The 72,089-nt window shown below is 34.3% G+C and overlaps 8 protein-coding genes and 1 long non-coding RNA gene across 12 annotated transcripts in view; 5 read left to right on the top strand and 4 right to left on the bottom strand.

The window, feature by feature from the left end:
- LOC11427699 (regulation of nuclear pre-mRNA domain-containing protein 1A) overlaps positions 1-9,837 on the bottom strand; it is an 11,590-nt gene extending 1,753 nt beyond the window's left edge. The window contains exons 1-7 of one of the 2 annotated variants that reach the window (XM_003618896.4): positions 9,691-9,837; positions 5,953-6,068; positions 4,662-4,906; positions 4,143-4,277; positions 3,876-4,032; positions 1,644-1,783; positions 1,534-1,569 (exon numbers count right to left, since the gene is read on the bottom strand). In XM_003618896.4, the coding sequence (XP_003618944.2) occupies positions 1,534-1,569; positions 1,644-1,783; positions 3,876-4,032; positions 4,143-4,277; positions 4,662-4,906; positions 5,953-6,031 (792 nt within the window). In that variant the 5' untranslated portion in view covers positions 6,032-6,068; positions 9,691-9,837. Of the gene's footprint in view, positions 1-1,533; positions 1,570-1,643; positions 1,784-3,875; positions 4,033-4,142; positions 4,278-4,661; positions 4,907-5,952; positions 6,069-7,560; positions 8,600-9,690 lie in introns of those variants that run through there. The other variant, XM_039835120.1, reaches the window with a different exon arrangement.
- A 4,481-nt stretch (positions 9,838-14,318) lies between these two features.
- LOC11416017 (probable steroid-binding protein 3) lies at positions 14,319-18,756 on the top strand. Of its 3 annotated transcripts, none has more exons than XM_024786620.2 (3): positions 14,319-14,908; positions 17,215-17,482; positions 18,190-18,756. In XM_024786620.2, exons 1-2 carry the CDS (start codon positions 14,580-14,582, stop codon positions 17,471-17,473), a joined length of 588 nt encoding a protein of 195 aa, XP_024642388.1. In that variant the 5' UTR covers positions 14,319-14,579; the 3' UTR covers positions 17,474-17,482; positions 18,190-18,756. The 3 variants fall into 3 exon arrangements, with proteins under 3 accessions (XP_024642388.1, XP_024642387.1, XP_003618943.1); XM_024786619.2 differs by having other exon boundaries at positions 18,181-18,756; XM_003618895.4 differs by lacking the exon at positions 18,190-18,756 and having other exon boundaries at positions 14,320-14,908; positions 17,215-17,833.
- A 2,864-nt stretch (positions 18,757-21,620) lies between these two features.
- On the bottom strand, positions 21,621-22,389 carry LOC11422098 (uncharacterized). The gene is made up of 2 exons (XR_003013286.2): positions 22,233-22,389; positions 21,621-21,937 (listed from the first exon to the last, which is right to left on the bottom strand). It is a non-coding gene; the product is annotated as an uncharacterized lncRNA (long non-coding RNA).
- Positions 22,390-36,242: 13,853 nt separating this feature from the next.
- On the bottom strand, positions 36,243-36,677 carry LOC11408843 (chaperone protein dnaJ 72). Its single transcript, XM_003618890.2, has one exon. It carries the CDS (start codon positions 36,675-36,677, stop codon positions 36,243-36,245), a length of 435 nt encoding a protein of 144 aa, XP_003618938.2.
- A 2,533-nt stretch (positions 36,678-39,210) lies between these two features.
- Positions 39,211-40,816, top strand: LOC11420089 (F-box protein SKIP23). The gene is made up of 2 exons (XM_024786368.2): positions 39,211-40,383; positions 40,510-40,816. The coding sequence occupies exons 1-2, from the start codon at positions 39,244-39,246 to the stop codon at positions 40,534-40,536; spliced, it is 1,167 nt and encodes a 388-aa protein (XP_024642136.2). The 5' UTR covers positions 39,211-39,243; the 3' UTR covers positions 40,537-40,816.
- Positions 40,817-46,849: 6,033 nt separating this feature from the next.
- LOC11412533 (F-box protein At2g17036) lies at positions 46,850-52,393 on the bottom strand. The gene is made up of 3 exons (XM_003618883.3): positions 51,254-52,393; positions 50,441-50,634; positions 46,850-47,036 (listed from the first exon to the last, which is right to left on the bottom strand). The coding sequence occupies exons 1-3, from the start codon at positions 52,391-52,393 to the stop codon at positions 46,850-46,852; spliced, it is 1,521 nt and encodes a 506-aa protein (XP_003618931.3).
- A 4,289-nt stretch (positions 52,394-56,682) lies between these two features.
- Positions 56,683-57,117, top strand: LOC11416879 (chaperone protein dnaJ 72). The gene has a single exon (XM_024786367.1). It carries the CDS (start codon positions 56,683-56,685, stop codon positions 57,115-57,117), a length of 435 nt encoding a protein of 144 aa, XP_024642135.1.
- A 7,720-nt stretch (positions 57,118-64,837) lies between these two features.
- Positions 64,838-65,344, top strand: LOC11416878 (S-protein homolog 5). The gene has a single exon (XM_003618880.1). The coding sequence runs from the start codon at positions 64,838-64,840 to the stop codon at positions 65,342-65,344; it is 507 nt and encodes a 168-aa protein (XP_003618928.1).
- A 4,982-nt stretch (positions 65,345-70,326) lies between these two features.
- LOC112422741 (uncharacterized) overlaps positions 70,327-72,089 on the top strand; it is a gene marked incomplete at its 3' end in the record, with an annotated part of 6,804 nt that continues 5,041 nt past the window's right edge. The window contains exons 1-2 of the mRNA XM_039826900.1: positions 70,327-71,182; positions 71,526-72,089. The exon at positions 71,526-72,089 is cut by the window's right edge and continues 1,306 nt beyond it. Coding sequence (XP_039682834.1) covers positions 70,339-71,182; positions 71,526-72,089 — 1,408 coding nt within the window. The remainder of the gene's footprint in view (positions 71,183-71,525) is intronic.

Here is a 72,089-nt window from a genome sequence, read left to right as displayed (position 1 = left end):
CTGTTTCATTCCAGATTGGGTTCAAGTCGTGAACCAAAATTCACGCCTTCCTCTGTTGGTTGTAGAAGTCAACTACCACAAGGTTGGAGTTGTTGAGGCCATATTTGGATCAATTAGTTGGATCAATGTTCTCTTTGGACTCGATACCTAAGTCAAACTGAGATGTATCCTCACCATGGAAATGGTTCTTGCTCTTGCACAACCAATTTGAGGGGTTCTTAATGTTATTTGTTTGTGTTGATATTTATTGATATTTAAATAAATACTCCCTCCAGTCACATTTATAAGCAAAACCCTACATTTTAGGTTCATGTAATACCTAATGTATTTGGTCTATAATATATACCAAATAAATTATGTTTCAATGAACTTAAAAAGTAGTGTTTTGCTTATAAATGTGTCTGGAAGTAGTAAATATATTTTACTTGCTCTTTAAAATAATTAGAATAGAATATTGTGTAAAATATTTATTCTGTAAATATAGCATAGCTTAGTCTCTAAGCTACTTTTTTTTTGACAAATAGTCTCTAAGCTACTTAACTCCTATATAATAGACATTCCGGTTTTGTGTGGTTGAATAAGGTTTTACCTAATTTCTAAAATGGTATGAGCCTATCCTAAATTTGTTGGAGCACCTATTACCAAGTCATGCTCCAGTTGTCCAATGCTAGACGTGAGGAGTGTGTTGAGATCAATGTCGATGGCAGAATGGCAAAAGGCCAAATATGAACACGCCATTGGAGCCTATGGCAGGCATCCCTCCACAAATTGGTTATGGCAGTTATAAAAAATTCCATACCGCATGGGGCATGGCCACCGTTTAACAACACTGGTTGAGATCTCACTTTTAATGCGATATGACATGAAAAAGTCTTCGTAGGTTGGACGCATATTTCACCTTACAAGTAGGTTAAGTGAAATTGAGTGAGTGCCACATTTCACCTGTTTACCTCCCTAATCACCCACTAATTAATTATCTTCTCAACATGATTCAAATAATTTATGGAAGGAAAAGCCTGCTCAACGGACGAATTTTGATTCTTTGCCTATGGCTGCCCAGAAGCTGACCCCATTTAGCGGGATAAGACTTGGTTGTTGTTGTTGCCTATGGGTAGATAACACGATGGCGTGTATTCGATACATAATCCAATTTTACAACCCAGACAATTTATATGATTTAACTATTACAAAAGAATCTTAAAACACGAGAGCATGTAAATACAATAATAGCTGTTTTAGAAAAACAAAAGGAGAAATAGTTTCTTTTGATGAAAAGTCCCAAGGTATGTGCCCCTTGATAATTTTTATTCTTTTGATGCACTAATTATTCCAACAATAATGAACAGGAAATAATCAAAAGAAAATGATAGGCAGAACAAATATTTTCTATTATTTTAGTAATTAATGAAATTAAATTCACAAAATTCTCAAGCCAGACAATGCATCATAAGGTCAAACAACACATATATTACGGGGGAAAGATAATATTTCATATAGAAAAAGAGCAGAGACAGATAGAAAACAGATTCTTACTTGCAATCGAGAGTGAACAAGTTCTTGCCTTGATTCCTGAAAAAATTGAGGTTAGCAAGCAGCCATCAATTGTGTCTTTGAATATTAGCATATTTACAAAATAATTGCACCTGTTCCTGCAATGCTTCTTTAAGCTGGGAAAGCAAAGTAGCCCTGATAGCCTCAGTATTTTCAAGTTGCACTATATTTTGTGTAAGCTCCTTTTCCTGCTGTTGCAAGTCATTAACCAAAGTGGATCCTGGTTGATTTCCTAAAGTTACATGTAAATTGATTAATTAGTGAAGCTCTTGCACTAAAAATCTGGTCACAACTAACTACAGCAAGGATATAAGGTAGTACTACAAGTTTATGTTACTAATTATTTAGACCAAGACCATGCTGAACAAGGAAAAATGATATTGCAAATTACTTAACTAATATTTGTATACAGTATACACTGTGAGAGTCGGACAGTAATCAAATTAGTGCACCCCATTACAGTACCTTCTCTCTCTTTACTTTCTCTCCATTGTTTCTCTTTTTTAATGTCTTTTCTACAATGAGTGTTTGGATACACAACTTAATTAAGTGTTTAGGCCAGTTGACAAAAAAATTAAAGGAGAAATAATTGCATAGAAGATATGGTGGCTATCTGAAACGCTTTTTATTCCTTTGGCAATTGGAAGGTCAAGGTTCAATGCGGCATGAAACTAATTACCAAATAATGTGTTAATTCCAGCCTCCTACATTTCTTATATGAAACTAAAACTGGATTGTAAGGTTAGGATCGTCCAAGCTTTATAAACACTACTTAGGTCATTTATCTAGTCAATGTGACACTCTCAACACACTGTGTTACACTTAGATCTAGATATCTGATATGCGAGCTAATGCGGGTGGAATAATAGTGATCTCAACAACTCTTATATCTTGTAAAGAGAACGAATGTCAGCATATCAAACTTATCAAAGGATGCATTCAACATTCTCCCCCATTTGCTACCAACAATCATTGGGAAAAATGGTATGATCTCTAAGTCATTCTTTTTTTATTGCTTTAATATTATTTTTTTTAAAACTCGGTATTTGATCCAAGAATCGACTATTCTGAGGAGACCAATCCCACCGCCCACTTGCGGGGGCCCCATTTAAAGCCAAAGCAAGGCTCTGTATGGACTTGCCCACCGAAATTGGCACCAGGGGGAATCGAACCTGAGACCTTGAGAGGAGCAAACTCCAAGATCCCAATCCAACCACTAGAACAACCCCAAATGGGTTATTGCTTTAATATATTATTATTCAGACATCAAAATGATTCACATGCAAGCATGGGCAAATCACATTTAAGCCTTTCATTATAGCCAAATGTTTTTATAATTGGCTTTGTTAACAAATGTAATAATACACTTATATGTAAACCTATCACACTATATGTTCAAAATTACATGAACAGGGTAGTTGTGATGGTACTATTTCATGTAATTATACTAAAAGGGTAAATATAACTTTGACACCTATTCTTGTGATTCAATACATGTTTGAGACGCACATGTACAGTTGTTTCTAATAGAGCTATGTGGTAAATTACAAACATAATAACTTGTGCTCTCGTATTTTCCTTGTCACAATATGGTATCTAAAGTTTGACAAGACAACCCTAATCTGTGAAACCAGGTGGAACAATATAATGGGATGGATCCATTCATCAAGGAATATAAGACAATGTGGCACTTGATCATTTAAAACAGATGGCGTCAACTAATTGAGTAGCCAGCAACAAGATCTGCATTACCCGAAACTGTTGATGGCGTATTGACATGAAACAAAAGAGAACAAGATATCTTAATGTTCTTATACCAAAAAAAATAGTAAGACTGATGTTTTCTTATAGCTATGCCACTTTCCTGGCCATAGGGACTTATCTTTATCAGTTTTTTTTTAAGGGATATCTTATAATCAGGATAACGATTATATGCATTCGAAGAATCACACATTCATGCATTAATATCAATAATCAATCATAGACTTTCTCAAATACTTTCTGTGATTGATCCAACGGTACATCAATACATGAATGTGTGGTATTTTGAAAGAACCAAATCAAATCCATTTCGGAAAAACTGAGGGATCTGATTGCTGCCAAAAAAGCATTTCAAGGCCAAAATCACATATTGCCAGTGATAGAGGGACCCACACTGCAATTAAACATTTATATTTGAAACAGTTTTCAATTATGATACCGATGTATCTATCGTGTAAGACCATAAAAAATGGCTCATAAGGACAACACTTGAAGAAGAAAAAAATCATCAGATAATTCATGTCAAGGCAAGAAACGTCAGTTCGATTTACTAGTCCTCTTACCTTGAGACAGTGTATTTTCAACATCTTCTACAAGTTTACCCAATTGAGATAAAGCAGCACTACACTTGTTCAAGGAAGCTTCCTCATTAGGATGTTCTTCATTTACAAAATGCAATGCTGTTATTATTTTCTCTGGCAAACATCCAATAGCTAGTTTCTGCAATGAAGATGACCAAGATACGACATACTTCAAGATCAAATATATCAAGACAAAACCTAATATGTGAATAAATCATATATTGGAGAGTGCTGCAGCAACTTGCTTACTAATCTCAATGAGTGGGCGTCCCTCTTAGCTATCTTGATAGGATTTGAATTCTTTCCATTGCTCTTGCCCGTTATTTCTTCCTTGAGACCTTGAGACCGCGAACCAAAAACCTTTCTTTCCTCCCATATGTCAATCTAAACAAAAGAAAGAGGAAGAAATGGTTAGATGTTAGATAAAAAAGGAGAACGATTTACACATCTAGAAAAACATAAAGAGTTCTGCTGTTCTTAATATATGCTGCAGCAGTAATGTACGCCATTATCAAAAACATTTAAAAAACTAATCAAACAAATCATACAGAATATATAGAGAAGTAGGTTCTTCGATCTGAAAGTCCATTTTTTCAACCATAGCAGTTCAGTTCAATGTACATTCTAATAAAACCCAAAAAACTAAAAAAAAAAAATACCCAAGCCTAACCCAAAAACCCATGGCATTATTACAAACTTGAGCAAAGAATGAACACACTTTGATACAATTGATTAACAAGACTTATGGCAAGTGAGAAAGGAACTTACAAGTCTGATCACTGATTTCTTTCCCGGCTCATCACTTGCATAAACACGCTTGAGAGCTGATGGAAGAACTTTCCAGAATTCATTAACGAACTCACTGCCTTTCCGCCTACTATTTTGCAAGATGTCATTAGCCAAGTTCAGAAAAGGGACACGCTGCTCTTTCTGGGAAGAACCGAACGATTTATTCCATGTTTCAACTATATCTTTTGCTCTCTTACGGTGAGAAACACACAATCGGGATACAGCTGATTTGATGTTAAAGAAATACGTTTTGCAAATACATCAATCAAATGCAAAGCAAAATGGAAGGAGCAAATCATATGAAAAAATATATATGATTAAAAATTAACCACGAATCAAAATCAAAACCAATATTACTGTCAGGAAGATATTTAATGAATCGGGAAAATTAGGCAATATCTCTGCCATTTACAAAACTACAGCATGAAGTCTGCATATTGATAAATCTCTTAAAAAGTAATTGTTGAGATTAATGCAAGGTTTGGTTAGTCTTGTAGATATAAAGGAGGAAAAAGAACTGAAAAAAAAAAGTGAATTAAACTGCATTTGAGATAAAAAAAAGTCAGGACCAAATTGCAAATTAGACAAAAATTGGGGCCGAACTGCTTTTCAACTGAAAAAATAAAATGTGGACTGAACTGTTTGAAATAAAAGTCAGGATCAAATTGCAAATTGGACAATTGGGGCCCAACTGCTTTTCAAAGAGCTTTTTAGACAAGGAAACACTGACAGGTAAAGAAATGAGTTACTTTATTGTTCAGAAAAGAAGTTAGCATTCCATATATCAAAACCAACAGTAAGCACAACATCATCACAAAATATCAAATTGTTCATTGTCGAGTAGAAGGACACAAGTAGTTGCTATTTGCGTTCTGCAAAGACATTGTAGTGAGGAATATGTGGGCAAGTGAATTGACAGTAAGCAAATATTCTTTTGCATTATCAGTGCAGAATGTGAATAGAATGCCCAAACTAAGTTCAAAATTTATTAGAAAAACTTTGAAAGATTGTAAAAGAACTCTAAACATTCTTTAATTAGAAAAATCAAGGTACACCTTGAAAAATTATCAATGAAATTAATTAAGTACCTAATCCTAAAATAGAATTAACATGACATGAATCCCACATATTAGAATGAACATAGGCAATAGCTCCATGGAAGGTTTCATTGCCATAATATATGTACTGGAACTTGATAAAGCAGAGATAACAAAATGAATATCGTCATTAAAACAACCCAAACAAAATAAGACGGGTAAATGTTGGATACATTCAATGCTTTGTTGCGAGTTGTTGAGTTTCCGCAACTTCTCTGCTAAAACTTGTCCATCATACGCATCGTTTCCCATGCTGCTTTATGACAAGTTTAACATATCCAGGATTCTCCTACAATTCACAGGAAATGGATATAAGACAAATAAGAGATTTGATGCGTAGAATTAAAGAAAAAGGCATGATCAAAATTGGAGAAATCCATTGTTAAAAAGAAGGCAATCAACTTCTAATATTTATTATACAAATAAAATTAGTCGGATAGATATTACTAAAGAAGAAATGGAAATTCATTGCTAAGAAGGGTAATCAGCTTCTAATGTTTACTATACAAATATAATGAGTTCGATAGATATTATTAATAGACAAGGATGAAAAGAACAGCTACATGGAGGATGACATATCTCTCACACAGAAAGAGCAAAATACACCAAAGAACAGACAAAAATCAAGAGCACACCAAACCATTAATAACAAAAATAAAGGAAATTTACGGAGCAATTTCCAATCAATGATTTCTTTCTAGTGACTGGCAAATGACAAAATCATTTCTCCACTCCTTATTGTATCTAACAACAAAAAGACAATGGAATACTGCTGCTTATGTTGTGATTTCTGAATGCTTCATAGATTACATTTAAGTATTCACCAACAAAGAATATTAATAAAAGCAGTACAAACCACAAAATCAGTGTATTCAATTTATTACCAGTCATATATTATATATAATTTTGAAAAGGGGTTGATATAGTACCATATCCTGATAAGTACTGTACCAAAAAAAGACTCGTCAAAAGTTTAGTAAACATAGCTTTTAAAATAAATTTCTTAAAAGCCGTTATTGCGTGAAAGAAAAAGTACTACACGGCTGAAGATTTTCTTTCCAAAAGGATTCATTCACTCAACCAACAACTGATTTGGGTTTCTCAGCTGCCACATATAAGTATCCCACATGCCACATCATCAAAACTCAGCCCCAAATGCATAGATGGAAAAGGCTGGATATTTTAAAAATTAGAGGACCAAAATCATGGACTTTGAAAATGTGAACCAAAGCCATGAATGAAACAAGATAGAGGAACCAAAGACGTATTTAAGCCTGAAAAATTACTTTCATGAAAAATAGAAAACAAAATTGGCTCTCAAATGAGAAGAAAGTAAATTATATAATCTCGATTATTAATCAGAAAATCACAGACTGATATTTTAACTTGTAGTCTGTTATGCAAGTACGAACAGTATCAACCATTGATTTAAGCATCAGCTGTTGACAATATTTACTGCACACTCTAGAGTTAGTAGCATTCTTTAGAGGATTCTGATCCAAAAAAATAAATAAAACAAGAAAAATAAAAGATGTTATTGCGCGAGGGAATAAGTGCTACAGGGCTGAAAATTTTTGTGCCAAAAGGATGAGAATCAAAGTACACAATCTCTTCAAAAGAAAAAAAAAAAAATCATCCACTCAACCAACAACTATTTCAGGTAAGTCAAAGTTTAAAGAAAATCTAATTCAGATATCAACTATTGCTTCAGTAATATGTTTTTAGCTTTTTTTTAGCATTTCCTAATTCAATACTTAAAATGATTACAATTACATATATACTTGTAGTTGTGGCGCAGGTTGGTTAAGGAGCACTAAGTTTGTGGCAGAGGACTGTTGTTCAATCTTCACAGAACACACTCTTTGGGAAGTTCCGAGAGCTTTAAGTTGCAATCTAAGCACCCAGGCAGAGATTAAAGCCCAGTTTAGATCAAAGTTGTTAAACAACCACTGTAAGGTGCTATACATGGTGGAACTTGGACAAACCGCTATTTAGTGCAAAATGTTAAATAGCAGCTATAATGGCGCTATCGCACTACTGTATAGCGGAAATTTAACAATCGACTATTTTCCTCTATCCGCGATTGACAACATTGGTTTGGATAAACAGCTTATTGCATAAGTGATTATCATGATAAGCGCTACCGCTTATGTATAAGCTATTTTCACAAAAGAATATTTTGGTATAAGATGTAAGCTTTTTTAATAAATATCTTAGAGAGCTTATAAAAATAAAAATAAACTAAAATCAGTTTATGAACATGCCATGAGTTATTTTCATAAGTTCTCTCAAACAGTCTCACAATTTCTTATCATATGCCAGTAGATAAGCTCAAATAAGTCAATCCAAACAGATTTACACATATTAACATTGATTTGCACTAACATAGCTATAACTGCAACATCAAATAAATTTACCTATAATCATTCAAATACCTACTATTACATACATTACTCAATGTAAACTCTCAAATTTCAGATTTTACACTAAGAACTTTAAAATAAACATTTTCAACATGAGACACTTCTCATGACCCAAAAAACCCTAATTTCACTGATTTCCTAACTACAGTTGCTGTGTATATATAGACACTTGAGGAGTGCTAGCAACACACTCTTTACCACACACTCTGTTCGATTAGTTAAAACACACATGGGTCCCACCAAATCACGTGGGTCCCATTATAACATTGATTTGCAGTAACCTAGCTATAACTACAACATCAAATAAACTTACCTATAGGGCCTGTTTGGTTTGGCTTAATTTTGAGCTTATGCAAATGAATAAGCTTTTCCGTATTATACATAAGCTTGTAACTCAAGGCAGTTTATGAAAAAACAGCATATGAAGATACAATTTTTATTAGTGATAACTTATGAATTAACATAAAAGCTTATTTATTAACATAAGCTATTTTTCATAAGCTAAAAAATAAGCCAATCCAAACAATACAATAATCATTCAAATACCAGTGGATAAGCTCAAATAAGTCAATCCAAACAGATTTGCACATATTAACACTGAGATTTGCACTAACATAGCTAATAAGCTATAACTATTAACTACAACATCAAATAAATTTACCTATAATCATTCAAATACCTACTATTACATAAACTACTCAAGGTAAAGTCTCAAATTTCAGATTTTGCACTAAGAGTCTAAGACCTTTAAAATAAACATCTTCAATATGGGATACTTCTCATGTCCCAAAAAGCCCTAATTTCACTGATTTCCTAACTACAGTTGCTGTGTATATAGACACTTGAGGAGTGCTAGCAACACACTCTGTTCGATTAGTTAAAACACACATGGGTCCCACCAAATCACATGGGCCCATTATAACATTGATTTGCACTAACCTAGCTATAACTACAACATCAAATAAACTTGCCTATAGGGCCCATTTTGATTGGCTTAATTTTGAGCTTACGCAAAACAGCTTATGCAAATGAATAAGCTTTGCTGTATTATTCATAAGCTTGTCACTCAAGCTAGTTTTTGAGAGAGAAAAAAAAGCCTATGAAAATACAATTTCCGTTAGTGAGAACTTATGAATTAACATAAAAGCTTATTTATTTGCATAAGCGATTTTCCATAAGCTAAAAAATAAGCCAATTCAAACAGTACAATAATCATTCAAATACCTACTACTATTACATACATTACACAATGTAAACCCTTAAATTTCAGATTTTGCACTAAGAACAATGAAATTAACATTTTCACACAGTTCACAAATTCTTCAACATTTAAAAATTAGGGTTTTGAATAAACGAAAAAATGAGAAATTTAAAATGGAAGTGAAATTGAGTAACGGAATTGAGGAGTGAAAAGCGATTAAAAGCAGAAAAACGCGTTGTGGAGTGAGATTTAGAGGTTAGGGTTAGATCTAGAAATAGAAGACTTACGAGGATTGAAACGAGGTTTAGGGTTCTCTAACGACGTCGTTTCGTTGATTCTGAGAGATTCTGCGTCTTTTGATGGAAGAGAAAGATAAAATGAACGAATCTATGTTCTTTGTGTGAGTATTTGTTTTGTGTTGCAAAATAGGGAAAAAAATGTTTTACTTTTTTACTTTAGGTTGAAAATGTGAGAAAATATTCTTACTAAAGAAAAAAATTGAGAAAATCTTTTTTATGTTTTCTTTTTTTTTTAATATAAAAGTTTAAATCAATTAGACTTCGGAGCTCATCTCACTTAGAGTTAGATCATCTCACTTAGAGTTAGAATAGACTTCTAAGTTCAATAGACACACAATTAAGTCGCTTGCTTTTACGTGGTAGAAGGCGAAGTATATTTCTCTTCCCCTCAATTACAATGGGTGTTGTCGTTTACCATATTGGACATAGGCTAAGAGTTTCTTTTCTGTTTTTATCTTTTGCTTTGTACAGGAGACTATTGTAAATTGCTTGGACACTTTCTTTCCTTAGTACGTCTTGTGCTAGGAAAGATTCTTTTGAGATGGTAATATTATTCATTTTAGTTTCTTCAAGAAAAAAAACCATTTCAATATCACGCATTAAAAATATCTGATGGTAAACTTTCATGGATGAGTTAATGTTTTATCAATTGAGTTAATCTTTATTTAAAATTTGTGTCATTTTGGATTTTAAATTGTTTAAGTGGTTTTTTACTTACACGTGTTTGATCTACAAAACAGTAAGTACTGGATAGAATAATACAAGATAGAATAACACATGACAAATTTTTATCGTATTAAATAATTTTTGGTCTTTTATGATTTTTTTGGACAAAATGTTGTTTTAAACAATTTGTATGTGGGACAAAAAGTTGTTATATGGTTTGGTGAGGGAGAAGAATTTTTGTTTTTGTCTTGTCTCTTAGCCTCTAGTTTGTCATGTCTTTAAAACAGTTTTACAAATCAAACATTGTACAACTTGAGTTGTCATGTCTTGTCCTTAACTTTTTAGCAAATCCACCACACTCATACTAAAAATAAGAGTTATGATATTTGTACAACCATATCTAACAACTTTGATGACAACTTTTATTTACTCTCTTCCTATTGGTCCAAAACAATAGAGAGAGAGATAAAGGAAGAGATAAATTAATAATATAATGTGAGTATGAAAGAGAAAGTTGTCAAAAAATGAATGTACATATATTATTTCTCTAAAAATAATATAGATGAAGAGATTATGGGTCTTTACTCGTTACTTCCCTTTATGTGAAAATTGGGTCCTAAGAAATGCTTAACATGGTCATGAATGAGAAATTGGGTCCTAAGAAATGCTTAACATGGTCATGAATGAGATTTATTAGAGAGAGATTCTTAAATTGATTAATTTTTTCTTTCTAAATGGCATATGTTAATCGTTATGTTAGTAATTTCTTTAATCACCAAAAGCAACTCTTCTAGCACAAGGTGTGTCAAAAGAACTACTCTACAAATAAAGAATCGTACAAACAACCAAACAAACAATTACGTGATGCCCAAACATTGTAAGGGACTTGAGCACCACATCTCAGAACCAAACCTAAAAACAACCTTATTGGCTTTCAACCAGGCTAAAGACATATATTTCACTTTGTCTAACAGCCTGGGAATAGAAGTTAAAACATTATTGAAAAGCCTGTTATTACGTTCGTTCCATAAAATTCAAACGCACGAAAGCCAAATAAACTGAAGAAAGTCTCTAGTAGCTTTCCCTCCACCTGTCAAATTCACAAACTGAAGAAAATGATCTAGTAGAACATTGGTGTCAACACCTAGAATTCCCAGCCAATGGCGCATCAGAGGCCATAACGATGAAAAAGCATCACAAGATAGAAACAAATGTTGCGCCATTTCACTCATGCCACAATCTGAAACACACAATGAAGCTTCTGAGTCAAGCACCCGTCTTCGAACCAAATCAGCTTTAGTAGGCAATCCATCACGAAGCAACCTCCAAGCAAATAAAGAAACCTTCAACGACACCTGGTTATGCCAAATCAAAGATGATGCATGATCCCTAAGAGGAACGTCTCTAGAAATCAGCATATGATATGAACCGCGAACAGAGTAACCCACAATATGGTCTGGCAACCAAACCCACCTGTCTGAAACAGAATCTCGCAAAGAAACATCAGTCAATAATGCCCTACACTCCTCTAACTTCTCCTCCTCCCAAGCCCACAACCTCCTCCTCCACTTCCACGCCTCCCCACCCTGCTCTACACAAAGAGAAAACAAGTCTGCCACCGAAATGAATTTGTTCACAGAAAGATCGAACAACCTAGGAAACCGCTCACAAAAAGACACCGACCCTAACCACTTATCATACCAAAACAAAGTGTCTGAACCATTCCCCAACTTCTTAGACACACACTCCCCAAACCAACCTCCACCTATATCAACTCCCCTGTCTCTTGTTAAAATTTAAATCTTTGACATTTAACATTTTAACTCCTTTAATCTATTAGTTTAACCAAGTAAGCTATTGATACACCTTCACTGGATTAAATTATATTCTTCACTTGCTTAACGATGATTAACAAGAGGCAAATTGTTGTGTTGATGTTTTTGCTAATTTAGGTCACTTAGGGGATATCTCTTTCTTTATCTTATATGAACTATTTTTTTGTCTCATTTGCGTCTTTTATTGCATTTTGATGTAATTGGGTTTAGTACCCCTTGATTTGTTTCTTAACATTTTGGGTTTTCACGTATAATACCAAAAGAAAAATATGGTTGGAAAAGAAGATCAAACTAAAGATGAATGACAAAAGTTGTGATCGTTGATTAATCATTGATAATGTCGGTGAATACGACATACCGATAAACGTGGTTACCCAAAACATGTAATATAAATATCCTTTTATTTATTTAAAAAAAATAGGACAACCTCTAAAAAGAAGTTTAAATATCTTTTTCATTCTTACAAAATTACCAACTTTTGTTATTCGTCCTTGTGAAAAAGTACATTTTTACGTCCTTCTGCATCTAATTTCAGTGTCTACTAAAATCAAACTTTAGTACTTCTAATCGCTCATTTTCTTAGGACCGAAAGGTTAAAACAAAAATAAATTTATATAAATTTAAAAGGAAATGATAACAAGTGCCCCTTAGGGAACTTGCTAACAAGTTTAAAGAGAAAAATTTATTTGGGAATTATGTGTTCAACAAATTGAAACATGGAAAACAACTTTTTCTACATAAAACTCATCAATTAGTTCCTCATTTGAATCCTTGACAAAATGGAAAATCATTTTGGAAAGTAACAAGGGAGAAAGTAACAAAATTGTCTATGATGTGGCAATTTAAGGTAAGAGTTTGACATTGTAATCTCAAATAATATGATTGATTTTAAGTCACCATTATCTATAAAATTATGTTCATAAAAAATAATAGCAGAGTAGTTGATTTTAAACAATTATTGAGAAATACCTTTTGACAGGTTCCTTTATTGGAGTTGGAGTCTATATTAAGACTTAATGCCTGAGACTGAGCCTTATATCCAGTACTTTTGTTTTTTGCCATTTTACAAAAGGAAAAAGTTATTAAGAAATCGTTATATATACCCTAGATCGAATCTTCTCTAAAACAATGTTTGACTAAACTTTGATTCCTCTATGAAGTTGTGGGTTATTTGTGATGACTTTTTAAGATTGATTTTTTGCACTTTTATTAATGTTCTTTGAATTTCGAGTCAAGTGATCCAACTCACCTATTTTCAATTTAAATAATAAGAGCTTTTTTTTTCTTCTTAATAAACAAAGTTCATACTAGAAAGAAAAAAACATCAAGTTCTTGAAGTTTTTATTTTTGAGAAGTCAGATTTTTAAAGATAAAGTTGGTTTGATATGCGTGTATGACTTTACAAATTTCAAACATAAATACACTATATAATGTTTCAGCTATATTTTTTCTTTGTTGAAACCAATTTTACATAAATACATTCAAACATAAATAACTTTACAAAATCTATTGACTCGAAATCACTTATTGTTACCACATAACCATACATACACTATATAATGTTTTTGATAAACTAATTCAAGTAGCTTATTGTTTATAACTTTTTATCTCAATTTTACTTCTGCAATCTCAATTGAAAAAAAATAAATATTAATTAAATATAATTTTTACATCATTTCATATTTATAAACTTTACAAAAAAACATTGTAAATTCAATCAATTAATTTGCTTTTTTGCTATAACCTAACTTATTAATGATCAGTTATAAAATACCTTATATTTTTTTTTAGAACTCAATATCTGATACAAGAACTAACTAATTTAAAAGAATCAATTCCATCGTTCACTATTGAAGACTATTTAAAACCAACTTTTATTTACAAGGGCTCTATTTAAAACTAGAGCATAAAATTTAGTTTATCGAAATGAGAAATGCTAGGCACACTCTTTCTAGCACTCTCTAACACTCACTGTCTTATTATATAAAACTACAATGATACCCACATGAATTTCATCCAGTAAAAAAATAAGTGTTAAAAGAGTATCAGAAAGAGAGTGTCCATAGAACTCCTCTTACCAAAATTGACATAAAAAAAATCTAATCTAAAGTTTTAGCAACACACCAACACCAACCCAAATGGGTTGATTAACTTATAACAAAGTCAAAATTCGAAAAGTACATCTCATCATTTCATCTCTCTAAACACTTAAACCAACCAAGATTTGTGTTTGATAGCTTCCACTACTCTCACTCACCTACCATCTCTTCTCTCTCTCCTCTTCCCTTAACAACCAAAAAACTCAACAACAAAAAAACCAAACATTCTCAACAACTCAACAAACACACACAAAAAAAACCAAACATCCTCAAAAAAATGAGTTACTTCAACACAACCATAACAGAGACAATAACATACTACACAGGTCTATCACCAACAGCTTTCTTCACAATCACACTCTTATCCATCCTTGTTTACCGAACCGTTACTTCCATGTTTGTTTCTCCTCAAGATTTCAATAAACCGCCTGTTGTTTCGGCTCGGTTTGGTTCTTCCCGGTTCAATGATGTTACTGAACCGCCAAAAAAACCGGTTCAGGTTGGTGAGATTAGTGAAAAGGAGTTGAGGTTGTATAATGGGTCTGATGAAAATAAACCCATTTTGATTTCTGTTAAGGGAAATATCTATGATGTCTCTCAGGGCAAGTAAGTAATTTTCTACTTTTTATTTTATTTTTAATTTTAATTTTTTGTGTTTTTATGTTGATGTGGAAATTGTGATTTTTTGTACTGAATGTGGAAATTGTTAATTAGAGTTGACCATGATTGACTTATTTGAATAGTGATAAACTAGCTTATAGTTGATGGTGGATAAGTTAATTGATTAAGTTAGTTGAACTGACTTAATCAACTAACATTGCATTTGTAGTGCTTGGTAAAATTAAAGGATTGTACTGCTTATAAATATGAAATGACATAAAAATGATATATTTAAGAAAATGACGGATACGAACACATCGACACTCCTAATAATTTGAGAAAATGACATAATTTAGTGTAATTATATGTGTCGGTGTCGTGTAGGTGTCTGACACGACATGTGTCCACACGCCTAATCTGAGGAGTGTCTGTATTTGCAGTGTTTGGTAAAATTAAAGGATTGAACTCGCTTATAAATATGAAATGACATAAAAATGGTATATTTAATTTTTTAAATTAAGATTGCAGGGGTAAGATTAAGTTATATATGATATAAGCTATAAGCTTTAAGCTACTCGAATCAACTTATCGTAAACTACTATAAGCTAGTAAAATTAAGCTATAAGATCGTGAGAAAGAGACAGTTATCAAACGGGTCTTTTTTTAATCAAATGAAACTTATGACACAAGCTATAAGCTCTAAAACATGTCTTACCAAACAGACCATATATCTATGAAAAGTGTAAAAAGTTAGTCAAAATCATCAAACCGTTCTGTTAAATGTTATGATGTGATAGTCCGTAGGCCTAGCTCAACTGACATTGCTAAGATTGCTAGGCTGGACATTTTTCCGGGGTTTTTGAGTTTGAACGATCTCCCTTTTGTGTGTCTGAGCTTTAAGGCGGTATTTGTCATTCCGGACAAAAGAAAACAATGATGTGATACGCTAATGGAACATGTGACATTCTATGTGGATCCTATATCGATGTCACATATTTTACATATGAGATTTATCAGATAAATATTATTTAACGTGTTTGGAACTCGATTAGATAACCTTAAGAATTTACATGAAATGCATGAATTTAACATGTCACATAAGCTTCAAGTCATATGACATTGATGTGGATCTATGTTGAAGACCAAATGTTTATGTGAAATGCATGAATTCTACTACTTTCACTTCTAGCGATACGTGTTTTGGAGAACTAACTTGTAGCTTTACTCTCTCAAGATCTGCTCACACTTCCATAGTTTAGAATAACAATGTTATTGTACTGGGAAATATGTTGTTAAATTTTAGAAATGTGTAAATTGTCTTCGCACTTACTTGCCTGCACAAATGATCTGAACTTGCCCTAGAATGATGGCCATGGAATTCTAGCCCGCAGTCTATTTCATCACGAAGTATGCATTTTTCAGAATTCAGTCATGCACAATACCTTTTGTGGATGATTTCGTTAGATCATTTGTTCGAGTTGAACTCACTGCACTCATGCCAAATTTTATGGTTTGACGTATAAGTAAACAAATAGTTACTTCCTGTGATGCACTTTTTTTCCACCTCTGCTTGCTTAGAATTGGTTGAATATTCCATCTGACTAGCACTGAAGCTTAATCATACTCAGTAGTTTAGAGGAATTGGAACAAATTGCTATTGTTCTGCTATACGGTATTTAGTACAAAATGTTGTCAAATAGTGGTTATAGCGGCTTTATGGCACTGCTGCGTTGCTGATTTTGAACAGACCACCATGTTCTGCCATCTGCGATTAGAATGAGTTGAATATAGTTACTTTTGGGATGCATTTTCTTCACAAAAGAGTGTCTCTATTGTTGCTTTTTTGATCTGTGTTACAAAAAGTTGTTGATGAGCTGTTGTCAAATAGTTGTTATAGCGGCTCTATAGTTACTTTTGTGATGCATTTTCTTCACCTCTTGAAACCTACCTATATTCAGGTTCTGCTTGCTTAGAATGAGTTGAATATTCCATCTTTCTCCTTACTATCGTTTTTCATCGTTGTCAAGCATAATTATATCAGTAGTTTAGAATGTGGTGTTTCCAATGTTGTTAAATAGCAACTATTGAGCTATAGCGTAGTGGAAGTTGAACAAATCACTGTTCTTCCACAATACATTATTTGGTACAAAATGTTGTTCAATAGTGGCTATATCGGCTCTATAGTACTGTTCAGTAGCAGAATTTGAACAAATTGTTGTTTTCCACGATCTATGATTGGTGATGTAATGTACTTTGACCTGTTGTTTTCTCCTTAATGAGCTGATAGGCTTTGCTTAATCATGTATATCCAGGAATTTTTACGGACCAGGAGGATCGTATGCAATGTTTGCCGGAAAGGAATGTAGCCGAGCCCTTGCTCTCCTATCTTTTAAACCTCAAGATATTAATGGCAACCTCGAAGGTTTGGACGAGTCAGAGCTAGCAATTTTAGAGGATTGGGAGTATAAATTCATAGACAAGTATCCAAAAGTTGGCCAGCTTGTTCCAGAACCAAGAACTCAGCAAATCGAGCACAGTCAAGAAGACAATTCGAACATGAAACCCGAATGAATGCCAGGAGTAAGCAAATACAAATCTGTTCAGTTTTTGTATAGTATAGGTCGTGTTGTGTAATCCTCTCGTGTTAAAATTTCACACGACATGTGATGAATTTTTTCCATGTATCTATTTCTTCATAAATATGTATAGAACCTTACCCTATTCAATAGTTATGAAGAGAAAAGTAGATCCAAAACCCTCACATGACAAAGTTTGTGTGAAATTTTGACTTGAGATATTATATTCTTGTAATCCAGGGAGTTTTGTACCTTAAAAGTGACCGACCGAAGTATTGTGTTGTCGAATAGCGGCGCTATGCACAGCGGAATTTTAACAAACTGATATTTTACTGTGATAAAAGGCGATTTAGTACAAAGTGTTGTCAAATAGCTAAATGAATAGACAAAAGATATGCTAGAAGAGTAAAATTTTATTTCAATTTATTGTTTTTGTGAAATAGCTTATATTATACTTGTCTCACGAAATATTAGAAGAACTTGTGAAAAATAGTTTCTGATATGCACACTAACCATTTTAAGCTTGTTTGAAAAAGCTTCTCAATATACCTCTTTTTTTTTATTGATTCTCATCTACACCATTTTATCTCCATATCATACAGAGCCACGTTTGTACAACCTTCCATAGATATATGTTCCAAATATTTGTTCTAGTGTGCAAGACCATAGACATAGATTTATAAGACTTTAATTCAAGTATAGGTTTTGAAGGAACAAATGAGAGCAATGAAATTTACAAAAAGGAAACTTGTGTTGTAAGATAGAATCTGAAGAAGACAAAGTCTGAAGACAAAGAGCGTCTGAAGACCATCAGAAGCTGTGTACCAGAAGCTGACGTCATCAGAGAGTCTAAAGAACCATCAGAAGCTGACGTCATCAGAGTCTAATTGATGAGGTGCATACTTGAGATTGTTTGCATTGATTTGTGTCGATGAATAATATTGAAGTTGGATTCTCTTTTGCTTAATCATTTGAAGTTTGATTTGATGTAACTTTTTCAATTGTTTATGCTTAATTATGATTATGATGATGTGAAGCTAACCCTCAGTGGTACGTATTTGTATGAATGGGTAGACGACGTGCATGAGTAGTTTTGTTCCTTGCTTGGTGAGTGCTTGCGAATAGCGGGAGGTTCCTCCGTTATCCGTTTTGGAGTCTTAGTTTAGGGCTCTGATTTAGGGTGTTCGTCTTTCTTTTATTTTGGTATTGACTATGTTGTTGATATTTTACTCATGTGTTGAGATTACAGATTCTATCTGATGATGTATTTGTGATGCTTATGACATGGCTATTTGAAGATGTATGCTATTTTTCCTCTGCCACATTATGAGAAAATTTTAGTATGCATGTTTTGAGAACTATTGAAGATGTGACGTCTATTTCTTGAATATTTATATTATTCGCATATTTTATCGTTTTAATAGTAGCAGGGCGTTACAGGTAACAACGAGAGGAATCCCTTGGGATATTTAAAAGTTCTAATGAGGTAAGTCGATTCAGCGGGTATAAAATATGAAAGAGATAAATAAGTGAAAATGACGATGTTGAGAGGGAATATGAAGTAGGTGCTTTTTGGGTAATTGATGAGGTTAAACATAAACTCCTTAAACCAATAATGAGTTTAGGAATTTTACTAAGTTAAAGATTGAACGAGTCAATGTAGTTAAATAACTCAATATGAATGTTAGGTAAGAACGTACAATTTGTGAAAATAAATAAAGATAATAGGTGTCGAATTTAGATGATCGTAGGCGATGAGAGGGTCGTTAAGATGAAATGTAAAGGAAGATAAGGAGTTGTGTACTTAGTAAAGAAAGATCTTAGGAATGGGGATATCGATGAATAAGTACAAAATTGATTAGAAGAGAGCAAGATGAATAGGAAAGAGGATAAGAGATATTAGTTATAAGGTTAGTCGATGATAATAACAACCGGTATCGAGAGAACAAAACCTTGAATTATAACGAAGTCGTAGTGAGGAAAGTTGCTGAAGGTGATGATAAGGTGAGATTATAATTTTAAATTAGAATGAAGTTAAGATTAGGAGAATGGTCGATGTATACATGGCGACGAATGTGAGAACGAGGTAATAAGATATAAAGTAACTTTAATGAGAGGAATAAGTATGAAAGAGTTAATGACAATGGTGAGGAAGAACCTAGTTATATAAAGAGGAGACGTTGTATGTAATGATAAAAAATAAGAAAACATCTTGAAACTAAGAATGAAGAATAGGGTATGATATCAGGGATAAAGTTTATAGAGATCTTAGGATAGACGAGAGAATAGATTATGTCCATAAGATGAATAATAAAATCATATAGAGGGATGTTGACGTAGAAATGCATCACACGTAAGAGTTGGATTAATGAAGAGATAAGGTGGTGATATAAACGGTTGATAGAGAGTAATGATGAGGAATCCTATAACTGTGATAAAGAGTGATGATGATTGATATAATATATATGTGAATAAATAAATACGATGAGAAACAATGTTTATATTATATTAATGAGTAATAGTGGTTAAATTATGATGACGAGGATGATAATGTCTATATTACAGGAACAAAGAGAATGATGATAATTATACTATTATGACGGAGATATATAATGTTTATCTATGATGATGAGTAGAGTGATAATGTTTCGTGTGTTTGCAATAGAGTCGTGCATTTTAAGGGGAGTCTTGCATTAATATGTGGATTATGTGATGTGTTTAAGTGTATATGTGCAATACTTGCTGAATTTATTTCCTTGTGCCATATAGAGTTTATAACATGGTGTCTTGCATGATGTGGGAGAAAAGTTCACTAACATACTTCTGGCAATTATGTGGGAGAGAAGTCCAGTAACATACCTCTAACAACTATGTGGGAGAAAAGTCCACTAATATAACTTTGGAAAAATTGTGAGTAGCTATGGTACCACATTCATATAGGTCATAGGAGAGTCCATATGCATGTATATGATGATGTTTGTTTTTTTAAAGTGTGAAAAATGATGTGTTGCTGTGTTATGTGAAAAATGATACAAAAGACAGTTGCGACCCCAACATCCGCGACTGTTGGGGAACAGTCGCAAATGTACATTTGCGACCCTTCTAACAGTCGCAATCAACGTTTTTAAAAGTCGCAAAATGCAGTTTTTTTTTTTGTAGTGAATGAAGATATTATATATGGTAACTGTTGAGGGTGAAGAGATAATAGAGATTACATTCCTTGATATTTATTTAACGTGCGTGTTTTTTTCCTAATAATATGTTATTGCTGGATTTCTCACCCCCTTTCTAGTTGTTGTATTTATGGTGTATGTACCCGTGGAGTACAATACTTAGGACGAGGAGATCTAGTTGCGGGACACTTTCGACAGGAATTGTCTTCCGTCAATTTTATTTTAGTAATGATTAGACATGTATTCGAATATGAGCGAGCTCTGATATGTAACACTAGGGTTGAAGTTGACGTTGAATTTATTTATCTTGGAGATTGAATCTTGAGAACTATTGTTATTTCTATTACGATGTTAAATGACAAGAGAAACTTTTATTAATGAGATTAGAGGATTGTTTTAACGTTTAAATTATTACTTAAAAGGAAACTTTAGGCTATTATGTGATGTCATGTGAAGATTTGTAACATCATTATTATTAAATAAATTCTTATTATTTAATATTTATCGTTAGGAAATAGGGTGTTACAACCTACATTCTTTGTATTATGATATTTAAAAAAAAGAAGGTGAATATTTAAAAAAAAAGTAATTATTTAGTTGAATGACAATCCCTATAAAAAATATAACTTACTACTATATTACTTGAGCACGATTTGGTGCACTTGCATTTGCCAACTCATACCCACCATCAATAATCTAAAAAGTAGTTTGTCAAAAATAAGAGTGGTGCTATATATCACGAATATATATATAGCCCTCACGAATGTGTCCCGAATATAGTTAAAAACAACATGTTTGTAAAATAACAACTATCATGGCTAAAGTATGTGAAGGTATATATCATGGGGAAACGCTTCTTGGTTTAATCCATTTTTATGAGTGTACGTGTTTCATAGTCCTTATTCCTAATTATAGATGAGTTGAAGAGTGAATCACATAGTGCCATGAAAGTTGAAATGCACATGGATGGAAGACAAAAGACCATAGATAAGTGATAACAAAATGAATATTGAATGAGGGGAATATATGAGAGTGAACAATAAAACTAGTGGTTCTTTAAAAAATAAAATAAAAACTAGTGGTAATACGTGAGTGTGCGGTGTCGTGATAAATTCGTGATGTATTTCTTCTCTATATTAATCATTACTCTAAAAACCATGTGAGTATGAGAGATAAAGTTGTCTAAAAGTTGTTTAAAAAGTAGTGACAATAATTTCCAATACACTTCATTTTGAGAGGTCTTTCCACCTTTGGACAATCATCGGCAGTAATGCAACGAACATGAGCTGCATTGTCAAATAAGAAAAAATATGTTACTAAAAGTGATAAATATTGTGTAAAAGTAAACCAGAAAACTATAAAAATTAAGAGAAATGATATTTGTACAACCATTTTTTAACAACTTTTAGACAACTTTATCTCTCATACTCACATTATATTCTTACTCTCTCTTCCTTTTTCTCTCTCCATTATTTTTGACCAATAAGAAGAGAGAAAAATGAGATTATCATAAAAGTTGTTAGCAAATGGTTGTTTAAATATCATTGCTCAAAAATTAAAAAGGTGTAAAAGGTGTCATACTCTTTTCCATTTCAACAAGAAATGGAGAAAGAAAGATCATCAAAACAAAGATAAAGAAGAGAAATTGAGTCATATTTATCTTTCTTTGAATGCAATAAAGCCAATTTTTGGATTGTTTTATAAGTAAGAAAATCCATGCTCCATCAACTTCAATTAAATGAATTTTAGCACTTTTTTTTTTTTCAATAAATGAATTTTAGCACTTAAGAGTTATAAGAAGCCATTTATAAAATTGTAATTAATATTGAATGTTTTCCTTTACCTCATATTTTTTTTATTAAACTTCATTACATTTTAATCATTAGTAAAAGACAGTAACGAATGATGAAACAAATATGTGTATAAATGATGCATCGAATAGGTGACAACATATTTTTTTTTATTAGTTGTGAGTACCATAGAATGATTTTTTTTTTTTAAAAATAACATTATACATCAAATTAATACATATTAAATGTGTAACTTGTATAAGTTGAGAAAATGTTTTTTTTAACCAGAGTGAATTTTAGAACAATGTCTCTAAAGTATGATGATAACAATGTATGAAGGAATAATTTGGTTCTATAATGTGTTTTCAAGTATGTATGACCATATAATTAAATTGTGACTTGAAAGTCAAGTATTTGGCTCCGATATGTCAAGTTCTAAGCAAAATAGAAAACATTATGGTATTCAAGAGAAGCATTGGAAACTTCTGAAAACTTAGAGAATGATATAAAGAAAGGTCAACAGAAAATCAAAGCTCTGATCAAGAGATGTTTTAAAGACTCATGAAAACAAGTTTTGTTCTTGAGGACACATCAATAGTCTGGGTGACTCTGACCAATTTTGTCTTTTTTGATGGAATGTCGCTTTCAAGTTCTGATAGTATTATTTGCCTTCTTCTGACCACGTGTGTAACGCCCTAGTCGTTATTTTATTTATTTTAGAATTATTTAGAGTCTTTTAGGTGTTTTTAAATAATATGTGTGATTTATGTGGTGTGTATTATTTTATTATATGATTTATTTTAATATAATGAGAATATTATAAGAAATAGAATTATTTTGGAGTGTGGGGAGTTAATTAGGAATTAATAGAATTAAGGGGAGTTTAATGAAATAAAGGGGGGAGTTATAGTTTTGGGAGTTAGGAAAAGAAAAGGTCAGAATCAGTTTTACGTGAAACAAGTTTTGGGAGAGAAAACAAAGAACAAGGAGAGAGAAGAACAAGTAGAGCCAAAATCAACCGTAAGTCGTGCGATTTTCTGAATTAAGGTAAGGGTGAGACTATCTCTCAATAATCTTAATACATAATTTCTGAAAAATAGATCTAATTGAATTGTTCTTGAATATAAAAATTGGGAATTAGGGTTGATGCTGATTTTGAAAGGAATGATGTAAGAATCATGTTTAATGTGTTGTAATTTAGTGTTCAGAATGATTTCTTAATCTATAATGTTGTTGTGATCAGAATTTGAATGAAATTAGAATTGTTGGATAAATTGGAGAAGTTTTGTATGATTGCTAGAATGATCTGAATTGTTGTTGTTGATGCCTGTTTTGTGTTCCTTTAGATGCCTAGTTGTGTATAGAACCTGTAAACATCTGTTGGAAAACGTTTTGGGTGATCAGGGGATTAAAATTGGGTTTTTGGAGCGAGAAGAGGTTTGGACCCGTAGGTTTTTGCACTGCCCAGATGAATGGTCGCTTAAGCGAACGACCCGTCGCTTAAGCGAGCATTCAAGCAAGCTGCCTAGAATTCTGTTTTGTCAGTTCGCTTAAGCGAACAATGAGCGAGCCTGCAAGCGAAAAAATAATTCCATTCTGCCAAGAGTTTGCTCAAGCGAACCATAAGCAAACCCGTAAGCGATAAATCAATTTCATTCTGCCAGAAGTTCGCTCAAATTTCTGTGAGCCGGTCGCTTAAGCGAAGATGACCTTAGTCAGCCACTTTTTGAACTTTGCTTCGTGCACTAGGGGATCCTTTTGAGCATTTCTAAATGTTCCTTTCAACTTGTAAGACCATTATATATACCCTGAATCCTACTGAACACATTGATAATCGAATTGGTGTAATTTAATGAAATTCGGATTAGAGTGAATACAAAACTAAGTGAAAATATACTATGTTGAATGAACTTGATGTATTAGTATGATTATTATTAATTATACATTTTTCTGATGTTGGATTGGTTGTGATGAAGTTGTTGAATTATGAAGTCGTATGTTATATATACATTATATTTTTCAATCACTTAACATTAAATAACCAACCGTAAATTCTGCCACAAAGGCCTCAACATAAATAATCATCAACAATTTGTTCAACAACAATAAAGGCTCCAACAACATGTTCCAAAATTGATACATAAGGAATGGAAATAAAACAACAATATCCCATCCCGTTACGTATCAGAGCCCTAAGACACTTGAGCCACCACTTCTACTACTCTTCATCACCTGCAAGTTACACATACGAAGGACAACATTTTCAAGCAGAAGGGGTGAGATTCACAAACAACAATAATAGATATATAATTCATCGATTGAATCTAACACCCTAAATAACAACAATACATCAATATATTTATATATTTCATGATCAACAACATTATCAACATCCGGCAATTTCAACCAACAACGACTTATGCAATGACATGACAACACTACTATGACTAAAAAATAAAATGCGACAATGCACATGCATGTGGTACCATTTAACACGTTTGAATGACAAGGAATTTCAAGGCATGAGCCCTCAACAGTTTGAATGGTTAAAGCATTCACAGGGCATGAGCCCTCAACGGTTTGAATGAACTAGCATTCACAGGGCATAAGCCCTCAACAATTGAACGACAAGGCGTTCCAGGGCATGAGCCCTCAATAGTTTATGATTATGCAATGAACTCCACTTGTGTATATCAACATACAACTCAACTACAACACAACGACAACATGAACGACGACAACTGGTACTCAACAATGCATATATATATATATATATGAATATGACTTACACCACAACATAGTCAACCAATGATACATTAACCTTTGAAATGAAATTCAACAACTTGTATAATTTATTTAAATATAAATATACATAACAACAATCAACAATTCATCATACTTAATTCAACAGCTCCGGTAAAATAGCACAATTAATCATAACTATTTGTCCTACACAAAATCCAACCAACAATATTCAAATACATAAAAACGGCTTCAGGTACAGGGCAACTCGCCTCGCGAGTACATCTGCTCGCTATGGCGAACTCAAGAAATGGGTTACTCGCTATGGCGAGTACGTGGCGAGCAAGAAAATGATGCTCTCGGGAGTTTTGACATTTTTCTCACTAAATCTTCATTCTTAAGCTCTCTAATCATCTTTAATCTAAAAATTGTCTCAGTCCTCTCTAAAAACATCCAGGCACTCAAAACTATCCAACTTACGTCTTATAACAACAATTTGAAAATCATGATCTCTCACTCACTTACTCGCTATGGCGAGTGGTCTTGCTCGCGAGGCGAGACAAGCTACTCGCGGGGCGAGCGATGAAGATCTGTACGGGCAGAGTGCAGGTTTTTCCCAAAAATCCCAATTTTCTCAATTTCAATCCGCAAAACAAATTATAGAAGTGTAATAAATTTCTGTCTACGACCTGAACATATTCTAACACTAATGTCATGGATTCTACACTTTTTAATTCAAAAATCATACTCCAAAACCTAACCTCTAATTTCCTAATTTCAACTAGAACCTTGCTAAACCAAAATCAGAAATTATATAACCATTATCATTGAGAGATAGTCTCACCCTTACCTTGATTTGATGAACAAAACTCTCCAAAAATCAGAATCTTCCTACTTGGCTCTTCTCTTGGTTTTCTCTTGCTTTCTCCCAAAACTCTGTTGTACGTGAAAATGCTTCTGACTAACAGTTTCTATTTTTTTTTTTTAACTTAATGTAAGCTCCCAATATTACTTAACTCCTCATAAACTCTATTAATTCTAATTTAACCCCAAACTCCCAAACTAATTCTATTTCTCACAATATTATATTAAATACTAAAAATAAATCATTTAATAAAATACATCACACCACAACATCAACAATAATTATTTAAAATCATTTAAAAAACTCTAAATAGATCAAAAATAAATAAATAACAACTAGGGCGTTACAAAAATTCTTAGAAACTTAGGATCTTAGATTTTCTTAGTGTCACAAGCTTCTTAAGCTTAAACTTGGTTTACCATTCTTTAAGCTCTAAAGTGTAAACACATACAAATTCTTTAAGAAAATTATGATTGTAGAAGTCCTCTTGTTTGAAGCAATGAAGTCTCTGATTTATGTGTTGGAGCTATTGTAATTATGTAAAGCAAATTTGTTTTGGGCTTATACTTAAATAAATATTAGTTTGAATATTTTAAAATCATGCACCAACTTATTAACAATATAATTATATAAAACAAATTAAAAAAAAAAAATAGCACATTTTAATAGATGGATCGTATGAATGTTCATCCATCAATCTAATAATGGATGGACTGGATGAACATTATACTTAATGGATGAATTTGATGTTTTTTTCAACAAAAAAATATATATAGTGGATTGTAATGGACTAACTAATTTTTTTGTTTCTTCATTTGAGATTCAAATCCATGTCCATCCAATTTGCCACCCCTAAGTTAGCAATGACCATCACATGAGAGGAAGATTGATATTGTTTTTAGGAAAATGCTAACGAGTTTTCTAAAAGCACTCTTTAATAGATTAAAGTAGTAAGATTTTATAAAAATGTGTGTATTCAATACTTTAAAAGTTGAAATGTTTGACTTTTTAAATAAATAGATTAAAATAATTTCTTTACTTAAAATACTTAAAGAATATCCTTAGACACTCGTTAATAAGACCCTTATTTCTAATATCTGCTCTATTTGAATTGCAACCCTTTGTTTGTGTTTGTGTAAGATGTTTTGTGCATAATCATTTCTTTGTGATGATTGTTGAAGATTTTGTCTACTCAAACAAATTACACGAGAAATGATACTTTTAACCATTTTTGGTGTAGCCTATGAATATTGGAGAGAAAATGTGAGTAAATAGATTTGATAAAATGACGCTTCTAAGTTCAAATATGGTTCAATGATGGACTTTAACCATTTTTGGTTTAGCCTATTACAAAGATAAACAATTTTTATTATAATTATAAAATGCTGTTGTTTATGTCTTCAAATTGCAAAGTTGGAAAACAGAGAAATCATGACACGATTTGGCAAGCGTGTCACGATTTTGGTAATGTCGATAGCTATTTTTAGGGTGTCCAATCGTGACACGATTTTGGGAAAACGTGACACGATTTTTGACTTGCTGGGCAAGTTTTCAGGATAAGGTTGGTCGTACCTTGGGTCGTACGCATCAATCGTGACACGATTTTGACGCTGAAGACTACTATATAAGTTTTCTTTGCAGATTTTGAAGGAGAGCTTGAAGAGAGAGAAACTTGGGAAATCAAAGGAGGTAACTTTAGGGTTGAGGGTCTTTGATTAGAGTTCTCCTGGGTTGGGAAACATTGTAAACACCTTGGGTGAGTGAAAATCATTGAGTGTCTTGTTCATTGGTGAGATTGAGAAAATGGGTAGAAATTAGGGTTGTTCTTTGTGAATTTGTTGAAGCTAATTTCTTGTAACCCATTTGTATCTCTTTGTAAGAACTCATTGATAGTGGATTGGAGAGATCAATCTCTCCTCCAGATTATGTCAAGTTGGACCGAACTGGGTCAACAATCTTTGGTGTGTTTGTCCCTCTCTTCTCTCCCTTTATCTTTTGCTTGTGGTTTTGTACTTTTCACTTTGATTCCTAGATTAGATCTAGGTGTTGTTATTGTTGATTATTGCTTGTGTTCACTTTGATATTGGTTACTACTTTCCTTTGCTCCACACATCATAGTTTGTATTGGTTACTACTTTCCTTTACTCCACACATCATACTTTCCTTTATTTTCCATGTAAGAGCTTTTGTACAAGAGATTTCTATAACAAAACATAAAATAAAGTCAATTTCTTTTCAAATAAACTCTAAGTTGTTTTCGTAACCTATCATGGAGAGTCTGCAGAAATAAGTAGAAAACAATTTATGATCATGTACATTGTTTTCATAAGTTCTTCTAAATAGTCTCGTAGAGCTTATGCTAGTATATAAACTGAAATAACGCAAGCAAAACATGCCCTTCATTAATTAGTTTGGCCTTATTGTGAAGTCAATGGATGATTTGGTTATAAATTTTGAAGCACCGCACTTCTAGTTGAAGGCGTGCCCTGGGCCCGATATTGATATGATACCAACACAATAATGATTACATTTAATTTATTAATTTTCTTAGATTATTATCAGCGTGGATGTATTAGTGTTATGTCTAATGTTCAGTGAATTTTCTTCAATTAATTAATTTTCTCCCTAATGGGCTCCTGAAATTTTATGGTCCAGGAGGATCGTAAGCAATGTTTTCCGGAAAGGAATGTAGCCGAGCTGTTTCTCACTTGTCTTTTAAACCTCAAGATATTAATGGGAACCTCGAAGGTTTGGACGAGTCAGAACTCGCAATTATATATAAGTATCCAAAAGTTGGTCAGCTTGTTCCATAACCAAGAACTCCGAAAATTCAGCAGAGTGAATTAGATATTTAGACATTAAACTTTCACATGAAAATGTTTGTTTGAAATACTAGAGAAAATATACTGCAATCGAAGGAGTACCGTGTTGCCCAATAGTGCTCTATGCGTAGCGGAATTTTAACAAATTGATATTATTATGTGATACGTGATTCAGTACAAAGTATTACGGCCCTAAAAGGGGGAAGAGTCATTTTACATTTGAAAATATGATTTCTGCAATCAAAATGTGATTTAGTACAAAGCTGATTTGTACACACAATTGCATCAAAAACAGACATAAAAAATCATTGTGTAGATATATTATCAAAGACAAACATGGAAAACAAATTGCAAACAACATTCTTATGTATGTGTGCTATGCTAATGAAGTGTACAAATCAGCTTCACAATTAGCTTGACCTAAAAATACATTTACTGCATAAACAGTAAAAAAAAAAATCAAAGCAATTATTGATAAGGTAGCTATATGATACAATATACTACACCAGTACAAAAACCAATTTCAATTGTGAATTTTCAGAGAAAACAAAAAAAGACAGTAACGTACCAAATAACCTCGGAAAGAGATTGAATATTCACGGAAACCAGCCTCTCGCTGCTTCTACTAAACAATGTGCCGTTGCAAAGACTACTTCGCCTCACAACCGCAACTGCAGACTGTGCCACCATCGCGTTGTAACCACAGAATACAAGTGGTGCATAATGACTAATGCAGTTTGTGTTAACAACTTGTTTAACGTTTCTACACATTTGTTGTTTCCTATCACTGTAAGAAAAATATATCACTCATCATTATCTCTCTTCAAGTTACCGTAACAAGGTGTTTCAAAAAAAAAGAAAAAGTTACCGTAACAAGGTATACTACTAGAGCTACTAACCATTATCGAAAAGGAGAGACAAAAGTGATTCCAGACGCATAAATTTGATTCTAACATATTCCCAAAGTTAATGAAATAATTATCGAAAATAAAAGTGGCTATACATAGCCAACTTAGACCGAGTTCAAAAAAAAAATAAAAAAAAATAAACCTCACTTGACTCCTAACCATTGTTCCTAACATTTTCTCCAAACAATAAGAAGTAGTAAGTTGTTCGTTTCTTATTTTATTTTATTTTGGTTGATAGTAAGGGTGACAATAACTACTTGAAAACTCATACACCCAGCTTCTTATTTTCAGTTGTTCAATACTTTAAATTTGACCGATTGGTGATACGCTTAAAAGAAAGATTGAAAGAGTGGTGATTTAGTTGACAAATTTTTTTTTTTTTAAAAGGGAAAAGTTTTATTAATTAAATTGACATTATTAGTCATTTTACATTTATGCCCAACTGAAATTTAAACGAGTACCTTAAAATGATAAGACTAAACTCGTATAACATATATTAAAATAAATAATTTAAAAAGTTGGAGGGTTGGCACGTCCAATTTCATCCAACCCTTTCGTCTGCGTCCACTTTGAATTGTTATATTCATCGATTAACTCGACATCTTTCCAAAAACCACACTTATGATCGTTCAAACAACCTCCACTTTTATTTATATGCCATGTGCAATTTTCGCAATTGTCGTGTTTGTAGTCGTAAATGTCAAGATAATGACGATAGGGGTTTTCAGGCCATGTAAAACCGCAGAAGAATAATGTATTTCTTGTAAGAAACTTTGGCTTGAATGAAAATGCATAACTTCCTCCAAACAACAGTGTATGAAATCCAAGATCGTCATCTTGAGATTTGCAATGAACAGTAATGGTTTTGAGATCCGGGGCGATTACTTCATTGATAATAGTAACTGTTACCCTACCAAAAGGCCCAAAACCAAAAGCGGTAGTATCTCTAACCTTACATGCAAGTAGTATAGTTAGGAGAATAATTTTTTTTAAGGTCGTTGGATTTTGAGTTGCCATTGTTGTATGCACAATGCCTATAAACCGTACAACAATTTTAATTTATAGAACATTCAACAATGGAAATTATTTGCAAATTTAAAGACCTTGTTGACCTCATAATTAGTCAATTATGAAATTAGCTTAATTGTTCTCATCAAATTCAAAGGGTAATACACGTTGCATGAAAAGAGGGATTTGTTCATTGACTTTTCTCATTTTAGTCAGCAAGAATAAATTGACTTAATTTTGAGCAAAAACATTTGAATTATTTCCCATTTTGTGATATTGCTAGACATGGCGATTAAAGCATGTGAATGTGGGAGGAAGAGTGAGTTGTTTGAAATTGAATGAGAAAAAACCAAGTTGTTTGGGCTCCAGTGGCAAGGAGCTCATTCCAAGGACGTACCCAGGGAATACCGGGTTCGATTCCCAGGGGGAACAACACTTGACCAGTATGCATACCTCTACGCATGAGCTGGATTAGTCGTCCACCTTTGGTGGATCGGAAATCGGTCCGAAAGAAAAAAAAAAGAAAAGAAATTGAATGAGAAAAGCATGCGATCCAATCAATTATGGAATCAATTTTAAGATTTATTAAATATTCATTATCGTGTTTAAAATTGATTAACTAAAATTATAGACATGTGTTTTTTTAAGGAACAAGTCTTTTATTATTTTTTAATTTAAATTGTTCTTGATCGTTTGATTTTTGTGAAGTGTGTCATGACCATTGGATAATGTTAGTGACCAACACATTGGTCTAATCATATTGTTCAAATGTCAAACAAAAAAAAGTTACCTAGTCGTTTTAACTATTTCCTTAAGTCAAGTCAAATAAATCATTGCCAAATGCATCCCTCCAATATACACATCCTACTTAGTTGATATTTTTTTGTAGAAATTTCACGATCTTTGTAGAGACAAATTTATATAAATATTATTACTTGATGACAATTTAGTACACGTGCTAAATTCTTCATCAATGCTCACTTACTATATAACTGTATACTTTTTTTTTTTTTTTTTTTTGAGGAATATATAACTATATACTCTTGACAAGTCAGTTTAATCAAAGAGGTGGAAAGATACATGGGATACTTTATTTGGAGTGCAAAGTTAAATACTAGAAAACTTGACATTGTTTCATGGAACAAATTTTGTTATCAAACATTGTTAAATCTTGCTTGATACTTGGTGATGGGAAGAAAACCAATTTTTATTTATTTTTTAAACAAGAAGACCAATTTTTTTAATCATAATGGGAGTTGAACTCCTCTTATCCATCTGACGAATATCCCATATCACATTCACAAATTTTCGAATTCTAATGTTTGTAATTATCTTATTGGATGACAATGGCATATTCCAATTGAATTGAAACATGCTTACCCTCAATCAAGTAGTCTTCCTCTTGATGTTAGGAAAGAAAAATTTATTTGTAACTTGTCCCTCAAGGAAGCTTGCATTTTCCACAGACATGTTAGGAATGTTGTTTCTTGGTTAAAATCTATTTGGAATAATGGAACTCCTCCTTAAAAATCCTTGCTAATTTGGAGGCTCAATCATAATAAAATTCCAATAGATGGCAATCTCATATTAAAAGGTTGTTAAACTCCCACAATGTGTTCGTTGTACAATAAGGAATCTGAATCTTCTTCTCACTATTTATCAACTGTCAATTTTCTTTATCCTTTTGAGTTTGGCTTTATCAATTAAATCCTTTATATTATGGAGATTGGTAATCAAGTTTTGCAGAAATAATAAGAGATTCAACAATAGAAGACCTATTTGGAGTTCAGTTTTAGCAAAGGTAATAATAATTTTACTTTGTGTGTCGGTGAAGAAATTTAGCAAGTGTACTAAACTGTCGTCAAGTAATAATATTTATAAGTTTGTGTTCAAGGGATTGTGAATTCTCTAGGTAAGAAACACTATCAAGAATTTGGACGATGCTATGAACTCTATTCGATACAGATTCATACAGTAAAATCTTAAACACACAAGATTTATCGAGGTTCGGAGATTTTTGTACACTTTCATTGAGACATCAACAACGTTAACAAATTGAAAAAATTAATTAATTGAATAGAATCGGCAATCACATGTATCAATGTTGTATCGGTATTGGACACCAGATACGCCTTCAATTAAAAGTGTCGGTGCTTTAGAACTACCTCAATAATAAGCTTATCATACTAAACCAACTAATTAAGGGCCTGTTCAACTGACTTATTTGAGTTTATATATTAGCATAAACACTATGAGACTATTTGGAAGATCTTATGAGAACAACTTACTTGTTCATAATCTGTTTTCAACTTATTTCCATAAACTCTCTATGATAGGTTATAGGTTATGAAAACAACTTAGAGTTTAATAGAAAAGAATTTGACTTTATTTTATGTTTTGTTATCGAAATTAAGATTTTAAATAACAGTCGCGGTCGCGTATAGGATTTCACAGTTTCGGCTGTTACGGGTGTTGGATACTGATTGCGCGGTGTGAATTAATCACAACATTGCACAACTCTTGAATAATGATAGTAACGTAAATAACTTAAACTAAAGATAGATTTGGAGTTCTAAACTAGGTGAGATAACATTATGTAATTTATGATCAAATTCAAATATGTACTAAAAATATGATTTTCATCAATCTCAATTGAAAAAATATTCGGATTCTATGTCTATCCATTCTGCCGCAAAAAAGATTTGTTATCGGCATCATGTTGATGAAGAAATTCTAACAAAAGTCTTGGAGAATTGAAAAATTCCATTACCAAAGAAATTTTGATTCAACTAGAAAAACGTGCTCAACAGGTGTATATATATATATATGTATGTATGCTCTTATATTGTTGATCCACCCAAAAAGTTCTCAGCTAGGGCTAGCCTAAGTAAAAAGTGCAGCATCTATTGTCTTGTTCATGAAATTTTGTTTCAATCGGGATTAAGTTCTTAAGTGCTTAGTGTGTGTGTTTGAATATTACTTGAATTCAATGTGAACCAATGAAGCCTCTAATACTTGACATGATACAGATACGATATCGATACGGTGATACGAGAAATTTTCAAAATTCTCAATATGATACGGCCTCGATACATTATTAAAAAAATTAAATTTAAAACTAATAGTATACGTGCACATGAACTTATACACGCTTATGTCATATACTTAAAAAAAGCGATTATGCTAAAACTTATACTCCCTTCTATCAATTTTATATAATTTACTTCAATATAATGGTCTGGTAGGCCTAAAAAAACTTTTTTATGACTTTTGATCTATGCTTGTTAGCTAAATAGGCTAGGCTTATATAAAAGCCTTAACATTCTCTATTTAAAAAACAATAAGTCTGATTAGTGCTTAACTTATGCTAGGCCGTAGGCTCCTGTAAACAGTTTTGACCTATTCCCACCTAATTGAGAGGTACCATCCACGCACCTAAATTTTTCCTTTGTTTATTTTATAAGATCTGTGTTTGTTGTCTCTTTTTCTCAATCATGAAAAAATAAATTTTGATTGAGGTTCAGCTTTTTCTTTTTAGGGAAGAAAAAGAAGCTTCTAATATTTCCTGTTGTGTATTTAAAGACAGTGCTTTGTAAAGATAAATTTGTTGAAAATGTAAAGTAGTTTTCAGAAATTAAGTATCCGATCTTTTGTTCTTTATGAGAACTCTTATTTTTAGAGAAAGAAAACTAAGTAACTGTCAATTCAGTGACAGTCCACGATCATGACAGTTACTTTGTTGAGCTAGTCTCAACAGATCGTGTCGTAGGTTGACACACTTCCAAAATTTGTTCTACATCAGATGATATTCCGTAAAATTTAAGTCTTATATTATAACACGTGTTTGAAAGATCCATTTTCATACAAACGTGTCTCCAAATAAACGTGTCTTGTAAGTCATCTTCTCCGTCGATATCCAAATCCTCGTTGATTCCTCCTGTAGTTTATTCGGAAAGTTGGACTTTCTCTTGACTCTTTGTCAGCTACGATCTTGTGGTTTCTTCGTAAAGTTGGACTTTTTGTTGACTCTCGGTCCGCTTCATGGTTTCTTTGGGAAGTTGAACTTGTTGTTGACTCTCGATCTGCTTCGCCCTTCTGGTTTCTTTGTAAAGTTGGACTTTTTGTTGACTCTCGGTCCACTTCGAGCGACGATAACACCCGCCTAATATATCTATGAAAAAGAAGGCTCTGGAGAAAAATATTCCATTAGTTTATCAACAAAATACTTCAATGTATGGTTTTGTGATACATAATTCACACTATTCTATAAATTCAAGGGTTAAATATATTTTTACTCCCTCGAAATATACTAACTTTCATTATTTTAGATCCTCTAAAAAATTTCATTAAAGTATCAGTTTGACTACATATGAGGATTTCCACCCATAATTAAGGCGCCCTTTCATTTTGCACCTCTAACCCAACTCAATCACCTATTGGTTTGAGCTTCAAAGTGCTTGCAGACCCTCGTTGGGGAAATTGCACTACCGACTTACACCGCACTCTTGATGCTCCGACCAGCACTAAAGGTCCACCTTAAAATGAGTATCGTACTAGAGGATCTACCAAACTCCGTTTTCTATTTGTTATAGGTTATAATATCAACTTACAAATTTGATTGGTATTGGAAAATGAAACAAAGGAAACTTTTAAACAATAAAATCAAAAGCTTACCTCAGGATCTGGCATCTTCCATGATTCTCTGCTTGAATAAATGACAGCTACCCCACCTAATATAGCTCTGGATGAAAATCTCCCATCAGTTTATTAGCAAAATATGAATTTGGACGATTCTATGAACTCTATTCCATACATATTCATGTAGAAAGATTAAGCAAATATAAAACGTGAAGAGAAACAAAAGTTGCAGAAAGTAAAATCTTGAACACACAAGAGTCATCGAGGTTCGGAGATTGTTCTACATTTTCAGTGAGGTCGATTCCATCACTATAAACACGCTGAAGACAACACTGAGACATAAGCTTGTAGTATAAGCGCTTATAATATAACCTATGAAGCAGCCGGACATTGGACACAACACTGAGACATCAACATTGTTAATAATTTGAGAAAATTAATTAAATGAATGTAATCAACAATCACATTTATCAATGTTGTATCGATATTGGACATTGGATATGCCTTTAATTAAAAGTGTCAGTGCTTTAGAGGTTATAAGCAAATCACCAACTAACTTAAAAATAATTATCAGGCCGAACCAACTAAGGGCCCGTTGGATTGACTTATATGAGTTTATATATTAGCATAAACACTATGAGACTGTATGGAAGATCTTATGAAAACAACTTACATGTTCAATGTTACTAATTAAGCTTTATCTCATATGAGTTGAGCTACTCAGCCCCCTCTGATTAAGCTACAAATCATACCTCAGAGAAGATCCATTTGAACTAACACATATTAATGACGATAAACATGGAGAAAATTGAATTGGCTTACGCTGCATATCCAAGATTAAGAAGAGAAGACCTCGTCGTCAAATTCCGAATAGCAGTTCCAAATTTATCCCCAAAACCACCTCCACCGCCGCCACCACCACCATTCAACCCACTAGACCTAGTTTTATCTCCATAACCACTCCCACTTTTACCATATCCATACTTTGAATAATACTCAGTGCACTGGTACCGACACAGGCCTCCACCACCAGCATGCGACTGGTAATTATATTTGGCACGTTTGCGATCATCCATAAGAACTTCATATGCTTCAGAAACCTGTTTGAATCGAAGTTTGGCGTTGTGTTGAACGTATTTCGGTGACTGAGAATGCTTATCTGGATGACATTGAAGCGCGAGTTTCTTGAATGCAGCTTTGATTTCTTCTTTGGTTGCTGTTTTTTCTAACCCTAGAACTTTGTAGTGATCCATGGGAGAGATTTTGATGTTTGTGCTTGTGTGTGTGAAAATGTTTTCTTTTTAAGGTGTTATTTCCATATATATGTGACCATGTATAACTTTCTCTTCAAGTTGCCAAACAAACTAGATTCTCATGCAAGTTAACTCCAAAACGATAGGTCCTCTCAAAAGAAAATGTTTAATGTACAATCTTATTGACATGTATACACTTTGAAATAAAGAGAGAAAAAAAAAATGACATATTAAATGTAATAAATCGATGATTTGATAGGAAGAAAGGAGATCATATGAAAATGAAAAAGAGGAAAAGAAGATGATGAAAACCTAACGTTTTTGAATTAAAACTAACATAAAGGACCAAAATGTGTAACAGAAAGAAGTTAAAGGACCAAAATAAATCGAATTTTAATTAGAGGACCAAAGCGATACTACCTAAATAGTTAAGGGACCAAAAATACAATTTAGCCAAAAAAATAACTTAACCTCTTGAGAGTCTTAACAATTGGAAGAGAGATAAAGATCAGTTATAAGTAACCACTAATGTGTAGAAAAGTTAAACAAATGATAAAGATACAAGGTTTTGTTAGAGGGATATAGTTTGAAAAACGGCTGTTGCAACTCTTCAAGGCTCTTCATAGTAAACGTGTTTTTGAGTTAAGCTATTCGCGAAGCTAGTTTCTGCGCTTTGTTAGCATAGCACGCATACACAATGAGTTTTTTTATGTCTATTATGGAAACAAAAATGCCTCTACAGTTGTACAGTGGTCTATTATTTTATTATCGTTCGTCAGGCATGCTAAAAGTATGAAAAATCCGAGCACGGAAACACTCAAAATGAGTTTGACAAACAATTCCGCTGTTGCAGAGTATATTATCTTCTGCCTTGAATTGTTAGGCATGCAGTTGAGACGTGTCTCGAGATGTTTGTTCAAATAAGATTAAAATGTTTAGTGAACAAATCATAAACTATATTTTTAGTTTAATAAAATTCTTCTATTATATCATGAGATAAATAAATCTACTATAAGCCATTCATATACAGTATCAATTTAAGTACCAAAGTATAAGAGTACTTGTGCAAACTTAAACCTTTAGTTTGACCAAAGGGACTAAAAGCAAAACAAATATTCATTTTCTCAGAGAATAGAGCTGTGTAAGGAAATGTTTCGATCTGCAGTTACTTATTTTTTTCTTCATCGTCTGATATTCCACTGAAGTCTTAATATAACATGTGCTTGAAAAATCTACTTTCTCCTCGGCTATGCTATATTATCAAGAGGTGCACTGAAGCTCGTCATGTTATACAAATGTATCTCACATGTCATCTTTTATGTCGATTTCCAGATTCTCATCGAGTCCTCCTGTGGGAGGCAGTTTGCCAGTACAACCCGCCCAATATAGCTCTGAAGGAAAAAAAAAATGGTCAGTTTATTCGCAAAATATTTTTACACTAGCAGCTAAACACTTGATATTTTAAACATCATCAATTGATGAGAAAAATCATTCATCAGTTTATCCCGCCCAAATACAAATCAACGATGATAGAAAAAATGTATGGTTTTGTGTATTATTCTAGAAAAACCAAGCGACAGATAGATATATAATTATGGAGCTTGAGTCCATATGCATTTAGACTACCAATTCAACGAAGCCGTGCTATGCCGATGCAAGGTTATTGTACTGATCCAATTGACCATAAGTCAGTCCATTGGTGGATAACTACATATGATGGTACAAACTTATTCACATTTCAAGTTGGTAATTAACACAAATATGGGAATATTACAGCTCAAAAAAATATGAGATTAAGCTCATAAGTCATAACTACAAAGAAAACTAGAAAAGAAGAAAAACCTACTGGGTTTCTGAGAATTTTTCTAACCAAATATGCATGATATGTTGATAACAAAACAGCACCTTCACTTAGTATTATAAGCATACAGCCCTCTAAACAGGGCCGGCCCAAGCCCAAAGCAAGGGCTTTAGGCCCCAAATTTTTGGGCCTTAAAATTTGGTTGAATAGAAAGTGTTTCGGACTAATTAACCCGAACAAATAAAAGTAGTCGATTTAAGATAGCGCTACTAGTTCAGTGTAAAATATTAACAAAAAAATTGAGCAATAGTCTGGTAATCGGTTTTAAATGATGTAAAATCAATAACCGAACATGGGAAATATCAAATGTAATTAATTTGATTAGATTGAATTCTTAGAATTATCAAATAATTGATTTGATTCTTACACCTCTACCGGCTCGTTTGAACCTGAAGATTACAATAACGTTAAGTCCCACTGCACATGGATGTTGAATCACTTATAAAATTCGTTGTGGCTATGGGTGGAAATGGGTTCTAATTGCTTATAGCTTCTGCTTCTGGTTCTGCTTATAGGTTTTGATTATAGCTTCTAATTGTTTATAGCTTTTGTTTTTACTTATAGCCTCCATTTATGATTCTGTTTTTGCTTATAGCTTACGCTTATAGGTTTTGCTTATAGCCTCTAATTGTAAATAGCATCTGTTTTTGCTTATAGCTTCTAATTGTTTATAATTTAGGGTTATAGCTTCTGCTACTAGCATCCATGGCAGCGGTCGACTGGACTAAACTTCCAAAGGATCTTCTCAATCTGATATCACAACGAATCTATGATGAAGTCGATCTCATTCGCTTTCAATCAGTTTGTTCAACATGGCGCTCTTCCTCCGTCCCCAATCATCATCCCATTTCACCCTTCAAGTTCCCACTCCTCAAATTTCCATTCCTCTCTGACTCCAATGACATTGATACCATCAACAGCAACAACAACACTTCATTCTGTTACCTCACCAAACAAAATCTCTACCTCATCCAACCACCACAACAACAACAAGAAGAACAACGCCTACTTCGCCCGTGGTTGGTAGGAGTTGGCCAAAACACGCATGGCCAAACCAAATACATTAACCCAGTCATGCAAAATTGCTCTTTTGTTGTCCATTCTGTGATCGATCACAACAAATTATCTGTTCTCCATTTGGGAAGCACCTACTTCATCATGGACATCGACGTCAAAATCAACCGTCAACTCATCATCAGTAAAGAATACATGTACCCTAAAAAGGTCGTTGCTGTCACGTGCCATGGAAAAAAACCTCTCGTTGTTGGCATGTTAGCCTTTCCTCCATATCCGTTACTTTTGAAATGTGGTGATGAGGATTGGAAGGTGATCCCTGACATGTCAATGAAATTCGAAGACATATGCGTTTTTAAAGGGCGGCCTTATGCCATCGACGAAATTGGTAAGACGATTATGATTGGACCAGATTCGAGTGTCCATTTAGTTGCTGAACCTTTGGTTGGTGGTGGGAACATGAAATTCTTAGTGGAGAGCGAGGGAGATTTGTTGTTAGCGGACGTTTATGATTGTCTTTGTATTGATCTTAATGATCCTGTAAGGATTGATTTGTTTAAGCTTAATGAGAAGGAGAAGAAGTGGGTGAAATTAACGAGTTTAGGGGATAGGGTTTTGTTCTTGGGGTTGGGGTTGGTATATTCGTTTTCTGTTTCTGCTTCAGATTTGTGTGTTTCCCAAGGGAATTGTATCATCTTTGAATCTATGTCTTCCGAACGTGAGTTATATGTTTTGGACTTGGATGATGGTCAGCTTTCGCTTTTTTATGATAATCCTGAATATTCCAACTTGCTCTGGCTACCTCGAACATGGATCCGAGCTCGGTACCAAGTATGTTGATCTTGCATTGAAAGGTTTCTAATGTGTGATTGTGATTTGTTGTTATTATTATATTTCTAAACTAGATGTAACAATGTTGATGAGCTTGATTATCTTCTTTTATTGTTACTTTTTCAGACTACATGTTCAGCACCAAACTCCTAATCACATATTCATCTGAAAAGATGTCTTGAAAATGAGATGAAACTCGGGTTGCTGGATAAGCATTTTAGTGGATTCTTGAAGTCTTATATGTAAGCAAGTTGTGACTATTCATGTAAACTCGGGTTGCTGGATAAACCTTTCCTAGTATTTGGAATTCCATATTTTTCTATTTGCTGTCTTCAAGGGTTTTGTGCCTTTGACTTGTGAACAAGTTACATAATTATGACGACAAACTCTTTCTTGTTTGCTTTATGAAATGGAGTCAATGAACATTGTGAAAAATGCAGTTTTGAACAACTTATCTATGACCGGTTCCGTCTTCTTCGTTTCTTGTTTACTTAGATTAGGTTTTGATTGTTGTGTAGCTATTTGGAGGTTTTGTTGTTGTGCATTGATAAGGTCTTCGGTATTATGGACCAAATGTCTTTTTCATAGTTTCATTCATTAGAACTTTGAAGGGATTTACAAGCTGATATTACATATCTAAAATATGGAATGACCTAGAAAAGTATTATACATACCTAAAATATTTTCAATCTGCAGTTACATATTTTATTCTTCATTGGCTGATATTCCATCGAATTTAAGTCCTAATCTAGCATGTGTTTGAAAGATCCACTTTTCTCATCCGCTACCCGTATTATCAAGAACTACACTGAAGCTCGTCGTGTTATACGTGTCTCAGAAGTCATCTTTTCCTCCGATTTCTCATTCTTGTCGATTCCTCCAGTCATGGGACAACACCGAAAGTTTCCCATAAAATATGAAAAGGTGCCACAAAATGGACACTTAAAGTTCATTGTTCATAATATATGCTTGTTTTGACGTTGTTCATCTAAAAATTTAGCTTATTCTGATGGCTAGCAGCAGCAACTCATCTCTAGCTATGGTGACATCTCCAAGGAGAAATCATTATGATGTGTTTTTCACCTTTAGAGGTGAATCTATAGGACATGAGCTCCTTGCAAGAATTAGAAAAGATATGTGAATGTGTTCGTGTATCAGGAAAACATGTTCTTCTTGTTTTCTATGATGTTGATCCTTCTGAGGTGCGAAAGCAAAGTGGGATTTATTGTGAAGCATTTGCCAAACATGAACAAAGATTCAAATAAGATTCTCACATGGTGTCAGGATGGAGGAAAGGTTTAAAACAAGTGGGGAGTATCTCTGGTTGGGACCTACGTGATAAGTAAGTAATCTATACCATGGTGAATATTTTTCAACCTATAGTTTTCTCTTCTTTTCTGGTTTTGGTAGAAAATATAGGGTGAGGGGATGGTGCCCGAGTTCAAGTAGAAATTCAAAGAATACTTATGAAATGATTTACATTTACCTTTAGAACAAACATTTGGAGTTCAAACTAAAGTTTTCCAAAAGTTGAAAAACATGTGTTATTTTGTTTAGTGTTTTTTTTCCTTTGGTTTTGATATGTGATGATTTCGTGTCATTGAACAATTTTTCAAACTTTCAGGCCACAATCTGCTGAGACTAAAAAGATTGTACAAAAGATAATGAACATATGGAGTGCAAATCTTCATGTGTTTCAAAAGATTTAGTTGGGATTAATTCTCCTATAGAAGCATTACAAAATCATTTGCTTTTGGACTCAATTGATGGTGTTCGTGCTATAGGAATTTGTGGAATGGGAGGAATAGGGAAGACAACTCTTGCAATGGTTTTATATGACCAAATATCTCATCGATTTAGTGCATCCTGTTTTATTGATGATATAAGTAAAATTTATAGATTGCATGATGGCCCACTCGATGCACAAAAGCAAATCTTACTTCAAACTCTCGGCATAGAACACCATCAAATATGCAATCGCTACAGTGCCACAAATTTGATATGACGTATACTATGTCGTGAAAGGGCCCTCCTGATTCTTGATAATGTTGATCAAGTTGAACAATTGGAAAAAATAGATGTGCATCGTGAATGGTTAGGTGTGGGTAGTAGAATTATTATCGTATCTTGAGATGAGCATATATTGAAAGAGTATGGAGTACTGGATGTAGTTTACAAAGTTCCACTCTTGAATCAGACTGAATCTCACTAGTTATTTTATCGAAAAGCTTTCAAACTTGAGAAAACTATTAGCAGTAATTATCAAAATTTGGCATATGAGATACTTAATTATGCGAAAGGTCTACCATTAGCAATTAAAGTATTGGGCTCATTTTTGTTTGGTCGTAATGTGACTGAATGCAAGAGTGCATTGGCTAGATTGAGACAAATCCCAGATAAAGATGTCATGGATGTGTTGCAACTAAGTTTTGATGGGCTAGAGGAAACGGAAAAGGAAATATTTCTTCATATTGCTTGTTTTTTCAACTCTTGGTCCGAGAACTATGTTAACAACATTCTAAATTGTTGTGGATTTTATGTTGATATTGGATTAAGAGTTCTCATTGATAAATCACTTATAAGCATTAATTATTCAGAGATTAAAATGCATTATTTGTTAGAAGAGCTGGGCAGAAAAATTGTGCAAGAAAATTCAAGCAAAGAGCAAAGAAAATGGAGCAGGTTGTGGTCCAAAAAACAACTCTACAATGTTGCGATGGAGAGTATGGTAAAGTAGTTGTTTATAAATAAAAAAGACATATTTCCATTTTCATATAAACTATAAATATTGAAAGTAATTTACTTTTTCTTTTATTTTTTGCAATTCTTTAGGAAAAGCATGTTGAAGCAATAGTTTTGAATGATGAAGTTGATTATAAAGAGAGGGTATATTGGAACGTTGAACACTTGTCAAAAATGAGTAGTCTTAGATTGCTCATCATCAAATACGGTTGGAATATCTTACCATGTAGTCTTTCGAACGAATTAAGATATCTTGAGTGGTATCGATATCCTTTCAAGTATTTGCCATCGAGTTTTCACGCCAATGAACTTGTACAACTGATCTTGAACTGGAGCAACATTAAACAACTATGGAAAAACAAAAAGGTACTATAAACTCTCTTATTATTACCGTTTATTTTAGAAATATAAACAAATTCGAAACAATTTTCTTACAATCAAAGTAATGGCTCTATTTTTGTTGGTTTTTCATGTCACGGTTTCTTAACCAAATATTGGATCTAAGGTACTCCCGAGTGCTAGTAAAGATACTAGATTTTGGAGGGTTTCCGAATCTTGAGTGGTTAGATTTGGAAGGATGTGTAAAACTTGTGGAGTTGGATCCATCTCTTGGACTTCTAAGAAAGCTTGTTTACTTGAATGTAAAAGATTGTGGAAATCTAATAAGAATACCCAACAACATATTCGGTCTTAGCTCTCTTAAAGATCTAAATATGTGTGGCTGTTCCAAATTGTTTGACGATTCAAGGCATTTGAAGAAGCCTGATATATCCTCAAAAAAGAAGCATGATATAAGTGAAAGTGCATCACATTCCCGATCAATGCCCTTTGTCTTCGAATGGACCATGTTGCTTCACAATTCATTGTTTCCGGCTCCCACAGCACTCACATATTTGTTGCATTCCTTGCGTAGTTTATATTGTTTGCGTGAAGTTGACATTAGCTATTGCCATCTAAGCCAATTGCCTGATACAATTGAATGTTTACGGTGGCTAGAAAGATTAAACTTAGGGGGAATCGATTTTGCGACACTACCTAGCTTGAGGAAGCTTTCCAAACTTGTATATTTAAATTTGGAGCATTGCAGGTTGTTGGAGTTTTTGCCTCAACTTCCTTTTTCTAACACTATCGAGTGGGCTCATAATGAGAACAAATTTTTCTCGACAACAGGATTGGTCATTTTCAACTGTCCAGAATTGAGTGATAAGGAACATTGCAGTAGCATGACATTTTCATGGATGATGCAATTTATTCAGGCAAACCCACCATCCCACTTTGATAGGATTCAAATTGTTACGCCAGGAATTGAAATACCAAGTTGGATCAACAATCGGAGCGTGGATGGTTCGATACCAATAGACCTAACTCCTATTATGCATGACAATAACAATAATATCATTGGCTTTGTATGTTGTGCAGTATTCTCCATGGCACCTCGTGGTGAGGGGTTTTCATCGCCGGCCCGTATGGAACTGGTTTTCGATCCTATTGATTCCCATAAGATAAGTTGTATGAGGGTTCAAGTAATTCTGAATGGATTTCTTGTTTTGACCAAATCCAGTCACCTATGGATAATCTACCTCCCCCGAGAGTCCTACGATGAATTTGGAAAAATCCATTTTGACATTATTCGGGGTGAAGGTTTGGATATGAAGGTGAAGACTTGTGGATACCGTTGGGTATGTAAACAAGACCTACAAGAGTTCAACTTAACGATGAATCACGAAAAATCATTGGCTCGGACGTGCAAGACTTTGGCAATTTAGGATGAGAGACAGCCACAACCGAACCAGAACAAGAATCATTCGTCTCATAAGTCATGACTAGTCTCGACAAAGTGGACAATAGATGGATCACAAGAAGGTCATTTGTCTCAACAAAGCTAATTATTTTCTCAGTGGCGCAATGAAGGAGTGTAGTGCTCCGCACTATCAAAGTAGGTGCTGGCTAAGTCAAAACAACACTTCAGCAAGTGTCCAACATTGGTTGGGGTGCTCAGTGTCATGTTGTACAAATTGCGTCTTGTGCTGCATTTTCACCTTTTAAGAATCCAAACTAGCTTAAGGTGTATTCATGAAAGATGAATCTCTTGATTAGCTTTCATATAAACAAGTTTCAGCTCCATTGAACACTTATAGCTTCAGATATGAATTAAAAATAATGAGACAATCAAGTTGCCAAGTACAATCATGTTATCGACTTGTCACAAAAAATCCAGAAACTTAGATCGTAATTCAAGTGTAAACCTTTTCATGATAGTTGTAGATAGTTTTATATCTTTGTAACAAGACCAAGATAATTTTGTCTTATCATTAGTTTGTGTAAATCTTCCACTTTCAATCATATAACTTGTCACCGGGCACTCTTAGGATGTAATCGAGCCTGGCCCTGTTGTTACAGAATCAGATATTACATCAAGTGATGAACCAGGTTCTTGTATTCTATCTGAATCTCTTTATTGTATTTACATATGAAAATAGCTCATAGCATATAGGAAAACAGTATGACTTCATCTTACCTTTTGTTATAAAAATAGCTTATACATAAGTACTTATATGTAAGCACTTATCTTATAAGCTTTAATTAGGGCGTTTATCCAAACAAGGTCATAGCTCATAGGTTTGCAGCCTGTTCACCTATCTTTGAATTTTTACATAAGATTTCTAATTGTTAAATGTCTGTTATGCTCCCTTTTTGGATTGCACAAACTATATCATTGGCACCTGTGAAGGAACTTCAGGAGGAAACAGGAGCAGGAATGATGGACCACAAAAATGCTCTATCAGAGAGTGAACGTGACATTATCAAAGCACAAAAGCTCCTTAGGAAAAAAGGCTTAGCGAGTGCAAACAAGAAAGCATCCAGAGCAACTGCCGAAGGAAGGATAGGTTCTTACATCCATGACAGCAGAATCAGTGTTTTGGTAGAAGTAAAATGCGAGAAAGATTTATTCTCCCAAGGTGAAATTTTAAAAGAGTCATGCAAGTGGCTGCATGCCCTCAAGTAGAGAATGTTGTTACTGAAGATGTTCCTGAGGAATTTGTGAAGAAAGAAACGGAGATAGAAATGCAAAAGGAAGATTTTGCATCAAAACCGGAGCAAAGTAGATCAAGGATTGTTGAAGGATGGATAAGGAAAAGACTTAAAGTTTCAAACAGGTCCTTGATCTTGTTTTAGTGTCAATTTAGTCATTTCTTCATGACAAGTTGGTTGTTTTGTTTAAAAACGTCAACAATGTAGGATCAAACTTCATTTTTCATGTATGTTACCAAAAGTTTAGCTGACCATTTTAAAAGGTACGTTACATATTCAGTTCATCAAGGTTACATCTAAGTTACATCATAGCGACTGTTACAATATCTAATCCATCAAAATTAACAAGATAGATTTTTGTTTTTATTTAAAACTGTGACCTTGTTGGATTACAATATATTTTCTCAAGTCAAAATTTCACACAAAATTTATCATGCGAGAGTTTTGGATTTTTTTTTCTTCATAACTATTCAATAAGGTAAGGTACAAGGTTCTTATACCTATTTATGAAGAGATATGTGTACAAAATTTTCATAGGTCATGTGAATTTTTAACATGAGAGGATTACACAACACTACCTAATACTTAGAACAGATTTGTATTTTGCACATTCCTGGCATTCATTCGGGCTCAGTTTCAAATTGTCTTCTTAACGGTGCTCATTTTTCTGAGTTCTTTTTTCTGGAACAAGCTAACCAACTTTTGAATACTTGTCTATGAACTTATACTCCCAATCCTCTAAAACTGTGAGCTCTGACTTGTGGAAACCTTCGAGGTTCCCGTTAATATCTTGAGGTTTAAAAGACAGGAGAGCGAGGGGTAGGTTACATTCTTTTCCAGCAAACATTGCATACAATCCTCCTGAACCGTAAAAATTCCTGCATATGCATGATCAATCAAAGTCTATCAGCTCACTAGGAGAAAGAAAAAAAAAATCAGGTCAATTACATTACGTATAACGACGAATCACCAAGTGTTGTCAATTGCAGCTTGCAAAAAATAGTGGTTTGTTCAAAACTCATTACACAACAGTACTATAGAGCTGCTATATATAAACACTATTTGACAACATTTTGTACTAAATAGCGTATAACGGAACAATAGGGATTTGTTCAAATTTTTCTACGCTACAGCACCAGTGTAGCTTCTATTTAACAACACAACCACAATCCAAACTGCATATAATGTTTATGCTTTGCTTATATATCAAACCATAAAATTTTGCATATCAGAGTGAATTCAACTTAAACAAGTGCTCCAATATTAATTTAAGATATCATCCGTCCACAAAAAGTAGTATACATGATTGAATTCTTAAAATGCATAGTGCAAGATAATATAATATGCCATCGTTTTAGTGCAAGTTCAGATCCTTTGTTCCGGCAAGTACTATGCCAATTTACAGATTTTCCATAATTTAACAAGAATATTTCTCAGTATGTGTGTGCATTTCTTGAGAGAGTAAACCTTAAAATCACAGCCGAAAAACACAATTATGATTGAGATTAAGTTTCAGTAAAACCAATATTGACCATTCACCATATAATAACATTGAATGGTACAGATTGACTCAGTTAACTTTTCCTCACTTGCTTATTATACTCTTGAAAAATCATGAGTGAAATCGTAAATTAGTACATGAAATTGTGAGTATCAGTCAAAATAGTGTTTCTATTCTACAATTTAGTAAATATATCACTAAAATCACAACTCGTTAGGCAAATTGGTCACTCCATTAACCTTTTCTATTAGAGTCATTGACATTACAATCAACCGAATATGACGTCACATCAACAAAAACTAAGGTAACACATCAAGTTTGTATTGCACTATCACTCGTAAATTTCATATGCAAAATTAGTTCATGGTGATGTGGCATTGAACTAGAATCCACATAGAATGTTATATGTTTATTTAACATGGCAGTCATAGCTCCTCTTCAAAAAAAAAAAACATGCCAGTCATAGCCTTTAATGGTTAACAAATGAATCATTTTGATTCACTCGTTACAATTTCCAGAGATATATTTGCCCATTCGCAAAACACAAAAACTGTTGTCTGCAAGACCTGACACAACTCGCAATACTGATATTACTAGGCTTGACACATTTAGTTGGGGGCGAACCCGAGACCTCACAGTTGTGTGTGTAAATTTAGGTGGTACTTGTCACTTTGTACGGACAAAATTACTGCATAAACAGTAAAAAAAAATTAAGCAATTCTTGCATTATAGTTGATAAGGTAGCTATAAGATACAATATACTACATCAGTTGCAAAAATTAAGCAATTCCTGCATTGTCCCAAATAACCAGGGCCAGCATACTATGAAGAGTTGAGGCAACCCTTTTTCGAATTATATGCCCTCTAACCAGAGCTTGTATCTTAACCAAATCATGAACGCTCTAAGAACCTTCTGCGCCTGAATGAAACAAATGATATAAAAATTGAAATTAAGTGCTGATAGAACACCCAGCAAACTATATAGCATACCAGAACTTTTGAAAACAACTATGTCGCTGCTTCTACTAAACAAGGTGCCACTTCAATGGCTACTTAGCTTCACAACCGCAACTGTATCCTGTGCCGCCACCACTGCAGTGAAAAAACCATAAAAACACAAGTGGTGCATAATGACTAACCGCAGTCTGTGCTGCCGCCACAACAGTGTAGTAACCAAAAGAATACAAGCATTAAACCTTAAAAAAATAAAAGATGCCATGTGTAAGAACTTGTTTTAACTTTTCTACACAGTAGTTTCCTTTCACTGTAAGAAAAATATATCACTGATCTTTATCTCGCTCCAAGTTATCGTAACAAGGTATACTATTACAGATACTAAGGAAATTCATATCAAAGTAAAGCATTTTAAATCCCTTAAAAAATAGTGTTCCCTGTGTAGAATGTTTCGTCCAAACATTAAATGCAACCTAGAGTAAGGAGAGACAAAAGTGATTTCAGACGTATAAATTTGATTTTGACATATTCCCAAAGTTAATGAAATTATTGTCGGAAAGGAAAGCATCTACACATAGCCAACTTAGAATGAGTTAAATATAATAATATAGTAAAAAATTCACTTACTCCTAACCTTTTTTTCCTAATTTTTCTCCACTAAAATATGTTTTCTCTAATATTTTAACCTCCTACGAAAATTATGCTCTAATATTCAGATTCATCTCCTCTAGCTTCTCTTTTGCCACTCTCGAATCCATAGAGTTCATTTCGATTAGCTGCTCTTTTACCAATTCCTTATCCATAGGCTCCATTTCTTCCAGGTGCTCTCTTATTAATTTCCTATCCATAGCCTTCAAGAAAAGAGAGTGGACCAACTTGTGATATTCATCAAGATTGATGGAGAAACAAAAATCCTTCGTCTCAGTGCATAACTTCAGAAACCTTGCCAAAACCCTTCAGTGGACCGATGATTACTTTTTGGTACAGAAAAAGTAATATGTCTCTTGATTCGGAACACATTGAAAGACCTCAAATTAATGAAAAACTTCAAGTGCAGTGATAGGAAACTAGATATGGGCCTTAGGCTAAGAGAAAGTAAGAAAATATTCTCTAAATAAATCTTAGTAAAGATATTATATTAGAAATATATATATAAAAAAAAGGGCAACCTGGTGCACTAAAGCTTCCGCATACGCAGGGTCCGAGAAGGGGTCCCACCATTATTGATGTATTGTACGCAGCCTTACTCTGTTTTTACACAAGAGGCTGTTTCCAGGACTTGAACCTGTGACCTTTCAGTCACATGACAACAACTTTACCGATTGCGTCAAGGTTACCCCTCATTATATTATAAATATATAATAAAGATATTATTCAAATAAATCTTAGTAAAAATATTATTTGATAATATATCCTTAGTAGTATTCAATATAAGTAAATATGTAGAGGGAGTTCTAGACAAGCAATTAGATTATTTGTTAGTAGCCTTTTAGGGCCGGCAGCAAGAGACTTTGCTCAGGAGCTTTGCTCTGGAACTTGTAACTCTTTTCTTTATTCCATCTACTTAATAATATTCACCTCTATGCTTTAGTTTCTATTGATTTCTTTTGTGTTATTGGCTCTGCTCTATCATCATCATTGAAAAGGAAAGCAGCTATACTTAGACTGAATTCAATATAATAATATACTAAAAAAACATAAAAAAATTCACTTGACTCCTAAGTCCTAACCATTTTTTCCTAACATTTTCTCCATTGAAATAGTTGTGCATTAATATTTTAACCTCCTATGAAAATGATGCCATTCTCATTTTCCATTCTCGAATACATAGAGTCCATTTTGGTTAGCTGTGCTTTTTCCATTTCCTTATCGATAGGCTCTATTTCGTCTAGTTGCTCTCTTATCAAATTCCTAGCCTTCAAGCGAAGAGAGTGGATCAACTTGTGATATTCATAAAGATTCATGGAGAAACCAAAATCCTTCATCTCAGTCAATAACTTGACAGCCTCATCTAAAACCCTCTCATCGCAAAAAGGACGGAACCGGTCATAGATAAGTTATTCAAAACTGCATTTTTCACAATGTTCACTGACTCAATTCCAATAAATCAAAAAAGAATGAGTTTCTTGTCATAATCATGTAACATGTTGGCAAGTCAAACACACAGAACAAGTTGATAGAAAGATTGAGTAAGCCACACAGTTTTAAGTAATTTGATAGAAAGATCGTAAAGGAGAAAGAATTGAAAAACTCGCTGTTCAGGTCTTAGAAGGTTTGTGATAGAATCAACAATTTAGTTATAACAATCTGGACTGTAATCTACGAACAGAGAATGAGTTCTTTTAAATATAACAGTTTGCTCCCTCCAAACAGTTAAATATAATCACAACTTGCTTAGATATGAGACTTCATGAATCCACGAAAACGCTTATCCAGCGACCCGAGTTTCACTTCATTTTCAAGACATCTTTTTACATGAATATGTGATCAGGAGTTTGGTGCTGAACATGCAGTCTGCAAAAGTAACAATAAAAGAAGATAATCAAGCTCATCAACATTGTTACATCTAGTTTAGAAATATAATAATAACAACAAATCACAATCACACATTAGAAACCTTTCAATGCAAGATCAACATACTTGGTAACGAGCTCGGATCCATGTTCGAGGTAGCCAGAACAAGTTGGAATATTCAGGATTATCATAAAAAAGCGAAAGCTGACCATCATCCAAGTCCAAAACATATAACTCACGTTCGGAAGACATAGATTCAAAGATGATACAATTCCCTTTGGAAACACACAAATCTGAAGCAGAAACAGAAAACGAATATACCAACCCCAACCCCAAGAACAAAACCCTATCCCCTAAACTCGTTAATTTCACCCACTTCTTCTCCTTCTCGTTAAGCTTAAACAAATCAATCCTTACAGGATCATTAAGATCAATACTAAGACAATCATAAGCCTCCGATAACAACAAATCTCCCTCGCTCTCCACTAAGAATTTTATGTTCCCACCACCAACCAAAGGTTCAGCCACTAAATGGACACTCGAATCTGGTCCAATCATAATCGTCTTACCAATTTCGTCGATCGCATAAGGCCGCCCTTTAAAAACACATATGTCTTCGAATTTCATTGACATGTCAGGGATCACCTTCCAATCCTCATCACCACATTTCAAAAGTAACGGATACGGAGGAAAGGCTAACATGCCAACAACGAGAGGTGTTTTTCCATGGCACGTGACAGCAACGACCTTTTTAGGGTACATGTATTCTTGACTGATGATGAGTTGACGGTTGATTTTGACGTCGATGTCCATGATGAAGTAGGTGCTTCCCATATGGAGAACAGATAATGTGTTGTGATCAATCACAGAATGGACAACAAAAGAGCAATCTTGGTTGACTGGATGGAAGTATTTGGGTTGACCATGCGCGTTTTGGCCAACTCCTACCAACCACGGGCGAAGTAGGCGTTGTTCTTCTTGTTGTTGTTGTGGTGGTTGGATGAGGTAGAGATTTTGTTTGGTGAGGTAACAGAATAAAGTGTTGTTGTTGCTGTTGATGGTATCAATGTCATTGGGGTCAGAGAGGAATGGAAATTTGAGGAGTGGGAACTTGAAGGGTGAAATGGGATGATGATTGGGGACGGAGGAAGAGCGCCATGTTGAACAAACTGATTGAAAGCGAATGAGATCAACTTCGTCATTGATTCGTTGTGATATCAGATTGAGAAGATCCTTTGGAAGTTTAGTCCAGTCGACCGCTGCCATGGATGCTAGTAGAATAAGCTATAAGCATAAATTATAAACAGTTAGAAGCTATAAACAATTAGAGGCTATAAGCAAAACCTATAAGGAGAAGCAAAAGCCATAAGCAATTAGAAAGCTAATAGGAAAAACACAAGCTATAAGCAAAACCTAAAGCAGAAACCGTAAGCAAAAGCTATCAGCTAAAGCTATAAACAATTAAAAGCTATAATCAAAACCTATAAGCAGAAGCAGAAGCTATAAGCAATCAGAACCCATTTCCACCCATAGCCACAACGAATTTTATAAGTGATGCAACATCCATGTGCAGTGGGACTTAACGTTATTGTAATCTTCAGGTTCAAACGAGCCGGTAGAGGTGTAAGAATCAAATCAATTATTTGATAATTCTAAGAATTCAATCTAATCAAATTAATTACATTTGATATTTCCCATGTTCGGTTATTGATTTTAGGTCATTTAAAACCGATTACCAGACTATTGCTCAATTTTTTTGTTAATATTTTACACTGAATTAGTAGCGCTATCTTAAATCGACTACTTTTATTTGTTCGGGTTAATTAGTCCGAAACACTTTCTATTCAACCAAATTTTAAGGCCCAAAAATTTGGGGCCTAAAGCCCTTGCTTTGGGCTTGGGTCGGCCCTGTTTAGAGGTCTGTATGCTTATAATACTAAGTGAAGGTGCTGTTTTGTTATCAACATATCATGCATATTTGGTTAGAAAAATTCTCAGAAACCCAGTAGGTTTTTCTTCTTTTCTAGTTTTCTTTGTAGTTATGACTTATGAGCTTAATCTCATATTTTTTTGAGCTGTAATATTCCCATATTTGTGTCAATTACCAACTTGAAATGTGAATAAGTTTGTACCATCATATGTAGTTATCCACCAATGGACTGACTTATGGTCAATTGGATCAGTACAATAACCTTGCATCGGCATAGCACAGCTTCGTTGAATTGGAAGTCTAAATGCATATGGAACTCAAGCTCCATAATTATCTATCTGTCGCTTGGTTTTTCTAGAATAATACACAAAACCATACATTTTTTTCTATCATCGTTGATTTGTATTTGGGCGGGATAAACTGATGAATGATTTTTCTCATCAATGGATGATGTTTAAAATATCAAGTGTTTAGCTGCTATTGTAAAAATATTTTGCGAATAAACTGACGATTTTTTTTCTTCCTTCAGAGCTATATTGGGCGGGTTGTACTGGCAAACTGCCTCTCACAGGAGGACTCGATGAGAATCTGGAAATCGACATAAAAGATGACATGTGAGATACATTTGTATAACATGACGAGCTTCAGTGCACCTCTTGATAATATAGCATAGCCGAGGAGAAAGTAGATTTTTCAAGCACATGTTATATTAAGACTTCAGTGGAATATCAGACGATGAAGAAAAAAATAAGTAACTGCAGATCGAAACATTTCCTTACACAGCTCTACTCTCTGAGAAAATGAATATTTGTTTTGCTTTTAGTCCCTTTGGTCAAACTAAAGGTTTAAGTTTGCACAAGTACTCTTATACTTTGGTACTTAAATTGATACTGTATATGAATGGCTTATAGTAGATTTATTTATCTCATGATATAATAGAAGAATTTTATTAAACTAAAAATATAGTTTATGATTTGTTCACTAACCATTTTAATCTTATTTGAACAAACATCTCGAGACACGTCTCAACTACATGCCTAACAATTCAAGGCAGAAGATAATATACTCTGCAACAGCGGAATTGTTTGTCAAACTCATTTTGAGTGTTTCCGTGCTCGGATTTTTCATACTTTTTGCATGCCTAACAATAGATCACTGTAAAACTTTAGAGGCATTTTTGTTTCAAGAATAGGCATCAAAAACTCGTTGTGTATGCGTGATATGCTAACATAGCGCACAAACCAGCTTCGCAAATAGCTTAACCCAAAAACACGTTTACTGCAAAGACAGTAGAAACTTTATTAGAGCCTGCATACTGTGAAGAGTTGCAGCAGTCCCTTTTTCAAATTATATACCCTCTAACAAGACCTTGTATATATCTTTATCAGTTGTTTAACTTTTCTACACATTAGTGGTTACTTATCACTGATCTTTATCTCTCTCCAAATTGTTAAGACTCTCAAGAGGTTGAGTGTTTTTTTCTTTTCTTTTCTGAGATCATATTGGTTTGTTATTGATTGCTGCTATAAAGCCATTGACTTAGAAGCCCTTGATGCACAATTGACGACCTACTGAACTGGAACCTTGGCCACTTGATTCTGTTGAAAATCAGGCCCAAAGGCAGCACTAAGCTTCCTGCCAAGCTCAAAATTCAAAATTCATGTGATTTACAAAAAGTTAAGGTAGATAGCTGTTGAAAATTCTGCCTCGGTCCGCCCTAGTTGCTTCATTGCATCCTCCAACACCTTCACTGTGTTAGGTTTGAAGGGGTGGATTTATTCCCACATCGCTTTGAGATATAGCATGTGTAGTGTTTATAAATCATGGACAACCCTCACTCCCCGGTTTTGTAAAGATGAGTTAGGTCTAAATAAAATCTAAAAATAGCTTCTAAAAGGTTGAATGACGTATTGACGTATGAGTTTTTAATATAATATTTCCTTTTCTTTTGTTGAAGAAAAATGTAGGGTGAGTGGATGATAACCCAATTCAAGGTAAACAAACACCTTAGTGCGTGCAAAGAGTACTTACAAAGGCATTTACTTCCTGGTGAGCGGATGATACCCCAATTAAAGGTAAGGAAGACCAAATGTATTTCCATTTATTTCCCTTCAAGTGTATTAACTGGGCTCGAACTCGGAACCTCTCACGTTGGGTTGGGAATAGGTCAGACTAACTGACAGGGACCAACGTCCTAGCCTAAGTTAGGACCTGGCCTTTTTTTTAAAAAAAAAAAGAATGCTAAGGCTTTTTTATAACCCTAAAAAATCTTTTAGGCCTATCAAACTGTTCTATTTAAGTAAATCTATACTATAAAAATAAATTAAAAAAATAAAAAAATACTAAATCTATCCTATATATAAAGAAAGTATATTATTTTGGGATGACTTTTTCTCATTCCAATTATACCTTTAAACGAATTTGACCATATATATGAATGTTGTTTTGTTGGTGTCATTGAAAAAAATAAGGATATATATTATATTTGTTATATGTTTTTTTGAAATATATTATATTTTTTATATTATTGGTATCATTGAAAAATGTTATAATTTTTTACAATATAAAAGTGCACAATATTTATTATCTATACCTATAATTTTAATCAAAATTTATAAAGACTACTGTTCGTAATTTATACGCATTAACGCAATAAGAAAAGCGGACATACGGACACAGAATACCCGTCTAATCGCTAATATAAATAATATTTTTATTGCTATTGTTATGATATTTTTTTTTGTACTTTGCTTTAAAAAAATTGTTAACTTTCTGCGGTAATTTAGGCCTATTAGTCTACATTAATATTTTTCACATATTTAAATGTATTTCTATAAACTAAAAATCAAAAAAGAGTTTGATCTCATGAATATATTAATTCATAAGTCTATTTAAACATATTTCTCCTCATGAGGTTAGGTCGGTTGGTATGTAGATTATGCTGACGTGGTGGTATGTAGATTATGCTGACGTGGTCGGTTGGTACCAAAACTGGAAGAATCTGAAATTACAGGGACAAAATCTAAATCTTTTTTTTTACAGGGACTAAAATCGGAATTCGCTAAATATTACAGGGAGGAAAAGAGGTATTAATCCTACATTATTTTTTTAAGGGACATAGAACATATTATTAAATTCCCCTAAAAAACATATTATTTTATAAATATGTGTACATGAAATATATTTTTAAACAAGTTAATAAACCATATCATACTTTTTTTCTATGCAACCATATCATACTTTTGAAAACCAAAACTCAATCTTAAAAATTAACTCATAATAGACTACTTGTTAGACTTAATCTTAAATAAAAACAATATTTAGACACCATTTATTTTTCAACACACAGTCAACGGTTCATTTTATTTTTATTCCTTTCTTCCTATCAAATCATCGATTTATTACATTTAATATGTCATTATTTTTTTTCTCTCTTTATTTCAAAGTGTATACATGTCAATAAGATTGTACATTAAACATTTTCTTTTGAGAGGACCTATCGTTTTGGAGTTAACTTGCATGAGAATCTAGTTTGTTAGGCAACTTGAAGAGAAAGTTATGCATGGTCACATATATATGGAAATAACATTTTCACACACACAGCACAAACATCAAAATCTCTCCCATGGATCACTACAAAGTTCTAGGGTTAGAAAAAACAGCAACCAAAGAAGAAATCAAAGCTGCATTCAAGAAACTCGCGCTTCAATGTCATCCAGATAAGCATTCTCAGTCACTGAAATACGTTCAACACAACGCCAAACTTCGATTCAAACAGGTTTCTGAAGCATATGAAGTTCTTATGGATGATCGCAAACGCGCCAAATATAATTACCAGTCGCATGCTGGTGGTGGAGGCCTGTGTCGGTACCAGTGCACTGAGTATTATTCAAAGTATGGATATGGTAAAAGTGGGAGTGGTTATGGAGATAAAACTAGGTCTAGTGGGTTGAATGGTGGTGGTGGCGGCGGTGGAGGTGGTTTTGGGGATAAATTTGGAACTGCTATTTGGAATTTGACGACGAGGTCTTCTCTTCTTAATCTTGGATATGCAGCGTAAGCCAATTCAATTTTCTCCATGTTTATCGTCATTAATATGTGTTAGTTCAAATGGATCTTCTATGAGGTATGATTTGTAGCTTAATCAGAGGGGGCTGAGTAGCTCAACTCATTTGAGATAAAGCTTAATTAGTAACATTGAACATGTAAGTTGTTTTCATAAGATCTTCCATACAGTCTCATAGTGTTTATGCTAATATATAAACTCATATAAGTCAATCCAACGGGCCCTTAGTTGGTTCGGCCTGATAATTATTTTTAAGTTAGTTGGTGATTTGCTTATAACCTCTAAAGCACTGACACTTTTAATTAAAGGCATATCCAATGTCCAATATCGATACAACATTGATATATGTGATTGTTGATTACATTCATTTAATTAATTTTCTCAAATTATTAACGATGTTGATGTCTCAGTGTTGTGTCCAATGTCCGGCTGCTTCATAGGTTATATTATAAGCGCTTATACTACAAGCTTATGTCTCAGTGTTGTCTTCAGCGTGTTTATAGTGATGGAATCGACCTCACTGAAAATGTAGAACAATCTCCGAACCTCGATGAATCTTGTGTGTTCAAGATTTTACTTTCTGCAACTTTGGTTTCTCTTCACGTTTTATATTTGCTTAATCTTCCTACATGGAGTTCATAGAATCGTCCAAATTCATATTTTGCTAATAAACTGATGGAAGATTTTCATCCAGAGCTATATTAGGTGGGGTAGCTGTCATTTATTCAAGCAGAGAATCATGGAAGATGCCAGATCCTGAGGTAAGCTTTTGATTTTATTGTTTAAAAGTTTCCTTTGTTTCATTCTCCTATACCAATCAAATTTGTAAGTTGATATTATAACCTATAACAAATAGAAAACGGAGTTTGGTAGATCCTCTAGTACTATACTCGTTTTAAGGTGGACCTTTAGTGCTGGTCGGAGCATCAAGAGCGTGGTGTAAGTCGGTAGTGCAATTTCCCCAACGAAGGTCTGCAAGCACTTCGAAGCTCAAACCAATAGGTGATTGAGTTGGGTTAGAGGTGCAAAATGAAAGGGCGCCTTAATTATGGGTGGAAATCCTCATATGTAGTCGAACTGATACTTTAATGAAATTTTTTAGAGGATCTAAAATAATGAAAGTTAGTATATTTCGAGGGAGTAAAAATATATTTAACCCTTGAATTTATAGAATAGTGTGAATTATGTATCACAAAACCATACATTTTTTTCTGTCAGCATTAATCTGTGTAACTAGGTGGGATAAACCGATGGAAGATTTTGCTCGTAAAATAATGATGTTAAAATATCAAGTGTTTAGCTTCTGATGTTAGAAATATTTTGTTGATAAACTAATGGAATGTTTTTCTCCAGAGCCTTCTTTTTCATAGATATATTAGGCGGGTGTTATCGTCGCTCGAAGTGGACCGAGAGTCAACAAAAAGTCCAACTTTACAACGAAACCAGAAGGGCGAAGCAGATCGAGCGTCAACAACAAGTTCAACTTCCCAAAGAAACCATGAAGCGGACCGAGAGTCAACAAAAAGTCCAACTTTACGAAGAAACCACAAGATCGTAGCTGACAAAGAGTCAAGAGAAAGTCCAACTTTCCGAATAAACTACAGGAGGAATCAACGAGGATTTGGATATCGACGGAGAAGATGACTTACAAGACACGTTTATTTGGAGACACGTTTGTATGAAAATGGATCTTTCAAACACGTGTTATAATATAAGACTTAAATTTTACGGAATATCAGCTGACGTAGAACAAATTTTGGAAGTGTGTCAACCTACGACACGATCTGTTGAGACTAGCTCAACAAAGTAACTGTCATGATCGTGGACTGTCAGTGAATTGACAGTTACTTAGTTTTCTTTCTCTAAAAATAAGAGTTCTCATAAAGAACAAAAGATCGGATACTTAATTTCTGAAAACTACTCCTAGCTATAAACGGATGTTTTCTTGTCATTTTAATTCAAAGTACTTTACATTTTCAACAAATTTATCTTTACAAAGCACTGTCTTTAAATTCAATTACTTTCTTCGCATTTTATCTTTCAAGTCAATTTTACTTCAGCGAAAAAGACAGGAAATATTAGAAGCTTCTTTTTCTTCCCTAAAAAGAAAAAGCTGAACCTCAACCAAAATTTATTTTTTCATGATTGAGAAAAAGAGACAACAAACACAGATCTTATAAAATAAACAAAGGAAAGAAGTATATGAAGCTAAGCGTTGTACTAAGCCTCTAGCCAAGCTAAAAAGACTGTGATTTACAAACATTTAAGGCAAATGGCTTTTAAAAGGTTGAATGACTTATTAGTAGAATCGTTCTTTTTTTTTTTTTGTTGAGGAAAAATTTAGGTGCGTGGATGGTACCTCTCAAGTAGGTGGGAATAGGTCAAAACTGTTTACAGGAGCCTACGGCCTAGCATAAGTTAAGCACTAATCAGACTTATTGCTCAAAAAAATAGAGAATGTTAAGGCTTTTATATAAGCCTAGCCTATTTAGCTAACAAGCATAGATCAAAAGTCATAAAAAAGTTTTTTTAGACCTACCAGACCATTATATTGAAGAAAATTATATATAAATTGATATAAAGGAGTATAAGTTTTAGCATAATCGCTTTTTTTAAGTATATGACATAAGCATGTATCATATAAGTGTTTATGTATATGATATTTCTATTTATGTGACAAAAGATAAAATTAAATCAATTTTGATTGAAATAAGCAATACCTTGTTTCCATAACCTAGCCTTGAGAGTTTATGGAAATAAGCAAGCTGAAAACGATTTATGTATATTTAAACTGTTTTCATAAGCTTTTTCAAAGTCTCATAGTGTTTATGGTAGTATATAAACTCAAATAAGTCAACCAAACATGTCCATAGTTAATTAATTATAACTATCACTGGAACCAGGGATGGCAAAGAGGTCCGACCCGACCCATGTAGACCCGCCCAACTTTAAGCCTGTCTAAAACGGGATGAGACGGGTTGTGAACTGACGAGTTGACAGCTCAACCTGTCAAACCCGACCATAGTTGTGAACTGACGAGTTGACAGCTCAACCTGTCAAACAAAAAAATATTTTTTAACGGTTTTTTGACATTTTGTTATAAAAATTATGTAGTTGCTATTTTTTAAAAAAAATATTGTTGCAAATTTATGAGAGAAATCCAACACCATCAACATGATTAAAAAGATGATATCATAATTAACCAGGTCGAACTATATACAAGACTATATACAGCTTAAGTTCAACTCATTTATTTAAGGAACCAAATTAAACAAGTGCTCTTCAAGCTACCTATTAAAAGGAAATTACATTTGCAAATAACAAAGAAATTGAAGATATATTGGGGCCATATTTATCCTCTTATCACATATTTGGAACTTTCCATTATGTGCCAGAACTTTCTGCATGAATCACCTTTCCACAGCTTGCAAGGAAATCCATTTTATTGTCTGCCACCTGCAGATACAGATTACAAAATCTATCAAGAGCATACAAATTTTTCAGGTTTCTTCAGAGAAGTTTCTTGAGTAATCAAATTTTTCAGAGACTTTACTCATAATTTCTTCATCATCACGCGCATAATGAATCTTCTTTGATGCAGGTAAATGAGTCATTTCTTACGAAACATTGTTTACTGAATCAACAGAGTTAGGAATGTACCTGCCAAAAGTAGGAATTATATTTTGTCATGCCAAGAAAAAAGCAAGTGCAGCATCATTTAGTTAATTCCTGAAATCATGAGGAACAAATAAAACACATGTATACCTGGTTAATTTTCCTTTTCTATCCATTACCACCGATTGACCCAATCTCAACATCAGCATCACTGATTGCCTCCATCAACACCTCCGGAGAGTTCCACTATGTTTCTCTTCTCTCTAATGCTATGTTTCTTGTGTTCTTCTCCCTTTAATACCTTCTTCTCTTTTTCTGTTCATCTCTCTAATTGGGAAAAAATTGTTTGTTTTTAAATTGTTTGTTTTCAATCTCAATTAGTGCAAGTATTAAGTGGTCAACATTAGACAATGGTGTTCGTTTTTGATAGTACTAATGATGTTATCCTTGGATGGTACTAATGATGTTAAGTTAAATTCTAATTTGTGCTGAAAAAATATGTAATTGTCACTTGTTTTGATCATTTTCATTAACCTGAATGTTTGTTTATTATCATTATTCATTATATGTATACATTGTGCACGTATACTGTTAGTTTTAAATTTAATTTTTTAATAATGTATCGAGGCCGTATCGTATCGGGAATTTTGAAAATTTCTCGTATCACCGTATCGGTATGTATCCGTATCGTGTCAAGTATTAGGGGCTTCATTGGTTCACATTGAATTTAAGTAATATTCACATGAAATTTTGTTCATGAAAACAACAAAATTTCATGAACAAGACAATAGATGCTGCACTTTTTACTTAGGCTAGCCCTAGCTGAGAGCTTTTTGGGTGGATCAACAATATAAGAGCATATATATATATACCTGTTGAGCACGTTTTTCTAGCTGAATCAAAGTTTCTTTGGTAATGGAATTCTTCAAATTCTCCAAGACTTTTGCAATATTCAAGAGTTGTGCAATATTGTGATTAATTCACACTGCGCAATCGGTATCCAACACCCGTAATAGCCGAAATCGTGAAATCCTATACGCGACCGCGGCTGTTATTTAAAACCTTAATTTCGATAACAAAACATAAAATAAAGTCAAATTCTTTTCTATTAAACTCTAAGTTGTTTTCATAACCTATAACCTATCATAGAGAGTTTATGGAAATAAGTTGAAAACAGATTATGAACAAGTAAGTTGTTCTCATAAGATCTTCCAAATAGTCTCATAGTGTTTATGCTAATATATAAACTCAAATAAGTCAGTTGAACAGGCCCTTAATTAGTTGGTTTAGTATGATAAGCTTATTATTGAGGTAGTTCTAAAGTACCGACACTTTTAATTGAAGGCGTATCTGGTGTCCAATACCGATACAACATTGATACATGTGATTGCCGATTATATTCAATTAATTGATTTTGTTAACGCTGTTGATGTCTCAATGAAAGTGTACAAAAATCTCCGAACCTCGACATATGTTGTGTGTTTAAGATTTTACTTTATGAATCTATATCGAATAGAGTTCATAGCATCGTCCAAATTCTTGATAGTGGTTCTTACCTAGAGAATTCACAATCCCTTGAACACAAACTTATAAATATTATTACTTGACGACAGTTTAGAACACTTGCTAAATTTCTTCACCGACACACAAAGTAAAATTATTATTACCTTTGCTAAAACTGAACTCCAAATAGGTCTTCTATTGTTGAATCTCTTATTATTTCTGCAAAACTTGATTACCAATCTCCATAATATAAAGGATTTAATTGATAAAGCCAAACTCAAAAGGATAAAGAAAATTGACAGTTGATAAATAGTGAGAAGAAGATTCAGATTCCTTATTGTACAACGAACACATTGTGGGAGTTTAACAACCTTTTAATATGAGATTGCCATCTATTGGAATTTTATTATGATTGAGCCTCCAAATTAGCAAGGATTTTTAAGGAGGAGTTCCATTATTCCAAATAGATTTTAACCAAGAAACAACATTCCTAACATGTCTGTGGAAAATGCAAGCTTCCTTGAGGGACAAGTTACAAATAAATTTTTCTTTCCTAACATCAAGAGGAAGACTACTTGATTGAGGGTAAGCATGTTTCAATTCAATTGGAATATGCCATTGTCATCCAATAAGATAATTACAAACATTAGAATTCGAAAATTTGTGAATGTGATATGGGATATTCGTCAGATGGATAAGAGGAGTTCAACTCCCATTATGATTAAAAAAATTGGTCTTCTTGTTTAAAAAATAAATAAAAATTGGTTTTCTTCCCATCACCAAGTATCAAGCAAGATTTAACAATGTTTGATAACAAAATTTGTTCCATGAAACAATGTCAAGTTTTCTAGTATTTAACTTTGCACTCCAAATAAAGTATCCCATGTATCTTTCCACCTCTTTGATTAAACTGACTTGTCAAGAGTATATAGTTATATATTCCTCAAAAAAAAAAAAAAAAAAGAGTATACAGTTATATAGTAAGTGAGCATTGATGAAGAATTTAGCACGTGTACTAAATTGTCATCAAGTAATAATATTTATATAAATTTGTCTCTACAAAGATCGTGAAATTTCTAAAAAAAATATCAACTATAACTAGGATGTGTAAATTGGAGGGATGCATTTGGCAATGATTTATTTGACTTGACTTAAGGAAATAGGTTAAAACGACTAGGTAATGTCAGATTCTTTTCTCTAAATTATTTGGTAACTAAATTATTTGGTAACTTTATTTTATGACATTTGAACAATATGATTAGACCAATGTGTTGGTCACTAACATTATCCAATGGTCATGACACACTTCACAAAAATCAAACGATCAAGAACAATTTAAATTAAAAAATAATAAAAGACTTGTTCCTTAAAAAAAACACATGTCTATAATTTTAGTTAATCAATTTTAAACACGACTAATCCGGCTTATGCGTAGAGGCATGTGCACTGGTCAAGTGTCGTTCCCCCTGGGAATCGAACCCGATATTCCCCAGGTACGTCCTTGGAATGAGCTCCTTCCCACTGGAGCCCAAACAACTTGATTTTTTCTCATTCAATTTCAAACAACTCACTCTTCCTCCCACAGTCACATGCTTTAATCGCCATGTCTAGCAATATCACAAAATGGGAAATAATTCAAATGTTTTTGCTCAAAATGAAGTCAATTTATTCTTGCTGACTAAAATGAGAAAAGTCAATGAACAAATCCCTCTTTTCATGCAACGTGTAGTTTTGAAAGATGAAAGGAAAGGCCATGAAAAAGATGAAGAGAGAGGCTGTCCCAAAAGGACAGGTACAAGACGAAGTGGCAGAAAGATAGAAGTCTTGCACCCTTCAATGCCTTTTCATGCTGATTGGGTAGAAGAAATTTGACCTCGGTTGGTGCACCGGTATACCCCCTCCATCAGGGGATTGTGCGGGAACCGACCTGACCTTATATATAGGCTATCCCCAAGTCCATCCTATAGCTTATATCTAGTGACTACTATCCTTTTCACTAAGCTCTTGGAATCTTTCTATCCCAAGCTGCTCACTTGCTTTGAGTTGTATGTTTATGGGTAAGGGGAAAGCAAATAAAATAAAGGCTAGTCCTATTCATCCTTCTTGATAGATTTCTTCATCAACAAGCAAAGAGAGGTTTAGGCCATGATCCAAGATTCTCAACAGGAACAAGGAATCCTCATTCATATTGATCTGTTGCGAAGCTACAGGGGTGTACTCACTCGAGCGTTAAGCCGCGAGAGTTACAGGAGAGGAGCGAAGTGAGAGGCGGATATGCTAGTCAAGATTTGGTGGTCACTCGAGTTACAGGAGAGGGACTTCGTACGACTAACTTCGTACCTTATGCCCTTAAACGCATAGCAGACAGCTATCTTATTACTTTGAAAGCCACGTTTCACTTCTCATATGTGCCTCCCCTAAAAGTCTCCTTTCTTCTTGACGGTTTCCCTTTGAATTTGATGAGAACAATTAAGCTAATTTCATAATTGACTAATTATGAGGTCAACAAGGTCTTTAAATTTGCAAATAATTTCCTTTGTTGAATGTTCTATAAATTAAGATTGTTGTACGGTTTATAGACATTGTGCATACAACAATGGCAACTCAAAATCCAACGACCTTAAAATTTTCGATTCTCCTAACTATACTACTTGCATGTAAGGTTAGAGATACTATAGCTTTTGGTTTTGGGCCTTTTGGTAGGGTAACAGTTACTATTATCAATGAAGTAATCGCCCCGGATCTCAAAACCATTACTGTTCATTGCAAATCTCAAGATGACGATCTTGGATTTCATACACTGTTGTTTGGAGGAAGTTATGCATTTTCATTCAAGCCAAAGTTTCTTACAAGAAATACATTATTCTTCTGCGGTTTTACATGGCCTGAAAACCCCTATCGTCATTATCTTGACATTTACGACTACAAACACGACAATTGCGAAAATTGCACATGGCATATAAATAAAAGTGGAGGTTGTTTGAACGATCATAAGTGCGGTTTTTGGAAAGATGTCGAGTTAATCGATGAATATAACAATTCAAAGTGGACGCAGACGAAAGAGTTGGATGAAATTGGACATGCCAACCCTCCAACTTTTTAAATTATTTATTTTAATATATGTTATACGAGTTTAGTCTTATCATTTTAAGGTACTCGTTTAAATTTCAGTTGGGCATAAATGTAAAATGACTAATGTCATACCCCAAATTTTGACCCAAGATCCCATTGACACGTGTCACTTGACCCTGATCGGACTTAAACGTTTCAGTGAAAAATTCGGCAGGGAGGTATTTTAAAATACCTCATAAAGTTCCGAATCGGGCCCTCTTCTCTCAGTCTTTAATTATTTATTTCCATCTTTTAAATTTTTAGTTTAGAATTCTAAATTTTAATTTTAGTCCAAAATTAGATTAAATTTCTTTTATTTTTATTTAAAACCAAAAATGTAGACATTATCCTTTTATTATTAATTTTTCTTTTTTCTTTAAGTCCCAAAAAGTCCAAAAGTGTCCAGGTTCAAGATAACAGCATCACGCATATGCTGTTCTAATCCAAATCCAGATTCACGCCTCATCTGAAACAAATCCAGTAAAACAGACGCGTTTCCCTTTTTCTCCCCCACAAGCCACTGCTTTTTTGCTCATCAGTAACAAACCCTAGCCTCAAACTCACTCTATAAATAGAGACCTGCACAACAAAGAAAAACACGAAAAAAACAGAGGACGGCATCGCAACACAACACACAACAGAAGCCAGAGAGACGCGCATAAGAAACAAAATCGCACAACAGAAACCAGAGAAGCACGCACAGAAACGGAAACACGGCCGCGCGCAACACAACACATACACGCACACACAGAGGCGCGCAAACCGTCACAACAGCGACAATCACATCACAGAACCGGCCACAAGAAAGCCGAATCTATTTCTTAAACAAAAGGTATAAATTTCTTTCTTTTTTTAGATCTAGGCGTTTGGGTAAAGGTTTTGGGAACTTGAAGGCTAGAAGTGAACAGAGGGAGGGAAGTAGAAGAGAAAGAGCGAAAAAAATCAAAAAAAAGGAGGAGCTTTTTAGCTCCGGCGCGGCGGCGCAGCCGCGATGGCTCGCCGGCCACCGCGCCGGACTTCTCCCGGCCGCCCCATCTCCAACCGGAGAAGAAGAAAGAAGTAGAGAGAGAAGAGAGGATTTGAGGGATAAGAGAGAAAAAGACAAATGAAAAATGAAAGAAAAAACCTACAACCCTTATATATTCCCCAAACCGGGTCGCCCATGACCCATGACCCGCGACCCGGTTCGTTTCCTTAAAGCCCAATTTCTTTTTTTTTTTTTTTTTTTTTTGCTTTCTGCACACCCCTGTTTACTGCCGCACCCCACCTTGTGTTTGGACCATTTTTTTTATTTTTTCTTATTCCTTTTCGTATTTGTTTATTTATTTTTAGCATTTTAATTTTTATTGCAGACCTTAGAATGTAAATAGGCTTTTTATGTAATAGTCATAGATTTTATATTTCTAACTTAGGGTAGCCGCGCTTTTTATTCTTTATGCTCCGTTAGTTTTATCTTATTCCAAATATAACAAAAATCACAAAAAACGTTTTCATAAACAAACCTTGATCCAAATCAAGTGATCGTCTTTATTTTATTTCTTTCATAAATCAAAATTGCAATCAACTTTAAATCTACCTTAAGTCATTTTCTTTTAACAAAAATACAAACCAATTCTTATTTTGCCACTTGGCTTTTCCTTTTAAAACTTTTTTCAAAACTAATAAAAAACACAAAACCAATCAAACGTTGTTTTCTACCCCGAACTACGAGGTTTTGATCCTTCACGGGTACGTAGGCAGAGGACCATGTCCTTCCAAACAATAAAAAATGTAGATAAATTAGGTCTCACTTTCTTTTTCTTTTAATCACATTAACTCCTTTTTTAAAAGCAAGCAAGTTTATAGCACAAAAAGTAAATAAAACCAAGAGGTTCCCGTAGAGTACTACGGACATAAAGGGTGCTAACACCTTCCCTTTATGTAACTAACCCCCGAACCCAAAATCTTTTCAAATAGGGGTAGTTTGAACTTTTTTCCCCTTTTCTTAAAAAATTAAATGTTCAGTCGTGAAAGAAATTAGTGAGTCAAAAGCTAATCAAATAGCCTTGATCTCCGAAAAATGACGCGACAGAAATGGCGACTTCACTGGGGACCCCCCCCTAAGAGGGTTGAGCCTAACTTGGCTTTATTTAATTCTTTGTGCTATAACTTGCTTAAAACAAAAACAAAAAAATAAAGATGGAAATAATTGTATATATCCTTTATCTTCTCTCTTTCTTCCTTTCTTTTTAAATATGAGTGGTGAGATAAAGCCCTACACCCGGGCTTGAGAGAAACATAAGATAGGACGGTGGTATAACCAAAGTGCCTTTTCGAGAGTCAAGTCTCGTGTTTAGGTTCATGTGGTACAACCCCACTCAATGGAGGAATCTTGAAAGTAATCTATGTTGGCATGAATAGTCGTGTTGGCATTATATTTTCAAGTGACCGTCGAAGTTGAGGACCTTTAGTTACCCCTAACCCATCTTAGCCTTTTTAGGACGTAGTGCGGTGGCTAATCAAGAGTAGTCTTGAATTAGTTGATACGCGATACTACACTCAAATGAAACTTTCCTACGGATATTATTGGATCAAGAGTAGTCTTGTAACCTGATAACATTCGGAGGTAGTTGATGACTTTGGGAACTGGATAGAACCCGTGATACAGGTACAAATGAAACCATAGTCCTTACCAAATGGGGGTTATTACCTTTAAACTCCAACATGATGAGCTTAACCTACGCATAATCATGCATACATGCATTCATTCATAATTTTATCTTTTTTTTCATCAAAAAATATCAAAGGGCTTATACTTGTTTTTGTAAATATCATAGGCATGGAAAGAAGAAATACTAGGAAGTTTACATTCAGGAAATTGGATCTAGAGAACTTAAAGAAGCTTGCATTTGAAGTAACTAGCTTGGAGAATTTTTGTGATCGTCATGGGAAGTTGCTTGGTGTCCTCTGGACAAATATCGATAAGGGGTGCTTGGAGACCTTGGTCCAGTTCTATGACCCTGCTTACCACTGTTTCACCTTTCCCGACTACCAGCTTATGCCTACCCTCGAAGAATACTCTCACTTAATTGGCCTACCCGTACTTGATAAGGTACCTTTCACTGGCTTAGAACCCTTTCCCAAAGCTGCCACCATTGCAAATGCCCTCCATCTCAAAACCTCTCTCATAAAAGAAAAACTCACCCTAAAAGGGAATCTCCCAAGCTTACCTACTAAATTTCTTTACCAACAAGCCTCCGATTTCTCCAAAGCAAACAATGTTGAGGCCTTTTACTCTATCCTAGCTTTACTCATCTATGGCCTAGTATTATTCCCAAATATTGATAACTATGTTGACATCCATGCCATTCAAATTTTCCTCACAAAGAACCCAGTCCCCACATTGTTAGCTGATATATATCATTCCATTCACGATCGAACCCAAGTAGGTCGTGGAGCTATCCTCGGTTGCGCACCTTTACTATACAAATGGTTTGCCTCCCACTTACCTCAGACTCATTCCTTTCAAGCCAACCCAGAAAATCTCTCCTGGCCCAAAAGAATCATGTCCCTTACACCATCCGACATAACCTGGTACCGTGCCACTTGTAACTTCACGAACATCATTGTCAGTTGTGGAGAATACTCAAATGTACCCCTTCTCGGTACGCAAGGAGGAATCAGCTACAATCCTATCCTTGCCAAACGTCAGTTCGGATGTCCAATGGAAGCTAAGCCAGATAACATCTACTTACAGGGTGAATTCTACTTCAACCATGAAGATCCCTCAAACAAAAGAGGGAGATTTGTCCAAGCATGGCATGCCATTCGCACACTCAATAGAAGCCAATTGGCGAGGAGATCAGACTCTCTACAGGGGTCTTACACTCAATGGGTCATCAATAGAGCTTCCGATCTGGTCTTACCCTATCATTTGCCGAGGTACCTATCTTCAACAACCCCAGCGCCGGCTTTACCCTTGGCCCCCGCAACTGTGGAGGAATGTCAAGAGAAGTTGGCCCGATCGGAATGTGTGGGTGCTACCTGGAAAAGGAAGTATGATGAAGCTATGCTCAAGATGGAAACTATGAGTGGTGAGATAGAGCAACGAGAGCATGAGGTTCACAAGCTGAGACGACAAATAGTAAAAAAGAATGTTCAGATCCGAGCTCAGAGCACAAGGCTATCACAATTTATCAGCGCAGGGGAGCGCTGGGAGTTCTTCAAGGATACACATTCAGATTCTGATGATTAGTCTACTTCAAAGAGCTTGAGAGTTCCCAGTTTTTCTTTTATTTTTGTTTTTAGCTTTAAGTTAGATATTTATCTTATTTTTTTTGCAAAGTCTATCCCTTGGATTCGTTGTTTAGAAAGGGAATTATCTCGTAGTATGCAAATTATTCAATGGAACTCTCAACTATGATATTTACAAAAATACTTTCCATAAGTCCTTCGATAAAAAATACGTCTATATTTTTGCATAAACATCATGCATCATCCCGCATTTCATAGTCTCAAGTCAAAGTCTCACACAAACTTTCTTTTCCAGAGAAAAAGGTCAACTCGTTTCAAAAGGTGGCCCCACGTATCATCTACAAGTCAACCCGTACTCACTACACTCGAGCAAACGTAAAGAAGAAGATGGATTATCTTGAGCAGGAAAATCGGGTACTTCGTGAAGAAATGACAGTCATGCAGACTAGGATGGACGAGATGGCTGAATTAATAAAAACAATGGCAGAAACTCAGACTCAAGCTCAAGCACAGATTCAAGCACAAGCGCAAGCATTGGCACAAGCGCAAACTCAAGCTCAGGCCGTAACAGAAGCGCAGGCCCGATCACAAGCACCTCCACCCCCTCCTCCTATCAGAACTCAGACCGAGGCATCTTCTTCTTGGACACTATGTGCTGACACTCCAACGCAGTCCGCTCCGCAACGTTCCACGCCTTGGTTTCCACCTTTCACTGCTGGGGAGATATTTCGCCCTATCACTTGTGAAGCTCAGATGCCCACTCACCAGTACACGGCTCAAGTACCCCTACCTGCCATGAGGGTCACTCCAGCCACCATGACCTACTCAGCACCTGTGATACATACAATTCCGCAAACTGAAGAACCTATCTTTCATTCAGGGAATGTAGAGGCTTACGAGGAAGTAAGCGACCTACGAGAAAAGTATGATGAACTACGCCGAGACATGAAAGCCCTCCGTGAAAAAGGGAAATTTGGGAAGACTGCGTACGATCTCTGTTTGGTACCGAGTGTGCAGGTACCTCACAAATTCAAGATTCCAGATTTCGAGAAATACAAAGGGAGTTCTTGTCCTGAGGAACATCTAAAAATGTATGTGAGAAGGATGCCTGCGTATGCCCAAGATGATCAGATTCTTATTTACTATTTCCAAGAAAGCTTGACTGGCCCTGCTTCAAAGTGGTACACTTACCTAGACAAAACAAGGGTTCAAACTTTCCGTGACCTTTGTGAAGCTTTTGTGGAACAGTACAGTTACAATGTAGACATGACTCCGGACCGAAGTGATCTCCAAGCCATGACTCAGGGAGATAAAGAGACGTTCAAAGAGTACGCCCAACGGTGGAGAGACACCGCTGCCCAAGTCAGCCCACGAATTGAGGAGAAAGAGATGACCAAGCTCTTCCTAAAAACTTTGAATCATTTTTATTACAAAAAGATGGTCGGGAGTACACCAAAGAGCTTCGCGGAGATGGTTGGTATGGGAGTACAGTTAGAAGAAGGAGTCCGAGAAGGACGCTTAGTAAAGAATGCAACTCCTGCCAGTGGGACCAAGAAGACCGGGAATCATTTCCCGAGGAAGAAAGAGCAAGAAGTCGGTATGGTGACTCATGGAATGCCTCAACAAACTTATCCAGCCTATCAACACATTGCTGCCATCACACCCACCTCTCACCCTTTTCAACAAACAAATACCGCAATATCCTCAAATACCGCAATATCCTCAAATACCACAATATCCTCAATTCCCACAAAATCCTTCACCACAAAATACTCAACAACAAAATTTCCAACAACAACCATACCAACAACAACCATACCAACAATTCCCATACCAACAATACCCTCAACAAAATTTCCAACAACAACCTTATCAACAACGCCCACAACAACCACGACCACCAAGAATGCCGATTAACCCAATACCAGTCACCTATGCAGAATTACTTCCCGGCTTACTCAAGAAAAACCTTGTCCAAACTAGAACAGCTCCTCCTATCCCAGAAAAACTACCATCTTGGTATAGACTTGACCAAACTTGTGACTTCCATGAAGGGGGCCGTGGCCATAACATTGAAACTTGTTATGCCTTTAAAAGCACAGTACAGAGGTTGATCAATGATGGAAAAATAACTTTCACAGACTCGGCGCCAAATGTCCAAACAAATCCATTGCCGAATCATGGTGCCGCAACAGTCAACATGATCGAAGATTGTCAAAAGACTCGTCCCATTCTGAATGTTCAACATATCAGAACACCCTTGGTCCCGTTACATGCCAAGTTATGCAAAGTCGACCTTTTTGAGCATGATCATGATCTCTGTGAAATATGCCTTATGAACTCCGGAGGATGTCAGAAAGTAAGAAATGATATTCAAGGGCTTCTAGACCGAGGAGAGCTTGTGGTCGAAAGGAGGTGTGATGACGTGTGTGTAATAACTCCTGAAGGGCCTTTGGAGGTATTTTATGACAGTCGAAAGTCAATTATCACCCCTCTGGTGATCA

The sequence above is a fragment of the Medicago truncatula genome, chromosome 6 (assembly GCF_003473485.1).
Source record: "Medicago truncatula cultivar Jemalong A17 chromosome 6, MtrunA17r5.0-ANR, whole genome shotgun sequence".
Taxonomy (NCBI): Eukaryota; Viridiplantae; Streptophyta; class Magnoliopsida; order Fabales; family Fabaceae; genus Medicago; species Medicago truncatula.
Note: the sequence above shows the minus strand (reverse complement) of the source record. Positions and strands in the feature narration are given on the sequence as shown.

What these genes read in the sequence shown, in the direction of transcription:
- LOC11416017 (XM_024786620.2), top strand. Translation starts at nt 14,580, where the DNA reads ATGAGTTACTTCAACACAACCATAACAGAGACAATAACATACTACACA. An exon ending in TATGATGTCTCTCAGGGCAA is followed by an intron (nt 14,909 to 17,214) that starts GTAAGTAATTTT and finishes ATGTATATCCAG; the next exon opens with GAATTTTTACGGACCAGGAG.
- LOC11408843 (XM_003618890.2), bottom strand. Translation starts at nt 36,677, where the DNA reads ATGGATCACTACAAAGTTCTAGGGTTAGAAAAAACAGCAACCAAAGAA.
- LOC11420089 (XM_024786368.2), top strand. Translation starts at nt 39,244, where the DNA reads ATGGCAGCGGTCGACTGGACTAAACTTCCAAAGGATCTTCTCAATCTG. An exon ending in GGATCCGAGCTCGGTACCAA is followed by an intron (nt 40,384 to 40,509) that starts GTATGTTGATCT and finishes TTACTTTTTCAG; the next exon opens with ACTACATGTTCAGCACCAAA.
- LOC11412533 (XM_003618883.3), bottom strand. Translation starts at nt 52,393, where the DNA reads ATGGCAGCGGTCGACTGGACTAAACTTCCAAAGGATCTTCTCAATCTG. An exon ending in GGATCCGAGCTCGTTACCAA is followed by an intron (nt 50,635 to 51,253) that starts GTATGTTGATCT and finishes TTTTGCGATGAG; the next exon opens with AGGGTTTTAGATGAGGCTGT. An exon ending in CTAACCAAAATGGACTCTAT is followed by an intron (nt 47,037 to 50,440) that starts GTATTCGAGAAT and finishes ATGCATATGCAG; the next exon opens with GAATTTTTACGGTTCAGGAG.
- LOC11416879 (XM_024786367.1), top strand. Translation starts at nt 56,683, where the DNA reads ATGGATCACTACAAAGTTCTAGGGTTAGAAAAAACAGCAACCAAAGAA.
- LOC11416878 (XM_003618880.1), top strand. Translation starts at nt 64,838, where the DNA reads ATGGCAACTCAAAATCCAACGACCTTAAAATTTTCGATTCTCCTAACT.